The sequence below is a fragment of the Ruditapes philippinarum genome, unplaced genomic scaffold (genome assembly GCF_026571515.1).
Source record: "Ruditapes philippinarum isolate M1 unplaced genomic scaffold, ASM2657151v2 ctg17269_1_1_1_1, whole genome shotgun sequence".
Classification (NCBI taxonomy): Eukaryota; Metazoa; Mollusca; class Bivalvia; order Venerida; family Veneridae; genus Ruditapes; species Ruditapes philippinarum.
The window spans coordinates 1-50,875 of NW_026860325.1; the positions used below are offsets into that span (position 1 = coordinate 1).

A 50,875-nucleotide genomic window follows, 5' to 3' on the forward strand; every position below is an offset into this window, starting at 1 on the left:
GAATATATAGTTATCATTTTTCAGAGGCTAGAGAGCCTGTATGTTCTAAATTTGCATATGAAGAACAGCTTTTAGAGAAAATGATAAGAACTGAAATTAAGGTAGAAACAATGGTGAATGAAATTAAGAAAACTGAGGATAATATCATCAGTACATTAGGTTACATTAAACAAACAGTTGCTGATTTTACGGACATGTTTGCCGATATGAGAGGGAACATAACGGACGAGATGTTGAAGAGAGTAGAAGAGATCAAAGGCAGAGAAGGTATAATAGAACAGTATATCAAATAAAATATACATTTCTTATAAAAAAAACAACTCTAAATGCTAAGTTTAAGATACTTTATATACAAACTATTGTATTTTTGTGGTGTCTCAGGCAAGGGAGCTAAACGATGAATTTTAAATATATAACGTTAATTGAGTAACTCCCCCTAGCGTGACAGCTCCAAACTTATGAGATGTAATGCTCGTGCTTTATACACTGAATTACAGCTTTTGTATACACCCCCTCTTTTAAATATTGTATTCAACGTTTTTTGGCTGAGCTTGATTCATTACATTGATTTATAATTGTGTAAATAAGATGTTATTTTACTTTATTCCCTAATTCGCTACGCTCAAACGTAAATAAATTATTTATCCCATAATAAAGTCAATCGAAGGAAGAAAGAACAACAAATACATAAATTCACATTTAGGATTTGTTATCTACATTGCCGTATATCTACATTACTAATACATGTTCTTAGAAACAGCATACATGACATTAACATCTCAACATTTCATAAATCGGTGTAATCTAAAATGACTTTCTTGACAATTATCTCATATCTTTATAACGCACATTAATATGGAAAACACACAGTTATGAACGTACTTTCCCTGTCAGTAATGCTGCGAGTCGGCTGCGCAACCCTACTCCATCGTGGGAGGGGGATGTAGTTGGAAACTAAAACTCAAGACCAACCACCTCCGTAAGTGTTCTGACATAATTTAATGAGAAAATCCATGAAAATAACCCACTTGAAGAACCTATGTAAAATGTAATTAAAAGCCGAATATGTACGCTCATTAACTGCACATTTTTCACCTTTAAGTTCAGAACATTTACAAAAACGTATAAAATATAGAATCTCTTCTTATATACAGACTATAAAAATTGAAATCAGAAAAGTTCAAGATATCGTATTTCACTAACTAAAGAATCGTTCTCGAAAGTAACGAACATCCCGGGAAAGTTGTACATCTTGTTCTTGTAACAAAATCTGAAAAATATAAACTTAAGTAATTAACAATATTTTTAATTAAATTCAAATCGTAACCAAAACGTAAAAAAAAACTTGACTGAATTAATTTAAAAATGCATCTTTATAATACCATACTTCATTTACCATTAACACATTTATGTATTTTATAAATCAATTATAAACCTTGCAAAATTATTCTGCAGTTGTAAGAATATGCTTCTCCTTTTCTATTAGCTTGTCGATTTAAACGATTAACACGATTTATCAAGAATAAAAATGGACCAAGAAAAACTCATTGTTACTGTACAGATTAACTATGACTAGGTGAACTTTTCGGGAGGGTGGGAGGGTATCAGTGCACGATAGAGTAAAATAAACGTGTGTAGCAATGCAGACAACCTCGAATGATATACACATCTATCCGACTTTATTATATATTACTGACGCACGAGAAAATCGTGCGTATCATATTCAATGATTTTCAATACAGTAAAACTTCGATTACCTTAACCTAGGATAAATATATATTCTACCCAGCCAATTATATTGCACAGTTAAATTGGTGTTGTTACTTCTCGTAATGATGTACTAAAATCAATGTACTAAAGAACTATATTCGAAATGGCACCCTTTAAGGAGATGTAAAAATATGTTATTAATAACCGAAATAGTTTATATAAAATAAGAAATAAACTTTTTACTTTGTGCATGTTTCTAATAATTTACAAATTTGTAATTGTTGGTTATATAGATGAAAATTCATTGTATATCTTAATAACCATTTGGATTTGTTAATGTGAGTCAATGCGAGACAAAAAAGGTACAAACAATATATTTCTGCAATATTTAAATTTTTGTAAACTATATACAATGTATAAAACTATTAATGTTGCAAACATGACATTGAATGTACGAGTTTCTACAGAAAAAATCACACATACGCCGAAAATTTCCATTAATTGTTTTTAAAAAATAACCAGAGCATGTAACGAATGACATTAAAATAATACAAAAATGTAATAAATGATACATGCTTTACTTTTCTTATTTCCAAAGGAGACCGAAATTATAGCAGCTATAGAGATAGGATCCTTAGTAGAAAACTTACGAACTTGAACGTTGGTTAGATATGAGTTAACTTTATTTCAGAATCGTTCAAAACATTATTTGAGGAAACAAGAAAGAACCTGACTAGTGGAAACGAGGCTGAAAAAGAGAAACTTATTCAACTCCAAGGTATTGTTACCTATTGTATATCAATTGCGTTTGATATCTATTTATCTACAACGGATCATAGCAAATTAAATTGTTGCTAACTTGACTCATGTTTTATATTGGTATATCCCGTGGTCAATAATATATAACAAACAATGTTTCTCCATATGTAAATTCCTAACTCTCATAATACGTCCAGATAATTTTGTTTACATTCACACATTCTAGTTTTTAATTATTTGAATTATTTAAACTCTACAAATATTGGCCGAATATAAATATAAGGTTTTGTTGCTTGCATAGGTCCATTGGGTTAGATATTGTAGATATGAAATACAAAAAAAAATATTATTTCTATTCTCAGGAAAACTCGAACAACCTCCGATCGCTTTTTATGCACATCACTTGAAAGACTTGCTTCCTGATACTAAGAATGAGATTCTGATATTTGAGAAGACATTCACTAACGAGGGAACAGGTTACGACACGTCCACAGGAATCTTCACGGCACCTGTCGGAGGACTGTACCAGTTTGTTATTCATACATGTGCATGGCAAAATAAATATGCATTTCTTGGCCTGGTATTGGAAGGTAACGTTATTGCAGCAGATGCTAACTATGGTGATGCTTCTCATGGCTGTAATACGTTTGGTGCTTTAGTGAGAGTAAAATCAGGAGAAAAAGTTTGGGTCAAATCAACATCGTCAAGTTCTAATCGCCCGTTAGTTCAAGACAGATACAGGATGAACACATTTAGTGGGATACTTGTCAATAACTGAATTATAAATAAATCAATACTAGTAATTATTAATGGGTTTAAAATCTGATTTCAGTGTTATAACATTGTTATTAGCTGGTGTTTAAACGTAAACGTTTTTTATGTAAACTGCTTCAATGCATTCTTGAGACTCTCATTACATGTAATACGTAACAGGAGTGTTTTGTGAAAATGAGTCGAAAATTGTCGATTTATCTATGATGTGTCTATATATGTTGTGACGAATATTATTCATACAATGTTTTATTTTGCATATTACCATTATTAGTTTATGTTAGTATCTTATAGCAAAAAAAAGACTGATTGAAATTTATTACAGCAAAGAAAGCGAACCTTATGTTTATGTATGTTTTTTTTTGAATGAATTTCAAGCAATTGAAGTTTCTATGTTTATAAAAACAATTAATATACACCAGTTAAATTAAATATATGACAAAGCATGAATGTATATTATAATAAAATAATTGGCATTCTTTACAAAAGAACCAACATAAGTAATGCACTTTAATATAAAAAGTTAATTATTCACTTGTTAAAAAGATTAAGATCAATAAAAATGATCTAGATTCATATTTCTGCAATAGAATTATTTTACTCAACATGAAAATTGTATATCTTATAGTCTAAGATAAACTTCTATTCTGTTCTACTCCTTAAAAGTAACAAATTACTTAAACATCTTTCAAAGGATTTGAAAGTATGTTCACAAAAATGCATTGCATGTGCAAGATTGTAAATATTTGATTGAAGCTAATAGATTAGAAACAACACATAATTGTTACCATGATGTGTATCACCTGGCAACCTTAATACGTCTCCGGAGTTAGAGAATTACCATATCAGTTAATAAGATGGTTTATCGTCTTGATTTGTTATAAATCAGAACTTCAAACCTTGACCTATCGGACTGTTAGTCATGCATATATGCATACGCTTAAAACGAAGATCTCAAAGATTTTGCGAATTTCAATTGTCAATTTTTCTTTGAATATGTCATTATTTCTGTATGAGTATGAACATGTATAAAATTTATAAAAAAAATAATTGTAATTCTTCTGCCCTATTGTGTCGTGTGTTCAGCTCTTCCTATTTGGTGCATCAAAGAACACTGCTGTGTTATTAAATTAGATTTGCGATATTTAAGCTTTTTTATATACTCTTAATCTATACAAAACATGAATAACAGTGAACATTTATGTTAAGATGAATATACCAAAACAATCATGTTTCCATGAAGGAAAACGCAAACTCATCATCATTTGTTTTCTTATAAGGGAACATATTCCCTGATTCTTTTTTTATATTTAATTACGTTATAAAATGGCTATAAATGGTTATAAAACACGTCAGCCAATAGAAATTCAAAAACTTTCAAATGAAATTTGATTATAGAAGTTGAGCGAGGAAAATCAAAATATTTTATTAGAATGCAAGTTGTGTTTCTTCCCTATTTCAGAAGTAACACTACTGGCTATGTAAAACTAAATATCCTAACTATCCTTAATATTTAACAAGATTTCTTTCTTCTGAAAAAATGTTTCTGTGAATCATTTAATACTGCTGCCATCAAATCTAAACTTCTTTTTAAAGAATACGATGTATAACAACGTCGTCAGGATTATATATATATATATATATTCAGTTTTTACTAGGCTTGCTTGACATACTTGGCTTTTGTAAATGACATTATATAAATTTGTGTATATGTACATACAATGATTGTCGTCTGACGAATATTTTGATTACATATCTGAGACAAAAAGTACTTTGCTATGTTTATCAGTATACATATACAACTACATTGTCGCGTTTTCAAATAAATATGGCATGAATACTTTTGTTCTTTTATTTTTGTTGTTCTTTTTTTCTTGGCACACAATAATTATCATCTTTCTGATGAATATTATGCGTTATTAAATGATAAATACTAAGAAACCTCAATATTCTAAACATAATCCTTACTTTGCAACACTGTGCAGCAGCTGATAATTTACTGCAAAAGTTTGTTATGGTATATCTGAACTGTATAATGTATAAAGTATATTCCATGTTGTTATGTTCTTTGGGAGATAAAAAAGAGGCGTATGTGTTTCTGTTTTTTGTTGCAATGACAGATAAGCAGGTGCTAGGGTGCGTTAGGGAAGCTGCACTTTACATTATCCCTCGTGAGTTAACAAACCGAGTCTGCAATTTTCTTGTTATTTTGTTGTGATTAATGCTTCCGAGGGATCACTTTGTCTCCAGATTTTTATACTTCACAACAGCAGGTGTCAAGTGAATGTGGCAGCTGTAAAAAGTTCCTAGTACTTCACTTCAGTGTTGTTACATTTTTCTGGTCCTTCGGGATCATTGATGCCAGCACTATTGAGTTTTGAGAATTGAGTACAGCTAAAGCCGGTGCAAGGGGCGTAAGGGATGTTGCACTTAACATTATCCCACATGTACAGACTAAATCAAACCAAGTCTGCAATTCTCTTGTAATTTTGTTGTGATTAATGCTTCCAAGGGATCATTTTGTTTCCAGATTTTAAATAAAAACTTAAAGGCAATCAGAAAATTTTAAAGCAAAGAAAACATATTATGCTACAAAATTATAATGAAGTATATGTATCTTTGAAAGTATTGTTTGGCAATTCATATTCTTTTGTTCATGTACAAAATTATTAATCAGATACCAATAGCGTTTTGGCAACTCCTTGAGCATGGTTTTTCACGGCCGTTTATGTATTTTGACGTGACGTCATTTGCGTTATACAGACAAAGCGTAAATTTGTGCTGAATGTTAGTTTTGTACTTATCAATGAAATGAATATACTTTTTTCTGTGTGTAACAAAAAGAATATCATGATCGTGTAGCTTTATTACTTAATTTACTGAACTCATGAAATAATGATATTATCCTCGCCAGAGGCTCTCTTGAACTCAGTATTGAACCTACACTCGTTCAATATCCTCTATATATCTTTAAAAGAATACATATGTGAATAAATAATTATCATATTTAATACAAATTTGTATAGTATTTAAATTTTGTAAATTAAGTAAGTATGTATTTTATTATCGTGACATGTGCATATCTATTACATTACACATCTACAACAAAAATCATAGCACCCTGCCCCATAGGCCTATATGTCACCAGAAATCATATAATAATAATAATAATAATAATAATAACAATTATAATAATTATAATAATAATAATAATAATAATAGTAATAAAAAAAATAATCATAATCAAAATCATGTACTTACACATAGAAAACGAATTTGAGTCAATTTGTATATTTCTTACAAACTTAAGAAGAGCGATAAGTAAATCAGATTGATGAATCTTGGAGTATGCTTCGCTTTGTTTTTCCGTGTGGTTATGTTATCGCATTTTAATAAAGCTGTACCCGAATCTTTAATATCGACATCTTTAAAAAGCAAAAACGCAAAAAGATGAAAACATATTAAATGAAAGGTCAACAATGTATTCCATTTTAAAGTTGTTCATGTTAAATAATGCCGCTAATTCTAAACTACCTTTCATTTGTAAAATTAAATTTTGGTTCATAACGAAATTTAAAAATATTAACACGTATTAAATGGAATGAATTGTATGAAATGATGAGTGTTATTTCTGTATTGTATTACAAATGAATACACGTACTTTGATATGTGATATAATATATATATTAACAATATCTTGAAAAGTAAACGAAATTCTCACTGTAATTACAAATGATACCTATGGTAATTTACAGTCAAGAGATAAATAAATCTAGAGTGTGGTATTCATTAGTCTTATCATGTCGTAAATAATATATTTCGTCTTTCATAAGTAAAAAGTATTGGTTCAATTACAGTGCTTACAACAAACCTAGCACATTTTCTAGGAAATTGATATATTACATGTTTAACTTTTTTAATGTTCCCAAATATTTGTTCTACATGGCACACTGTAAGAGGAAATGTGTTTCGTCTTCTACGTGGTTTGAGGGTCAAAGTCTACATAGCCTCTGTTTAACCGTTTATCCTATATAGCGACCAGTTTCTATTCTAAGTGGCAATATCCTTCTAAACTGGCAAAATAATGGACTTCATATTTTTCAAGATACTTTACTATTTCTCTGAGTAGTAGCGAGTAATTGGACCACGTGTCGTCGACAGCGTAATCGTTGATCTTGAATTAAAAACACTCTTAATTAAAGATTATCGGGGACTTGTTTAACGTCACAGGACCAATTGTTACGGCATATCCCATAATCATGATTATGTTTTGTCAACCTGTTGTCGTCCTTTAATTGTAGCCTATTCAAGAAGCGCAAAATACATATCCAGCATCTATACAGACTAGGCAGTCAACCTGTATTACCGTTTAATGTGATAATGAATGTAAACAAGTGTACACCAAAGAAGTATCGTAATAAAAATTTTGACAGGATATATATAAAATGAAAAACGACGTTACAAACGTGCATTATTTTAAATAGCTGAAAACAGGTTAGTTATCAGTAGAGAGGAAGTGCATGTTGGTGACATGAATATATGTTTATTTTTTTATTAGGGATAATTGTAATTAGGTATTTTCTTACTTTGATGTAGTAGAGCGTCACGGTTTGTTAGTCATATCACTTCAACTTTTTTTTCTTTTTTTTTCACTTATATCTAGCACGGAATGTTATATTTTCTAGTGGGGCCTCAAAAATATAATAAAAAAAAGCAGTCTGACCGGGACTTGAATCAGATACCATAGAAATATTGTAACGCGACTCTACCGATTTAGTTAACCGATCGCTTACACACTATCTCCCCTACTTAGTGAACAGTTCTGAACTTCGAAAATAGAAATTACCTTCAGAAATAAAATGGTCAGGTAAATGTCCTATTTATGTACTTATACATTTATGAGAAATGGTTCTTAAAGGTCCATTATACACCAGAAATATTTTTATTTCCTTACTTTTCTGTGTGTCCTGTTATAATTTTCATAAAAAGTTACACATTTCCAATTATCTAAGCAATCTTTTGCTCTTGTTACTTTTTGACAATAAGTACAGATACAGTGATTTTGTATGGAAATCAAATACTACTTTCTTGACATATTTTCCTACTTTCATGACAAAAAATTCTCATTCAGCTCCAATTTCTTTCTGATTAGAAGCATACGGGATACTCTAAAGCAAATATTTGAACGCCATGAAACACGTGTATGCCGTTATCATGTATTCGTTTCAGTGACAAAAATGTGATATTAAGTAATAAGCCAATATATGCAAAAGAAAGAAAACATATATTTCAAAAATAGAAAATTAACGCGTAAATTACCGATATTTTAAAGCAAATAATTCCGCTGTGTTCTAACATTGGCTTTTCTTTTATGTATAAAATATATAGACTTTTAAAATAAAACAACCGGTTAAAGAAATGATTACGCAGTTACCCAGATACGTACCGATTGGAGTTTAATATCAAGATGCGAAATTGATACACGTTAACTTCTGTGAATCACAGTTCCTAGATAAAATTAACGGTTGATATCTTTTAACTTAAGATCTGTTCTATGCCTTGATTTATCTAGCCATAAAATTCGTGACCACAACTTCCAATGAATCCATCGCAATTTATTATCATCACGTTTAAGATGCAGATATAACTTGAAAATTTAAACCTTATTATCTTCCCGAACATTTAAATACTGATAATATATGGGTAGATACCATTTATCTTTACAGGCAAATTGTTCTTTAAAAAAGGTCCGAGCAAAAAAGTTTGCAATAAAGCTTAATTCATTGCAAATATGTTTTTAAATGTACAGTCGACATTGTATTAAGAGACCACTCAAGGGACTGCCAAAAAGTGGTCTCTTAATAAAGTGGTCTCTCAATAGAATTCTTGAAAATTCGAGACTTTACTATATTACAAGTCATAGATATAATAACATCTTTTTATGAAAACAAAAACTGTACAATATTATATAATCATTATGTATTACAGTTTCATAATTACATTTATGCCTTTTGTTTAATAAAGTCATCAATATGTGTTTGTTTGTTTTTTAGTAGAAATTTGTGTACAAATGTGATCTACGCTCTTAATACTATTAACAGGTCATTTGGACCTTGAAACAAAGCATATTGTCATATATTATTAATATGTTCATACACATCTATACACATCTCCTGCTGAACATACTTTCAAATCATCAGCCAGACCTCTAGATAATTTTTCATGCAATGAGTTTTAAAGTTCTTGATTTTTTCAGCAATTAGTTTTCACACTACCGCAATTAGTTTTCACACTACCCCGATTTCAAAACATTAAAGTTTGAGAGATCTTAGATTATCATTATATATTTTTTTATTTTATTTATCTTTTTTTTGTCGAAGGGTCATATTTAATGGGGTACTACATGTATTTTATAAAGCATCAGATGAGCACCTAGAGATACACCATCAGCAATGAAAGGCTGTAATGTTTAGTCCACTACGTTTCACGATTTTATTTTTACTACAAACGATGGCATTTGCTATTTACTCAGACTCAATTCCCTGCACGATTTCCTCATTCAATTTATCCGGTATTATTAGTTGTCTGTCATTTTTTCGCTAGTTCCGACGTCATTTTCAATGATTTTCTGGAAGGGAGGTCACTCTGAGCACATGACAAAACTGTGCCAATGCGGTGTTGTGATACGTTATTGCTCTGACAAAATATGTCACAATAAGTATTAATATTTCTTTTTTTCCGATTTTGAAACGATTGCAATTGTTATTAATTTCGTTTTTAAACGACAATTATTTGTGACGGTCTAATTGACGACCGTTTAATAAATAATTTAAGACCAATGACCATGAAAAAATATTTGTTAGCTCAAACCTACTCGCTAATTACACAGGTGAGAATGTCCGTAGGGACGATTGTTTGTCACGGCCGTTTAATAGATACTTTAACACTGAATTTTGTACATTTGGGCGGACATTAAGTGGCCGCTGGCCGCGATATCAAATCGTCGTTTAATGGAATTAACTTATATAGTAAAAATCATCGGGAGGGATTTTATGCGGCCGCTTAATAAAAAAGTCGCTCAATAAAGGTGGTCGCAAGTACGATGCCGACTGTAATATGTCAGTGCTTATCATTTCTTCAATAGTAGTATCTAGATCAGTGAGCAATTTATCAAGCTATAGATCTAGCTTTTTCTGAAAATAAATAAGTTCATTGCTGACAATGAAAGCACTGAACGTGCTAAAAACCAACAACATTAATAACAACATTCTTGATTGTGTTGATATATCAATGCGCCAATACGCAACTTTAAACATTAAATTCAATCGAAATCCGACTGCGGTATAATTCACATGTATAAGGTGTCTTTATACCATGCAAGCGAAAAAAAAGCTCATATATTGATAAAATGACTTTAGATGTTGGTAAAGATTGATATTTTGAACCCTTTTAAACAATTTGATAAAATTATGTCTGCATTATTCAACTATTCTAATGCCTTTGATGCCACAAAACAGAACAGTAATAAGTGAGAAAATATTCTTCGTTTTGATAACGCTTATGAATTTCAAAATGTGTCTACTCAAACTATTTGCACTGGCTTCCCTAGGTTTTGAAGCCTTCAAGAAGCTAGCAACAGTAATTATTGTAAAGTGTATAGAATGAAATAAACCAAATAAAGCAAACGTGAAATGGAAATCGAAATGATTCTTTTTTATCGACACAAATTTAATTGAAAAATTTATGTATCAATAATACTATTGACGTTTGTTACTGAAACTCACAGGGCTGAAGTATAATATATAATATATAAATATAGCTTTGACCGAACAACGGCTGGATTAAGTCAGATGATTTAGCAACTGAGTCGTTTAGTTGCAATTACAAAGCTTAAGCAGTCACTCATGTGTAAGAATAGTCGTATGCTGTACCAATCACGAAACATGTACAATAGATAAAATACGAGACATAATCTAATATAGTCAAAATGTTATAAGTTATGACATACATCTTAAAAGATTGCAATATCAACTCAAAAATAATTGATTTTAAATTCAATCATGGCTATTCAATAAAATCAATTTAATCCTGTATTTTGAACTGTTGTTATTGCATAAAAGAAAAGTCTCCAAATGAACTGTATGACTCGAGTTGTAAGTCTTTTGTTTTCAGAATAGTAATTGTGATATAGTTGCATTGTGACACCTTTGAAAATATTTCTTCAGTTTTGATCTCATTGCCTTTATGCTAAAATAAACATATACGGGCCTCATATTCAGCACATAGATTTTCATTGAATAGATATAACAGTTTCTCAAACAGGGGTCTATCTTGAAAGTCCCTCCGATTTGTCCAAAATGAAGTTCTCGTTGTTATTTGTGTTTGTTATGGCCGCTGGAATATAAAGTTACTATTTTTCTGAGGCTAAAGAACGTGTATGCTTTTAATTTGAATATGGAAAACAGCTTTGAGAGAAAATGACAATAACTGAAATTAAGGTAGACACAATCGCGAATGAAATTTAGAAAACTGAGGATAATGCCATCAGTACATTAGGCGACATTAAACGAGCAGTTTCAGATTTTACGGACATGTTTGAAGATATGAGAGGAAACATAACGGACGAGATGTTAAAGAGAGGCGATGGGAACAAAATGAGATAAGGTGAAATATAAACATTGTTTTACATTATATCTACATATCTTATAGATAAAACATTTATACCAAAACAGTTTTGATAAATACAAAATAACCTTGATATTGTATTTTGCATTTTATAACTTATTGTTTTTTTTAAAATTATCTTTGGACATATAGGTCTTGATCAATATACTCGTATGATTTGATCATTTAAAGTGAGAAGAAAAATACAACACAATATTAGATTCATCTGCAGAATATGAGAAGCATAAATTTGCAAATAAATTCAAATTTAGTACCTCAGATTATTCCACATACTGTTTTACAGCGGTAGAATATGTAATAACCTTCTGTTGTCGAAAGCTAACAAACAATATTGTTTTATTAATCTGATTACGTTATGAATGACATTAAGATAATAAACGATACAGGAGTTACATTTTCAAGGGAGACTGAAATTATAGGTACACTAGAGAAAAAGGATGCTTAATAGAAAACTTGCGTACTGAATAACTTGGAACTTTGTTAAGATATTAGTTAATAGAACTTTCATATCTTTTTACAGAATCTTTCAAGGAATTATTTAAGGAATCAAAACAAAATCACATCAGTGACATACAGGAAGTTGTTCAAGATATTGTCACCTATTGTATTCTATTTCAACGTGATGACTACTTTTCAAACTTGTGTGAGATAAAATTTTGTTTGATATATATTAACCTACTACTAGTCAATACAAATTAGGTTGTTGCTTACTTGGCTCATGTTTTATCTTGGTATATTACGTGGTCAGTAATATATACCAACGTATGTTGATATAATATGTTGCTTCATATGTAAATTTGTGACTCTCTCTAGACGTTTAAAATGATTTCATTTACAATTACACATTGTAGTTTTTAATCATTTCCATCAAAGCTCTACATATATATTTACAGATATGATAAGGTAAACAAATTGCACGTACTTCACTTCAGTGTTGTTATAAAGAGGACATCAAGAAACTGCTAAATGATTCGAAGATGGGTATCGGGGTCCAAATGCCACAAGAATACCGTGATGCAAGACGAGCACTTTCAGACTCTGCGAAGGACGAAGCGAACCTTGGAAAGAACACCCGTATCGTGGGAAATAAATTATATGTTGGCAATAAGTTAACCAAGAAATTTGTTAATGGGAAAGTATTTATCTATGACTAGAGATGTCGCGAGAAAGACATTAAAATTTTGTCATGGAATGTACATGGACTAAGAAGGAAATTATCAGACCCGGCATTTATTAATCTTATAAAAAATATGACATTATTTTCTTATCGGAAACATGGATATCTAGAAATACACCTGTTAATCTAAACATAAACGGATTTTATAGTGATCATTTATTTGGTAACAAATCGCGTTATGCCCATAGAGGCAGATATAGTGGTGGTATAAGTGTGTATTTTAAACAATTTCTAGGAAATAATATAAAAATAGTGGAAAAAAATCAAAATGGACCTATATGGGTAGAACTTGGTAAGAATCTTTTTGCATTCGAAGAAAATGTTTAAATTTGTAATACGTATATTACTCCAAATAATCTTGTACTTGTTGACAATTATGATTTTGACTTTTTTGAAGCAATAGAAACTGGGTTAGAGAAGTATATAAATAACACATGGGTTTGTGGGTAACAGTAAAAATATCATCCCGAGGAAAATACTGTTCCTACGCCTCGGGTAACAGTATTTTCCTCGGGATGATATTTTTACTGTTATCCACAAACCCATGTGTTATTTATTTTATTACCCCGAACAAATACTGTGATGATCTGAATTTCTCAACTAAATCTAACTGTAAGTAACAAAAATAAGCTAAGAGAAGCAATAACTATACTGTCCTTACCTTGCAAGTTTTAAGTGCACTGTAGGCCTACTTGAGAAGATGTTTTTCTTTTATTCCTTAGGCAAGTGATGATATCTACCAGTCATAAACATAAAATAAGCTGTGTTTTGTTCAGAAAATAAAACACTAACCCATTTATAAGGTTATGATCTGTGAAATCTGATCCTTCTGCATCCAGAATATTCTTCGCATAGTTTTTGACAAAGTGCATTTAGAAAATAACGATGATATCCTACAGATGTCTGTCCACCAACTCTACTGTATCTGTAACGTTTCACTGGTTAAAATTGTTAAATTATCCTTTGTTGCATGCTTTAATTGTCTGCATGTTCCAGTTTGGCACAAAATTATTTACATTACAATTACTTCCGTTGAAAACGGATGTTTCCTGTTGACTATTCAACAAAAAGATATTTAATACGCGAAAGGGACTCTAGGGTGCAAAGAACTAAATTTTATCAGAGTAATATTTACTTCGGCGATGCCCTATCGTCGAAAATAAGAATGAATCGAGAAAAAAATGGCGGCCATTTTATTTAGAAAATAGACCACGTGACCAGATTTTATACTGTTAAAAAATACTGTTACCTATGTAACAGTACAAAATTCGTAGTCACGTGGTACACTTGCAATAACAGTAAGAATAACTCCCACAGGCCTATGGGAAATTAACATTACGAAAAAAGTGAGGGGTAATAATATAAATTACAGGGTAAATGTCTAGTTACAGGTGATTTTAATAGTCGTACCTCTGATTTTTCGGAAATATTAGATTATGTATATTGATGCAGACGATATATTGTCGAACCACCCATGTATTCCTACGCGACACTCACGCGATAAGGTAATTGATAAAAATGGGAGGCGCTTGATTGAGCTATGCCAATCAACGTCATTCGTCATTGGTAACGGTAGATTACACGATGACCTTGGTACAGGTGAATTTACATACCATTCAATGAATGGATCGAGTGTAGTGGACTACTTGCTTTTAAATATTCATGATTTTGATTGCGTCACAGATTTTCAGGTTTTACAACCGAATGAATTTTCTGATCACTCGGGTATCTCGCTTAAAATTCTAAGTAAACAGTCTGTCCAACCATTAAACGACGATGAATCTAAAACAGAAATCATATTAAAATTGGATGACGACAAAATAATGGAATTTAAACAATTATTATTGCAAGACGAAAATATATTCTCAAGACTTACAGATAGAGTTAAAAATAACGAGGATATAAATGAAGTTACTGATTTATTTGTTAATAGTTTAAAATCTTCGGCGCCAATGATTTTTGGTAAAGAGCGGGCCATTTTTAAGTCAAAAACTCGCGAATGCACGTCTAAAAAAAACCGTGGTTTGATACAATTTGTTATAATACAAGGTTAGAGTTTAAGAGAACTAGGAACTTATTTTTAAAAGATAAAACCAATGATAACCTAAGACAACAATATTTACGTTCAAAAATATGTTTTATCAAACGATAAGAAAAAGTAAAAAAATATATAAATTGGGCGAAGCTAAAACGCTAACGAAATTAAGTAAGTCGCAACCGCGCAAATTCTGGAAAAGGGTTAAGAAACAATACGCAAAATATCCTGTTCATGCTAATGATTTAAATATTTCTGATTTATTTACTCATTTTAAGAATTTATATAGCGTGGAAACGAATGACAGATATCAAGTTACGAATCCAATGTTAATAACAGATGACGATTTAGATAGCGCTATATCAATCTCGGAAATAAAAGAGGCAGTTTTTTCCCAAAATAATAATAAAAGCGCTGGGGCGGATTCTATTATTGCGGAGATCAATAAACATTCTTTTGATATTATTTCACCATTTTTATTAGTAATTTATAATAGAATTTTCGATAATGGGGAATATCCGAATAATTGGGGAGCAGGTATTATTGTACCAATTTTTAAAGGGGGAAATGTTGAGGATCCTAAGAATTACAGGAGCATAACCCTCATTAATATAATTGCAAAAATTTATTCTCAAATTTTACTTAATCGTGGTCCGTTAAGCATAGTAAAATTATTGACAATCTATATGGTTTCCAGAAGGGAAAATCCACAACGGATTGCATCTTTCTTTTACACTCTATAATCGTTAAATCATTTTCAGAAAGAAAAAAATTATATTGCTGTTTTCTCGATTTCGAAAAATGTTTTGACAAATTGGATCGAACATTTATTTTTCAGAAATTATGGTCAGAAAATGTAAGTTCTAAATTTGTAAAGGCTATAAGATGTATGTACGCATCCGTTAAAGCTGCTATTAGATATAACAATACAGTCTCGTCTTTTTTCGATTCAAATATTGGCGCAAAACAAGGGGACCCCAGTTCCACATTATCATTTTAATACTTCGTGAATGATATAGTAGAAAATATAAATTCAAATAAAGAGGACGTTTTTAAAATCGACGACGTTAAAATATTTCTGCTGCTCTTCGCGGATGACGCCGTTTTATTTGCACATACTCCTATGGCACTACAATCTATGCTAAATGATTTACAAGTATATTGTCAAACTTGGGGACTAAGTTAATACTAATAAAACGAAAATTATGATTTTTGAAAAAGGCAGACATACAAGTTACAAGTTCGTATATAATGACATAGTTCTGGAAAACGTATTTTTTTTTTAAATATCTTGGGATTAATTTATTTAAAAATGGTCATTGGAATAGAACTCAAAAGAAATTAGCACAACATGCTTCGTTTTCATTGCATAATTTATTTACAGTGTTTAATCAATTAGAATTATCTATTGGAGACAAATTTAAACTTTTTGATAAAATGGTAGGCTCAGTTTTAAACTATGGTGCTAAAGTTTATGGATATCAAGGAGGAAAAAATATAGAAACGATCCATTGTAAATTTCTCAGAAAAGTCGTATGTGTTAAGAAAGCAACAAACCTGATGGATAGACATCTAATGCGAATACATCGTAAATTTATAATGTTAAAATATTGGACAAAATTAATTAGTTTACAAAATGACTGTCTGCTTAAACGTATATATAATGTCTTAAAATTTGATGCAGAAATTTGATGGTGGTAACAACTGGGCATGCCAAATTAAACAGATTTTAAATGATATAGGAATGTCGAACATATGGATTAATCAAGAACATATAACAATCAATTTTCAACATATTAAGAACAGAATATTGGACATTTACAAGCATGAATGGTATAGCAATATAAGAAATTCTAGTAGACTATCGTCATACAGAATCTATAAACGCTCACTCGAAACTGAAGACTATCTTAATAAAGTTAACATTAACAAATTTCGAATATCACTAACAAAATTTAGATTGTCATCCCATAACCTAGCAATAGAAACGGGTCGATACGAAAACGTAGCGCGAGAAAACAGACTATGTACGAATTGCAATTTAAACGTGATAGAAAATGAAGTCCATTGTTTGCTAGTTTGCCCCAAATACTATAGTTTACGTCGCAAATATTTAAAACCATACTATTGTCGTTTGCCATCAATTCATAAATTTGAAAAACTAATGTCTACAACAAATACGCAAATGTTGAATAACCTGTCAATTTTTTTGTATTTTTCATTTAAAGAAAGAACTGACAGCATTTAGGTATATTTTTGACTTTGTCATATATTTTTTTTGTATTTTTCACATGAAAAAAATGGACAACAGTTATTACTTTACTTGTCAAATTTTTCGTATTTCTCATTTAAAGAAAGAGTTGACAGCAATTAGTAGCTTAAATTTATTCAGTTGTCAATTTTTTTTGTATTTTTCATCTCAAGAAAAAATTGACAACAGTTAGTATCCTGTCAAATTTTTGTATTTTCCATTTTAAGAAAGAAATGGCAACAGTTAGCATCTTAAATTTATTCAAGTTTTGTAGCACCAAATACAACATTTCAACTTTGTCAAGGTCTTTATATTATTAATGATGTTCTTCCATTGTAAGATAACAGGAACTTAAATTTATTCAAATTTTGTAGCAACAAGAACTCTCTCTGTAAAACATGAAAATTCGTTAAAGATTATTTATATTGTATATCATGTTCTTACATAACATGATTGTTTACTGTATTGGCTATAAATGTATATTGTCATTTATGCCAAATAAAGAATATGTTATGTTATGTTATATGTTTTTTTTCTGGTCCTTCGGGATCATTGATGCAAGCACTATTTAGTGTTGAGAATTGAGTACCGCTCAAGCCGGTGCTACGGGTCGTGAGGGATGTTGCACTTATTCATTATCCCTCATGTACATACTCAATCAAACCGAGTCTGCAATTTGCAAGTAATTTTGTTGTGATTAATGCTTCCGAGGGATCTCTTGGTTTCCGGATTTTGTCATTTGCGAAGGCACTGAAAATAGATATCTTAAATATTTGTGTCACAATTTAAATGTAAAAACGCCTTAATTTAGATAAATATTTAAAATGGGAGAAAGGACATTCCTTGAACACCATAATTAAAATTTTAGAAATGGCAATGAATTGTAAAGATTAAACTGAAAACGAGCTGTACAAATGTAAATAAATCAAAAATATAATTTATGTCTGATATACAAGTTTATTTTTATTACTTTAGTCAGGAAAACATGAAAAACCTCCAATTGCTTTGTACGCAGATCACATGAAAGACTTGTTCCTTGATACTTCAAATGAGATTCTCATTCTCATTCGAGAAAACAATCACTAATGAGGGAACAGGCTACGACACGTCCATTGGATTATTTACAGCACCAGTTGTTGGACTGTACCTGTTCATACATGTACTTAATATCCTAACAACTATATATATCTTGGCCTAGTGATGGAAGGTAACGTTATTGCAATAACTGTAAACTATGGTGAGTCATCTAATTGCTGAAATACTTTTGGATAGATAGTGAGAGTAAGATCAGGAGAAAAAGTTTGGGTTAAAGCAACATCGTCAGGTTCTAATTGCCGGCTTTTCCAAAACTCATATTTGATGAACACATTAAGTTGAATGGTTGTCAATTGATGTGACTAAAATCTTCTTTCAGTTATAATTCTTGATGTTCAACGTTAATCTTTAAATATAAACTGTTTCAATTCATATTGATAACTAATTCTAAAACTCTTTGATTTATCTATGATATTCTAAAGAATTTTGATCATGCAATGACGTTATTTGCATATTATTTATATGACAAACATTTTATTAAAGAATCGAAAAATAAGAATTTAGAGCTTGTCGAAATTTTTAACAACAGTGTAAGGAAACTTATGCAATATGTTTTCGAGTAGTTTTTGTGTAAAAGTGTCAATCAGCAAATTTATTTAAATCATGAAAACGATTATTACATTTCAGTACGATTAAATCTATTTTGAAGAAAACCGGTATAAATCAACGGGAAATGGTATCGCACAATTAAGCAAAAAACGAAACGAGCACAACAGAGAGTAAATAAATCGATATAATTAAAGTAAATGCACACACCCTGCAATAGAAAGATATTAGCCAATTAATTTTTAAGATAAGACACCATAAAATAGAAAAATATAAGCACCATTAAATAGATCTCCAACGCCATAAAGTAAATAAATGCAAGCAACGTGAAAAAGATAAATTCTAACTCCATGCATACATCATGAAGTAGATAAATTCATGCTGACTCAATATAAAAAATTAATTGCACCTTGTGTTTTAATTGTACAATAAGATACGCTTCAACACTTTTATGTCAGCGTTCGAAAAATAATACTGCAAGGATCCTTATATTTAGCTAAATAAACGAGATAATAATGCTAGAATAATGCGATAAGCAATATATCTAATGTCATTTTACTACATTGTGCAATAAAAGAAATGGTCAACCTGATAACGTTAATACATTTTAGATGTATTTAATTGTGTTATTTTTATAATCCTTGAAGCGTTTTATCCTGAATTTGATAAGTTTACAATATGACAGAAAATGACCTTTGTGTTGTGTTTTGTTCATCAATTAAATGGTATCCATAATATATATGTTAAATGCTCAAGAAAGTTTACAAATGTAAAAAGTGTACCTCAATCTCATACCGAATAGTTATTATAAAATGTGTCCATAGAAAAAGATTTTGCGTTTAAAATTAAGTCCACGTACCGTCATTTGAAGCAACTGTCACTACTTACAATTTAGCGCAGACGTCTTGAAATACCTGGTAATATTCACACACGAAGATGTCAGATGACCATCTCGTTTTGGTTAGACTTTATCCTGCTTTATAAAACACAAACAAAATACAAGCAGCATAATGTTAAATAAGTAAAAAACGCTGCTGATTGCATCGAAAAAAACAACTCCAAAGCTTTGGGAGTGCTACGTAAATGTCAATTTAAATTGATTATTCAATAACGTGTCTATAGTGTCAGAAGCGAATACTTGTTGTAGACATGTTGCGCATTTAGCGTTTTTGAATTATTGTCTTTAAAGGGGAAATAAGGGCTGTTGTATTGGATAGGTTTTACGTCGCTGTCATATGGTGACAGGATGCGTATCATCCAAGTCATTATCGTTAGCCATTATAAACATGGATGCTTAAGCCATAATTATGATGTTACGTTTACTAAGGAATCATAGCTTGATATCCACGATTGTTTGCCATAATCAAGAAGTTTATTTATACCTTGATTCTTTGTTGTAAACAGGAAAATCTGTCATAAAATTGGTCATTATTTCAATTTAAATCACGCTTTTAAGAGATCGTGTGTAATATAATTGTTGGATTTCTTTCGTTTTGAAATCAATTTGAAGAATATTGTCTTAAAATCATACGTGATTCATTACCTCCAGTTAAATCAAACCTTAAACTAGGAGTTTCTTCAAATATCGAGTTAGTTGCTTACAGATGTTTAATTTCAAATATTTATTCTACTTTATTGCGGATTTTGCGACTTCGTTTTATTTGATGATTTTGAAATAAAGAAATGAGGAAATAAACGATGAGAAAATATTATTTAGGGAAAACGTAAAATAAACCACCAGTCAAAACCCCACACCTCAAAATGTTATAGAGAGGACAAAACCCCACACCTAAATTTCACAGAGTGGACAAAACCCCGACTCTTTAATAATTGGACAAGGTTTGTTGATTAATAATAGTACATGGGCATTGATTTTCAGGAATTAATTCTTCTCTTTAGAATTTGCTAAAGTATTACTTCCCCATAAAAGAAGAGTTACTTTATTCATATTAATATTAAATGAATTATGATAAGTTATTCCTACATGAAATTACGTCAACAGTTTATAAATTGCTCTTTGCTCGTAAGCGCTTGTATTTTTTTCAATATAAATGTGCTAACATAGATGGTGATATTATATTTAGATAGTGTGTAAAAGGTTATTTATAATTATATATGACTAATAAGAACATTTTATTCAATATGCATCATATAACCTTGAACTGAATAAAAATCCCTACTGTCAGGTAACTACTTAATCTGTAAGAAGTGTAATTTATATCATTACAAGGCGTTTTCACTATATGTACCAAAGATATTGTGACAATTTAATTTTATGATATCTGATACTAGTACGTGTCAAGTTTTTTTTCTACCATTAAGTTCTATGTTTACACATTTTGTTCTCTGTACTAGCTTAGTTTTTTCCCACTATTTGTGTCCTTTTAACAATTTTCTAATTCTTTAGCTTTTAATCTGAAAGCTTGCTGCTTCAACATTATTCAAGTATGCAATATACTTTGAAGAGGCAATACATACATTTCATTATGAAAACAGCAATATAGGATTTAATCGGTTAAATATATTAATGCATACTATCTCAATTTAAAAGCAAGTGTTTACAATGTTTACCTTTCCATTGAGATAACAATTATCTGACGATAAACCTGATAATATATAATACATTTTCATATGTTTTTCTAGTAACACCGCCTGAGTTATGTAAATTGATTAGATCAAATTAATTGAAGCAAGATAAAATTGCCATCTGTTTAGAATGTTCTTATTTAAACAGGGTGCCGTAAAGATACACTTTGACTTTTTGATTTCTAACATCACGATTTTTAAAGTTTCTAACTATGTGATATAAGCCAGACATATTTATAAACAAGTGATGCCGTGATAATAAAGATATAGATAAATGATATCTTTTAATTCATTTGCTTACTTCGTAGGTCCGGAAGGAGGGTTTTCTTCAAACTAGTTAAATATGACTTAAACAACCTTTATATTTAACGATTTAAGCTATGGTCATGCCCTCTATCATTCCATATTTAGCGGTTTAACATATGGTCAGCCCTCTATCGAGCGACCACCATCACAGGCAGTGATCTAGAGGTAGAACACTAATTTCAGAAGTAAAAGGTCCGAAAGTTCAAGGTTTAGTAAATGTTCGTTTTATTTACTTATATTAAATGGTTCTTTATGGCCCATTATATCCAAGACATATTTTTATTTCCTAACAGCTTTAAGGTTTTGGTTTCTGGTTATAATAACCAAAAAGTCAAACATTACTTATTATCTCAGTAATCTGTTGCCTCAGCTGCATTTTGGCAGTTAGTATTTTTGTTGAAGTCAAAAACTACTTTCGTTACATAGTTTCCTTCTTTAATGACAAAAGATTATCGGTCAACCTAAATTCCGTCTATATTAAAGTCATTAAATATACTCTAAAACCAGTTTGAGAACGCCATGGAACCCATGGGTGCTGTTTCTAAAGGTGGTAAGAATTTTGTTCATTTCTATTCTTAGTTATATTATTAAGTAAATATATGCAAATGAAAGAAAAAAAAAACATGCACTTGTTGCAAAAATAGAAAACATGTACAGTACGCTCAGCGCAACTTTTTCAAAACCCGCGTGACCCCGCGGATGAGGTTTACCGCGGACGAAAATTTGCTCAGATATTGTCCTTTAAACCTTAAATGTTAATTACTGTATATAATCATAAGTATACGTACGTACATGTACTGTAACATGTACTGTACATATACATGTAACTATATGTAAAATTTGTTTGTTTTCTTTCTTTTTTGTTGCAATAAAAGTACATGTACAAATGCAGTGTTTTTCTTGTTCTTCTTCTTGTTATTGTGTTGGGCAATGTATAATATGTATTCGACATCAAGATAAATCATTGTCGTCGCAACGTCATGGTAGTGAGAAACTTGAAGTCAAATAATGAAAAATTTGGCATATGACATTTATGAAAAAGATACTACAACAATTTATATGCCAGCTTTTGTTTCTTATTTAAAAACTTTGAAAACGTAACCCTCAACAATTTTATTCAGGCAATATTCCAGGACGTCTCTTTCAATTGTCAGATGCGTTTTACTGTTTCTGTTTATTTGCATGTTGATCATAAAGTCTTATATTTTATTTGGAACATTAAAAGAAAGCGTTTATTTCACAAAAAATATACATTAAATGATATTTTGATTTATCTAATTACAGGTGTGAGCGTAATGTATATGTTTTGAAGTTTGTATCAACTGTTGAAGTTTTTTTTCATTTTTGTTTTAGTAGTTTGTTTGCTTGTTCTTTTTTATTTTTTTATAGATTTTTTTGCAGAATTTTGTTAACATTGACGTTATACTTTTGTTATTTTATTATGAACAGTATGCATGTACATACATGTATTTAAGGCTGTATATACTGAAAAAAAACACCAGCAAACAAGTCTACCCGTTTTTTAAAGAATATAATTGCATACAAATAAAATCTTATAGATGGTTGTTATCTTTTTTTTTTATTTCTAATATATGTACATGTATTTTATTTATGTCCTGTCTTGTATTCACACTCATTGACCTCTTACAGACATGTACTGTAGCGTCAGTCATCATTGAGAAATCAGCACAAATGTCCTTTTTTTACTAAGTATCATATTTATGGCTCCCATATTGTTTAACATCAATACTACTTATAGAACCACAAGGAATGAACAAGTAAAGATGACAGTGATAAATGACGATTTCAGTTCTTAAAATATTGGTATGTGGACGAATAGTTTTGTGGACGTTTATAACAAAAATATCAAAAACAACAACAAAAACAGGTACAGCTGTAATTATTTTTATTTCAAATTCCGTTCAAATAATTTAACGTATAATAACATTTAAGGAGACGATTGTGGTCAATTTTCAAGTCATTGTGTAAAAAAGATGACGTTAAAAAATAATAAAACGTCTATTATTTTTGGACGTTAATTTATACTGACCAACTGACCATGGCGTTCCCCCGCGGGAAACGGGTGACTGATTTTATCGATAAATGAAGAACGGTCGTCAGAATTTTGTCCGCGGTGGAAACAACTGAACACGGGGATCGCGGGGAAATTAGGCTTCTCATCGCGGACGAACCCCCGCGTTTGTCCGCGATAAAAATAAATCGTCCGCGGTGGTATCGCGGAAAAAGCAAAACCCGCGGTGAGCGTACTGTAAATGACTGCCATTTTGATGCAAATTAGTCAATCATTACATTGTTCTATTAATGTAAACATTATACACAGCTTTAAAAAGAAAATAAAAGGTTCAAGAATAATTACGTACTTGCCCACTATTTATTAAAGTTTGCATATCACGATGGATATTAACGCACTAACGTTTGCGACTGGCTAAATTTTCACAGCTGTTCTGAATTTTCCTAGATAAAATTACCGCTTTAATTCAGAAAATATTAATTGAATACTCGTACTACTTGAAAATCTAAGCCTTATTATCTTATTGAAATAACAACATACGGATAATTAGTGAAGATCACATTTAGTGGACAGATGTTCACTGTTTTCTATAATAGAAGGTCCGACGGAGGGTTTGCAATAAGCTAAGTTTATTGCAAAAATGTTTGTAAATGTTTTATCTGTGCTTCGCTAGTTGCAATGCTTTTTTTAGAAACCAGCAATGGCAATTCTTCAAAAATGTATTTATAGTACAGATTCAAATAAATCAAACTTGAAAGAATGATAGAAATGTTTCTTTGATATCGACATTAACTGTAAAAATATCAAAAACATAATTTATTTTTGAAACAACTCACAGGAAAAGAAATCAGATACTTAAGCAACTGAGTCGTAAAGACTCAACCACAAGTTTTAAGTTTGTTTTATACTAATGTGTAACAATAGACGTATGTCATACTAATCGTTTAAACACGTACAATAAATATAATAAGAGAAATGGTCTATTATAGCAAAGCATCCGTTATTATAATATAAAACAAAAGAGATCGCATTATCAACTCAGAAGTAATTGATTTTAAACGAATCACGCCTTTAAGATAAAAAAAAAAAATTTTGTATGTTGCTCTTGAACCTGCTCTTACTGTATGAGTACTGTATGACTCAAGTTATGAAATTTTGTTCCTCTTCAGAATGGCTTTTTGATATAATAAAATGCATTATGCGGTTTCCTTGCAATTGTGCTTAAACACAATTATCATAAACATGTACGGGCCTCATTTTCAAACACACACGTTTTATTTGAATAAATACAACATTTGCTCTAACATTGTTCAATTAAGATTTTATGTTACATCTGTCCCAATGAAAAAATGAGGTTCTCACTATTATTTTCGTTTGTTATTGTAGTTGGATTATGCAGTTATAAGTTTTCTGAGGCTAGAGAGCCAGTATGTTCTAAATTTGCATATGAAGAACAACTTTTAGAGAAAATGATAAGAACTGAAATTAAGGTTGAAACAATGGTAAATGAAATTAAGAAAACTGAGGAAAATGTCATCAGTACATTAGGCGACATTAAACAAACAGTTACGGACATGTTTGCAGACATTAAGGGGAACATAACGGACGAGATGTTAAAGAGAAGTGATGAGATAGAAAGGAGAGAAGGTAAAATATAAACATCAAATCTACATGGTTAGAAAATGATTTATGTACACTGAAATATTACTGATGCATTGCGAAAGATGAATTATATCTTTAGCATTATCATATCTGATTGTTGATTAAGTCTGAATCAATATTATTTAATAGTTCGTAATGCTTTATGAAAACCAAATTCAGAAAATCGGCAAATAAATATGATAAATGCGTGGAACATTTAATATTCAAAGATTCATAAGCTTTAAAAAGAAGACATTTCATACACCGGTTACAATGCTGACATATCTAACTAAAATTTCTATGTTGATAATTGGTAGATTATGGAATAACTTTTATTGCTGCAAAAATATTTTCAGTTTGCTTAACCCGTCTCGTTACATGACAATACAACTTGTTTGTTGATGCGTATCCCAGAGAGGTTTATTGAATATTGATACGATTAACTGAAAATACATACATAAATGTTATACAATACAAAGATATTATTATCATTTGACTAGATTTACAAAATTATAAGAAGATAAGACTATAAGTTAGAGTTGCTAATTATTGTCCAAATTAATTTTAACAGAATAAAGAAACTGATTTAAAAGAAACATTTGTCACTTAGCTTTGTTTAATAACAATGTTCTAATCACCTTAAACTTGTCGTAAACAAACAAAACTTATCTAATACGTATTCTAGAAATGTCTTAAATTCAACAATATATGATATGTAAATACGTTTAGTAAACGATCAGAATCTGCAGACAGGGGAAGAAACTCCGTATGACTGCCAAAGAAATCAATCAATATCACGTTAAATCTACAGACAACCGTACCGACATTAAGGAGGCCTATTCTACATAAATTCTCAAATTGATCCCTACCAAATTTGAAGTATGACACAGTATTCTCAGTACAGACAACGACAAAATATCTGGGAATTCATTTTCCCTCTAGAAAAATCGGAAAATACTCTCTAAAAAAGGAGATTCTTTTATTCGTCCCTAAATATTTTCGTATTTCACGAACATTCGCACCAGAGAAATAGGTTACAAACTACTAAAACCTTAGTTTATGTTACAAACATCAAACAGCTACTAACGGCGGTTACACGCATCGTAAAATAACATTATTATAATCATATATCAATTATAAATGAATTAAAGGAAAGTCAAAGAGAAAACCTTAAATAAAAATGATAACAGTAAAAAGGGTAAAATTTCACTTTTTGATTTTCATAAAATTGATTGACAATTAACAGCCTCGTGCTTAACATTTTGCTAGTACAAGCATGAACATTTATGAAATTTATAAAAGGACATCTGTTAATTAATATTTAGTGCGTCAAAGAACACTGCTGTATTGTTGAATTATGTTTGCGATATTTATGTCTGTGTGTATACTTCTGATCAATACAAACCATGAATTACAGTGAATATGTATATTGAATATACCAAAATAAACATGTTTCAATAAAGGAAAACGCTGACTTATCACAATGGTTCTTCTTATAGGGGAACATATTCCCTGACTTTTTATTACATTTATTCTATATTGAATTACGTTATGAAATGGCTTTTTTGTCAGCCAATAGAACTTCGAAACATTTCAACTGAAATTTGATTATAGAATGTGAGCGAGGAAAGTCACAATATTTATTAGATTGCAAGTTGTTTTTCTTCCCTTAAGTTTTGTTTCAGACGTTTCACTACCGGCTATGTAAAACTTAGTTCCGAATCAAGTTCCGTGTTATCAGCAACACTATTGTAAACGTATTTCGAATCAAGTTCCGTGTTATCAGCAACACTTTCTGCATACAGTTCACATGTACACATAATAACACATATAATACTTTGATAGAACTTTGATTACCGTTAGCAAGTGTACTTTGATATTATTTTTATAGGATCCTTCAAGCATTTATTTGAGCAGACAAGAACAAACCTCACGAGTGACATGGAAGCTGAAAGAGAAGAACTTACTCAACTTCAAGGTATTTTTTCTCATTCTACATCAACGGGATGATAATTTTCTAAACTGTGTTTCATAAAATCTTATTTAATTATATCATATTCAATTGATTGTTTTAAAGTGTATTCATGTACTATAATACGTCAATGGTCAGTTTGAAATATTAAGAATTTAACTAACCTTTTGCGTTAACTATAATCTAGTACTGCCATCATTTTTAAACTTATTTAATTACATGTATATATACTAATTTTGAATACAATTCATCATCTTTATTTTGTAAACATGTTTCTATTAAAGCTTTAAAATATCATATTTTACATATATGAATATATCCATAAATTATTTCCAAACGCTTATATTACAAATGGAATGCCAAATTAAATTCAGGAAGTCTGGCTATACTTTAAATTTAACCATCGATTATTAATACGCATTAAAATTCTTATGTTTATATTAAATAACCCAATATACAAACAAGAAATAAATCATAAAAAAACATTTTAAGATACACATACTTTCCATGCACATTACGTGGCAGACTTGATTCTTGATAAAACAGACGAGATAGTTATATTTACGAAAAGTGTGATTAGCGAGGGAACAGGTTAAGACACTTCTACTGGGATATTTACAGTACCTGTCGGAGGACTGTACCAGTTTTCTGCACAAGGAAATCTGTCATTTTTTTATTAAATCTATATATTTTTATATAGTATAAACAAGGGATACAAGTTGTGGCCTCGCACTACCAGCATGGGTTCGTAAAATGCATTCACATGTGTAAACTGTATAAAATATCCTCTATTCCATCAGAGTTATTGTAGAAGTTAATATATGAACGAGTCATTACCCAAGTTTTACTACAAACACTTCATTAAAACCTGTAACATTGCAGGAAATAGCTAACATTTCAATATTTACATTGGCTGTCAAGTTGTCGTCAATTTGGCAGGTGTGTTTATGTTCAGAGTATTTTCATTGGCTGATGAAAAAACCGCTATTCGTCGCGGCTATATGCCGTTATTATCCGGATTATTATTATTCATTAGCCAATGAAATTGACAGTTACTAACAGAAGTTGGATTTACGCATTGGCACATACGGACAACATCAAAATGGAAGCCGAGGATAGAAATTATCAAAACAAACATAAATTGTTACAATAATTTGTACCAGAAGTTAATGATTGCATCATTGATGGTGGTGGATAATTGATATTTAACCGATTACATGACTAAACTTTCTAATATGAGCATACGTTTGCATAAGATGTCGTTTTACACGTGTAATTTTACAAACTGAAATTTTACGAACTTGTGTAAAAATGAAACATGAAAGGTTATTTTAAATAATATCTTGTCCATGTAACAAAGTGAGTCATTTGTTTTGAAATTATCGATTCTTTCACCAATGTCCAATAATCAGAAGAAAAAAAACTGTTGTATACTGCGTTGTATTTACTTTTTCATGAATTGAGCAATTTTGAGTTGTATCCCTTGTTATATTAATTATATATTGTGGGAAAGGAAAAAAATGACAGAATCCCCTGTGGTTTTCTGTGCATACATGTGTTTCTTTAGGAAAGTATGCTTACATTGGCCTAGTGTTAGAAGGTAAAGTTATTGCAGCTGATATGAACTATGATACTGATCAATACACATGTAGTGCTTTTGGAGCAATAGTGAGAGTAAAATCAGGAGAAAAAGTTTGGGTCAAATCAACAATGTCAAGTTCTAACCGCCGGCTAGAACAAGGCTCATATAGGATGAACACATTTAGTGGAATACTTGTCAATAACTGAAGAAGAATAAATTATTCAACTTTTGTATATGACATTATATATCTAATTTGTTTTACAAATATTCATACAATGATGATCGTATATGACGAATATTTTGATTACCATTCTTCAAAAAGTATTTTGCTATGTTTATCAGTGAACATAAACAATTATATTGTCGAGTTTTTTAAATAAATATGGCATGTATACATTTGTACTTTTTGTACACAATATTATCTGATGAATATCATGCGCTATTACCTAATGGATACCCGAGTCTATCAATATGTTTAACTTAATGCTTACTTTGAAACACTGTTCACCAACTGATAAATTTACTGTTTGTTATCGTATACAATAACTGGATATTTAATATCCCATGTTGTAATTAACTTTGGGAGGAAACAATGAGATGAATTTGTGGCTGAATGTTGCTGCATTGACAGATAAAATGAAGAAATGAAGAACATACTTTTTTTCGAAGAATATTGTTATAACCAATCTTAAAAAGAATATCATCTGATGAATGTTATGCATTATTATATGATGGATACTCATAAATATCAATATTATTAACTTAATCCTTACTTTAAAACACTGTGCCTCAGCTGATAATTTACTGCAAAAGTTTGCTATGGTATATTTTAACTGAATATATAATATCCTATGTTGTAATGAACTTTGGGAGGTAAAAAGGTGGCGTATGTGTGTCTGTTTGTTATTGCAATGACAGATAAGTCTTAATAAAAACTTAAAGATAATCATAAAATTTTCACAGCAAAGATAAAATTTACGTAACAAATTTATCATGGAGTACATGTACAATTTCTTTGAAAGTATCGTTTGGCAATTTATATTCTTTTGATTATGTACAAAATAATTGGGTTGCCTTGGTGACGATATAACAGTAACCGGATTATTTTGACAAACGGTTAAAGCTATCGTAATACCCTCTATCCAGCGCCTGTCCCAAAACCATGTCGGATTAAAGACGATATTGATCTTGATTTCGAGGCGGTTTTCGACATGCCGTGATCCAGAGTTTAGGCACTAGCTAACAAAGTAGAAGATCCGTAGTTCGAGGCTTTTGTTTGTGCCTTGTGGAGGCTGTAAAACGTCGCCCCGTACATTCAATCAGGAATGTTATATTTCCGATTCTAACGATCGTTCTGCAAGCATTATTGTTTTGTTTGTGGTTCTTTTAGTCTTTACTTTTTGATTATTATTATGATTAAAATTTACATTCATGTTCATACAATACAATACAATACAATACAATACAATACAATACAATAAATATCTTTATTGCTTCATAGGCCACCAGCCCAAAACAAAACATAGTTTACAAGTTTTTGTTTACATATGTACAAAACAGTGTTAAAGTATTATGGTAATAGTCAAATACAGTAATACATGTATATCATCAAAATTCACTGCTATTTTAATTGAAAAAAAATCTTTCTATAAAGTTTGTCTGAAATAGAAATTGTAATTGAGAATTAATTTTATACATTTTCAACAGTTTAACCTTATCCGAAACAAAATGTAAGGCAAAACATGCTAAAACGTAATTTATCGCAAACTCAAATGTATACATTGAAAAATTTTGAATCAACAATAATAGACTTAATGTAGAATTTAATCATATTGCATTAATTATTTGCACACGTTTGCTAACAATGTATAAATAAAGCATAAATGTTCCTTCAAATGAAGAAACCGACACTTTAATTTGTATCTATTTTAGTATGTGTTATGTGAGTTTAACTTCATTACATTTAAAAGTAAAATGTCATATAAATATTGGTAGAAATTAATTTAACCAATATGTTCAGATCTATATTGTAGACCATAAAATATGAATTTAGCTAAATTTAACAACAGCGATTCTGAGTCAGTATTCATGAGTATGTTAAACTTGTTAATTGATGGTGAAACCCAATATTTTCTAGGAATATATAGCTTCCTTAGAGAGCTATATGAATTGCAAACAAGAACAAAGTGATATTCTGTTTCAATACATTGGTCTTCTTGACAAAGTTCGCACACTCTTTCTCCTCTATTAATGTTTCTATATCTTCCCTTTTCTATATTTAAGGCATGATTTGAAATTCTTACTTTGGCTAAGGAACTTCTAAATTTTCTTATTTTAACAATTTCCAAATATTTTTCGTGTCCAAAGTTTGTTTTAAAGTTAGCATAACACTGTAGTTTTGAACTAATGTGTATATTTGACGACCATTCTTGGAGAAATTGGTCTTTTAATCTTTGTGTGAACGTATGTATAAAAAGATTTCATTTGAAACACACTGATTTTGCCATATGTATCCAAAGCCGTTTCTTAAAAGTAAGTTTTTAATTTCGGTGGCCCAGTTGTTTTGACCTTTTTCATCCAAATTCATAAGCATAAGATAACACTTTTTAACTAGCCGATTTTCTTTCATTTTAACAATCTTTAACCAGTACTTTATACATTTTTTAGCTGCTGCTATGTACAGAGGGTGCCTTCCACAATCACCTATGACAGCCATATTGCTTGCTCTCTGTTTCACACACATATATCTTTTGCAGGCATAATTGTGCACAGTTTCAATTGATTCTTGGCGACGTGTTCCCCATATTTCTGCACCGTACAAAAGTACAGGGGTTACTTTGGTATCAAAAATATTGAAATAAACATGTCGTGTTAATTGACAATACTTATATAGTTTGTTTAGTATTGAAATTAAGATTCTTTTGGCTTTTAAAGATTGTTCTTTTGCCATATTACACATTGAGTTTCGTTGCGTAAAATTTAAACCGACGTATGAAAAGCAATTTACAACTTCGATTGGCTTACTATTGTACGTCCACTTTTCATGTTTAGTTAATTTTCCACCATTTTTTAATACTAGTATTTTAGTTTTTTTGGTATTACATTTTAAATCCTTTTCAGCACAAAATACTTCTAATAAGTTTAAACGTTTTTGAAGACCTAATACAGTGTCTGCTGTCAATGCCAGGTCATCTGCAAATTGTAATGATAATATTTGTGTCTGATCTGGGAAAAGTTGTATACCGGTATACCCTGAAGTGTTAATTCTGTCAATAAGCTCGTTGATGTAGAGGATGAATAGAGTTGTGCTGGCCAAGCACCCTTGCTTTAATCCATTCGGGCAATTGAAGTCTGTTGTTTGACCAGTATTTGTTATGACAGATGCTTTGACATTTTTGTAGATACTTTGTAGTGCATAAAAAAGTTTGCCACGTATACCATTCTTTCTAAGGACCGACCATAACTTTTGTCTATTAATAGTGTCAAACGCCTTTTCAAAATCAACGAAAGCCACATAAAGTTTTCCTCCCTTTTTTGATAATTGTTTTTGTATAAGAGCATTTAATATGAAAGCGTTGTCAATGGTGCTATATCCTTCTCGAAATCCAGCTTGTTCTTCTGCAATTTTATCGTATACATTTATATAAAAACTTAGTCTTCTAGAAAGTATACCTGTATATATCTTTCCAAGTATATCTAACAATAAGATTCCACGAAAATTATTAGGATCGTTTATACCTCCCTTTTTGTGAATCACTACAATGCTTGCTTTATTCCAATTTGCTGGAAATTCACCGTTTTCGAACAGTCTATTATATAAACATGTTAACAATGGTAGAATTTTATCAATACTATTAATGAAAAATTCTGGTATGAGTTTGTCTTCACCACCGCTTTTCCCAGCTTTTAGCTTTTTAACAGATAGTAATACCTCTTCATCTGATATCTCGGAATTGAAAATGAATTGATCTAAGTCATCAAAGTCTTCATAAAGCTGGTTGTCTTGTAGAATAACATTTTCATCTGTGATTGTGCTTTCAAATAATCGTTCAAAGTGTGTTAACCACTCTTCATCACTTATATTGTTAACCACTTTTCTTTTACTTTGTGTCATATTTTTTAGCTTATTCCAAAAGCCTTTAGGGTCGTTTGTCTGTTCAATGAGGTTGTCTAGCTCTTTATTATAGAATTCTGATTTAACCTTTTCACAATGTTTTTTAAATATTGTTTTAGCCTCATTATATGCTTCAAGGTCATTTTCACCTCTACTTTGTCTATATACTCGTAGTAGTCGGTACTTAGTTGTTTTCAGCTCTTTACACGAGTTATCAAACCACTTTGGTTGAGATCTTTGATATGGTGTTTTGTATCTTTTCAAACAGCATTCACCACATTCGTAAAATAAGTTGTTTAACTTGTCAGACTACAGTGTAATTATTTGTATATCATATTACGTGAATGTTTCCTCGTCATAATACATGATATCGGTCTAAAATCGACAAATATTGTTTTACCTATAACATATTTAACTTCTAAAGATACAAAATACAAATGTAGAATCACTTTACGACGACCATTTAAAATTCAAACTTCTTTAAGCACACTTAACAGGCTGAAAGAAGTTTCAAACAAAAGTTTTAAATCTTCAGAATGTAATTAAAATAGGCGAAAGCAAAAAAATATGGATATAGCAATATTTATAACCGCCATATGAACACATCTGCGGATGTTTCAAAATTGTACCAGTTTATGTTGAATTATGCTTCAGGCGGTGCTAGGGGCGTGGACGGTAGTTTGCACTTGACAGTACCGTCCATGAACAGACTCAATCAAACCGAGCCTGTAACATTTTCAATTTTACTTTGTTGGGCTTTTTTTTCTTTTTTAAGTTTTATCTATCTTTCTCTATCTCTTTCTATTGTATTGGATATTCGTTATTAGATACTTCTATCTATTGATAGCAACGTCTTTAATCGAAGTTTAAAGAGAAAATTAATCGTTTCTAATAAGGACGTTGTTATATCAACAGTTTGTGTTAAGTAAAAGTGTTTTAATTTTACGGATATAATTTTTAAAATATCTTTGCATGGTAGCTTTTGACAAGCCAGTATATATGACATACTAGAATGACCCATAACTTGATGAGTAACTAACTGTCTTACATAAAACCAGTCATCTCAGTGTAATTATTGTTTTTCTGGTCCTTCAAGATATTTGATTATATTACTTAATTATATAGAAAAACGAATACTGCTTTAGCAGGTGCCAGCGGATGTGATAAGTGGTTGCAACTATCAGTGTCTCTCGTGAACAGTCTCAATCAAAGCGAGTCTATCATTTTTCATCTTTTTTCTCTAGAGACATTTCACCATTACAAGACTTTTGTGACAATACCAAAGAGTTATTATTTCAAATTCACGTATGATGAATGAATCGGTATTAAAGGTCAACGATTCACTTTCTTTATTACAATAGATTAATCTTAAAGATCTTTGCATGAACTGTATGTATTTCATTTCATAGAAACATGCTGATTTGTTTCTAATAGTGCTGTCACTTAATTCTCATTTGGGAAGTGCGCTTTATGTAAGAAAAAATCAAACTGTTTCCCTCAAACTGTTTCTAAGAGATATCCTTCGGTACCGTATTTCAGTGCATTTCTGCTAAACCATTATACTAAAATACATTACGGGCCTCATACTCAAATAACAAAGCAGATTCCCTTGTATTAAAACAATTGTTTCTCTCATCGAGTATGATTCGGAGATTTTCTCAAACTCTATTTTTCAACAGTCCTCATCAAAATGGGGTTCTCACTGTTTTTTTCATTTGTTATTGTCGTTGGAACGTATAGTTATAATTTTCTGAGGCAAGAGAGTCTGTTTGTTCTAAATTTGCAAACGAAAAACAGCTTTTACCATAATTTCAGTTCTTATCATTTTCTCTAAAAGCTGTTCTTCGTATGCAAATTAGATAACTAACTAACTAAATAAATAAATATAAATAAATAAATAACCTCTGTCCTGTATTGCCATATATCAAAAAACACTGCTGTATTTTTAAATTTATATTTAGATTTGCGATATTTATTGTTTCGGGTATATGATCTATAGAAACAATGAATTACAGTGAATAAAAATGTTAAATGAGTTACAATGAACATTTATGTTGAATATACCAAAACGAAGGAAAACGTTGACTCATCACATTTAATTTTTGATTAGTGAAATGATTATCTGATTTTACTACATTCATTTTGTATTGAATTACGTCAGAAAATGACTACCACGTCAGCCAATAACAATTCGAAAAAACATTCAATTGAAACTTGATTATAGAAGGTGCGCGAGGAAAATTAGAATGTATATAAGAATGCAAGTTGTTTTTCTTCACTAAAGTTTTATTTTAGAAGTAACTCTAATGGCTATGTAAAGTTAGGTTTCAATCAAGTTCGTGATATCAGCAAAACTTTCTGCAAACAGTTCATATGTACACATAATAACATATACATTTTGTATAAAACTAATTGAACTTTGCTTACGGTTAGTTATTAAACTTTGATATCTTTTAACAGAATCGTTCAAGAAATTAATCGAGGAGACAAGAACAAACCTCACGAGTGACATGAAAGCTAAAAGAGAAGAGGAACTTTTACAACTTCAAGGTATTTTTTCTTACGTAATGATAAATTTTGAAGTGAATTCACGTACTATAATACATCAATCATCAGTTTGAAAAATTAAGAACTTGTTCAACTAACACGTTGCTGTAACTATACACTGATCCTTCCATTATCTTTAAACTTAATTAATTACGTGTATATATACATGTACTTATATTGAATACATGTCATCATCTTTATTTATCAGACATGTTTCTATTATAGCTCTATGTCATGTTTTACACAGATATCCATAAGATATTTCCCAAACGCTTATATTACCAATTGCATTTTAATTTAAAATCAGGACGATCGACGATTGATACGCATAAAAATTCTTAATAACCAGATATACAAACAAATATTAAATCATAAGAACCATGTACTTACTTTTTTCTGTACTTAGGAAAACTTGAACGACCTCCGATCGCTTTCCATGCACATCACGTGGAAGATTTGGTTCTTGATACTGCAGATGAAATAATTATATTTACAAAGAATGTGATTAACGAGGGAGCAGGCTATGACAGTTCTACTGGAATATTTACAGCACCTGTTGGAGGACTGTACCAGTTTTCTGTGCATACATGTGTTTCTTTAGAAAAGTATGCTTACATTGGCCTAATGTTAGAAGGTAAAGTTATTGCAGCTGATATGAACCATGATAAGGATCATTATACATGTAGTGCTTTTGGAGCAATAGTGAGAGTAAAATCAGGTGAAAAAGTTTGGGTCAAATCAACATGGTCAAGTTCTAACCGCCGGCTAGAACAAGGCTCATATAGGATGAACACATTTAGTGGAATACTTGTCAATAACTGAAGAAGAATAAATTATTCAACTTTTGTATATGACATTATATATCTAATTTGTTTTACAAATATTCATACAATGATGATCGTATATGACGAATATTTTGATTACCATTCTTCAAAAAGTATTTTGCTATGTTTATCAGTGAACATAAACAATTATATTGTCGAGTTTTTTAAATAAATATGGCATGTATACATTTGTACTTTTTGTACACAATATTATCTGATGAATATCATGCGCTATTACCTAATGGATACCCGTGTCTATCAATATGTTTAACTTAATGCTTACTTTGAAACACTGTTCACCAACTGATAAATTTACTGTTTGTTATCGTATATAATAACTGGATATTTAATATCCCATGTTGTAAATAACTTTGGGAGGAAACAATGAGATGAATTTGTGGCTGAATGTTGCTGCATTGACAGATAAAATGAAGTAATGAAGAACATGTACTTTTTTTCGAAAGTATCGTTAGGAAATTCATATTTTATTGTTCATGTTATAAAAGATATTAATCACATACCCTGGGCGCTTTTGCGACTCATTGAAAATGTTTTTCACGGCTGTTCATATATTTTGACGTGAGGTCGTTTACGTTATACAGAACATGATAGAACAGAACAGAAATTTTATTACTTGGTTAAGGAATAACAAACTTATCACCATATTACATATACAAATACATCATATAATACATAAACAAGTTAAATGTTGATGCTGCATATCACAGACGTCGCCACATGATGTGAACAGTCACAGCTAATTTACAAAATCAGAAATGAAAATCGTTCTCTATTACAGCTGAATATCCGAAGCACTAATTATTTTTTTCTCCATGTTCTTGGTATGTGTCTGAAATTCTGAAATGTTTGTCTGTTGCGACAAAGATTGAAACGTCTGGTCGAAGCAAAATAAATTGGATAACAAGTTAAATTGAAATGATTGGTAAACTTAAAAATAAATTCAAGAAAAAATGTGCCGAGAAATATGTCATTAAAATTTTGTGCGCATTGCCATAATGTTCGAATGATTTTGAGGACAAATTGTCTGTTATTTTACAAATAACGAAAATATGTCTGTAATATCAAAAATAGTTATGAATAAATCGATATATATATATATATATATTATATTATATATTATTATATATATATATATATATATATATATATATATATATAATATATATATATATATATATTTAATATATATATATAATATTATATATATATATTATATATATATATATATATATATATATATATCTTTGTTATGTATTGTTTACTTATTTATAAAAGATTTAACTACTTGAATAAACAAAATATTGCATTTTCGCCTAGAATCTAGGTACGCGACCTTAAAATGTAATAAAAAATCTAGGCAAAAGAGAACAATCGTCGGTCACAGAATCATTCAAAATAACATATTGCAAATATTTGTGATACGTTTTAAAATAAACGTCATTTTTTCACTCAGTAAATCTGTTTTATAACTTAAATGTTAATTATATTAATGAATTACATGTTGCACACGTTTTGCCTGTTTTGCAAAAAATATTTCCGCTGCGTCCGTAGCGCAAAAATAATCTCCGTTGCGTATTTTAGTGATACCTCATGTCTCTGCCCGTCATTAGATTCTAGACGGGTCTGTGTTGAGCTAAGGGTTAAGGGAGAATCGCAACTCTGATAGTGGGCGTGGTTTAGGCTTTGTAACTTGTAATTTAATAATTCGTCAAGCTATATTGATTACAATTATCCTGGTTCTCTTCCCCCACCCCCGTCAACGAAGACTAAATGCTAGCATATTGAATTTGGCAACAATTTAAGGCGGAGACGAACTTCAACAGAGGCGGAACAAATGAAGTCAGTGACACTGCTTCAGTCGTTACCTCTCTCAATTGTTAAGTTTTAGAACGATCGACTATAGACTGTCTCATTGGCACGTTATTTGTAAGGTCGATAAAATTAGATAATTATAAAAAGAATATGATATTCAAACATGACACTTTCACTTCCGTTAAACGTTTATTTTAATCCCTTAAAAGCTCTGTGACATGTTGTACATCAGAAAAGCTATTTTTATTAGAACATTTGAAAACAATGCGATTTTGTTAAAAAAATGCACAAAATCAAGTCTTAAAATTTCCCCATTATCTATACGGACAAATGCATATCTACGTACACGCGCCGTCTAATGACACATGAAATTGTAATATCGGTTACTTGTCCCTTGGGGCTGAGAACCCAGAAACATCACAGTGTATGTTTTATAGGTTTATCACGTGGTATTTAAGAGGCTGATACAGTGGCTATGTAACATGATACATATATCTACATCATCATATATTGATTGGATACTACAGACATGAAAATATCATGATATATAATTAAATATTTCGGTTTATGAAATATGAGAATGTTTAATGAGACAGAAATTACGTAAAAAGCATTCAAATACATCTCGTCCAATGCCAAAGAATTTTACAATTCATTTTTCAAATTTAAGAAATTCTGTAATGCCTATCAATAAAAAGAAATCGGAAGTTTTAATGAAAATAGTGATTGTTACAAATGAACGGGAATAACTTAAGTAACTTTACATAACAAATATTTTAGCATTTACTTTCCTTCAATAATGTATGACCAATAACAATAATTGACTTCATTTCTGCATAATAAATGAAATACGTTAAAATTAGTTTACTGATTTTTTACTTTACTTTATACACACATAGTAAAGAGCGCTAATTGTTAGCTTTATACCTCAAGAGTATAAATGAAAGAAATATTCTTTTTTCTGTGTGTTTTAAATCTAATATTATAATCGTGTAGCTTCATTACTAAATCTTTTGAACTCTTTGAAATAATGATTTTATACTCGATAGAGGCTCGCTCTAACTCGTTAAAAAACTCAGTATTGAACCTACACTCATTCAATATCCTCTGTATAATTATGTAATAATAATAATAAATTTATTATAAAATAATTTTTGTATTTGCTACATATTTGTATATTTATAAGTAACCTAACGCCCGGTCCAATGGGCCTATAAGTCACCAGAAATCATATAATAATGTCGTCATTATGTTTTTACATATATTTTATAGATTCTTTTCAAATACCGTTTAAGTCAATTTTTATATAACTAACTTAAGAAGAGCGATTAGTAAATAGATTTATGATTCTTGATTCTTGATTATTGTTTAAGGGGTATGTTTCGCATTTTTGGTATATTATCGCATTTAAATAAAGCTGTCTCCGAATCATTAATATCAAAATCTTTAAGAAGCGAAATCGAAAAAAGGGAAAGAAAGAAAAGGGTATCCATTTTAAAGAATCTAGTTGTTCATGTAAAATGATTCCGCTAATTATTACAAACATTTCATGTGTAATACTACACTTTGCTAATAACAAAATTTAAATGGAATAAATTGAATGAAGGATAGGTGTTATTTCTGTCTAATATTACAAAGGAATACACGTATTTTGATATGCTTGAGTAAATTACGATAACAGTATCTTCAGTAGTTAATAGAACTCTCACAGTAATTGTAAATAGTGCATGTGGCAATTTACAGTCAAGACAGGAATAAATCTAGATTACATTACCGTCTTATTATATCGTATAAATTTAGTTCGTCTTTCATAAGTGAATATTATTTGCTTCAAATGCAGTACATAACAAAATCTCTGTAGAGATAAGCACTTACAACAAATTGAGCACATATTCTAGGAAATTCACATATTAAATGTTTTAATTTGCAATCGTCTGCAAGGTTAACAAAGTCTTGTGAGAGAACTATGCTCCAAAATATATTTGTTCTACATGGTGCAATGTAAGGGGAAATGTTTTTCGTCTTTTTCGTTGTTTGAGGGGCAAAATCTATAAAGCCTCTGTTCAACCGTTTATCCTATATAGTGAACAGTTTCTATTCTAAGTGGCAATATACCGCTTCCAAACTGGCTATATAATAAACGTTCGTATTCTGTAAGATTCAGATTTATGTAGTTTTCATATTCATTGAATTCTGCAACAGTTTTGATTTCACTTGACGATTTCTCTGAGTATAAGTAAATAATTGGATCACGTGCCGTCCACAGCGTAATTGTTGATCTAGGATAAAAAAAACTTCTCTTATTTTAATGTTATCGACAATTCGTTTAACGTCACTGGAACAATAGATGTTCTCCGGAACTCGGTACATGTGACTTTTTCCCCCAGGTAATCCGTAGGTATCAAACTTTTACCGTTATAGCTTCACGGTACACTACCCGTCACAATACATTATTCAACCTGTTGGGCTTATTTTCGAAATTGTAACTGTAAAAGTACCGTACTAATGCCAACTTTTGCAATAGTTATCACATTCTGTGCAGTCTGTTTTAAGTGTATATAATTAAGTGCGTTTTTACAAAAACAGTCTAAATTTCTTATTGAGGTGTGTAAAACACTGTAAATCATAATCAGTAAATCTATTTTGATTGTAGTTCATTCTTAAATAATCAATGTTTGATAATTAATATAAATAAAAACATCTTTTGTCGAATATTGTTGTTGTGAAAACTATCTAGAATGAAAGAAAATGGTCTAACTAAGAAAGTGAATCCAAAGCCAAAATAATTCATTCAGTCGTTAACGCTCTACAGACGTTAAAAGTGTTGTCTACGTGACGTCACAATGTTGCACCAAACAGCACATGAAAAAACAATAAAATCAAGAACGCCATTTCAATGTAGCAAACGAGTTAACTTTCATATTTATTTCACTATTGATACTTTATATTTCGCTTGGAAAATATAGAATGAAATGAAATAAACAAACAAAGTTTTATCAACGTAAAACAACCGTTTAAAGAACTGATTACGCAGTTACCCAGATACGTACCGATTGAAGTTTAATATCAAGATGCATAATTGATACACGTTAACTTCTGTGAATTGATTAAATTATCATAGTTCCTAGATAAAATTAACGGTTGATATCTTTAAACTTGAGATCTGTTCTATGCCTTGATTTATCTAGACCACAACTTCCAATGAATCCATCGCAATTTATTATCATCACGTTTAAGATGCAGATATAACTTGAAAATTTAAACCTTATTATCTTCCTGAACATTTAAATACTGATAATATATGGGTAGATAACATTTATCTTTACAGGCAAATTGTTCTTTAAAAAAGGTCCGAGCAAAAAAGTTTGCAATAAAGCTAAATTCATTGCAAATATGTTTTTAAATGTTATCTGTCAGTGCTTATCATCTCTTCAATAGAGATATCTAGATCAGTGAGCAATTTATCAAGCTATAAATCTAGCTTTTACTGAAAATAAATAAGTTCATTGCTGACAATGAAAGCACTGAAAGTGCTAAAAACCAACAACATTAAAGGGAAAGACAAGGTTAGAATAAAAACTTGATTTCAGAAAAAGAATACTATAAATAATAAATCTGCAAATTTTCTGCCACCAAATAATAATATTAAACGAATGATAACAAAATTTAAATCGCTAAATCACAGATTTCTACAAATCAGTATGCGCGGCCATGTTTGTGTATTAGCCGTATAAAAACAGGTGCGCGTGATGTCATTTCCCCACATCTTTAGATTTATGATAAATCTAGTTGAATCGTAGGGAAATATTAATATAATTGAGTATTGACCAGACAATTTAATTTTCACAGGAGGTAGAGAGGAGATTTTTTATGATTCAAAATACGTATCAATATCCAAAAAAAAATAATGAATAAATAAAGAAACAAAAAAAAAAATCAACGTCTACCGGTCGCACCACTTCAGGCCAGTGATGCCCGTTCTTCCAAACAATACTATGTTCATTAAAGTCTCATCTTAATGTAATTAAACAATATTTCACAGATTTAATAAATACACATGTTATTATTTAACAAAGTTTCACAATCAAATAATGCAATTAAATAAACAAACGCACCAACGAATAATTGGCTGTTAATTATTGAACGGAGATAATTATCATTATTATAAAAATCCTACTAAAACGTGTTCTTAATAGTACATGTAATTAGATTTTTGCAGTTTGATTCTGACTTTCAAATTTAAAGGTGTGAACATATGTTATAATTGATGTACACATTTCAAAAGTATAAGCAACTCTTTTGAAAAGTAAATTGTTAACATGTCTGTCAACGTATGATGCTGCCGTCGTAATCGTAGCCTAATATGAACTGCAGGCAAAACATTTTTATTGGCTGCTCAAAAATCTAATTTGCATAATTTATTCACACAATTCTTACTACTTATGTCTAATTCTGTGCATTGTCCATTTTAATTGATCCTTATTTGCATCAAATGTTCCTGTCACACTGTGTACTGACGATTTTTATTGCTCCTTGTATGCCTCTGTGCCGACAGACCTTTTGATCATGCACAATGTTGCCCTGATTGGTTAATCACCCTTGTTAAATATTCTAATGACGAAATAGACATCTATTTTTTTACGCTTCATCGGTGAACTGAATGGCCTAAGGGGAAATTAAGTTCCACACCGTCGAATTATGCTGTAAATGACAGCATGTCATAAAATAGCAACACATTTTTTTCAGTTACCAATAATCATTTTAAATATTAAGTAGATTTATGATTTTTTGTTTTATTGGATTAAATTTTCGGTAGTAGAAATGCGTATCTGTGTGGGAAAGGAATTGGGTAAGTAGATAACGTGGAAAAATGCTATAGGGAACTGGATAAACCCGAGAATGTGCGTAATTAGGCAATCTATTGTTGTTGGTACCAGTTTTGATTGGGTGCCTAAATAACCTAACGGGCAGTTTTGTTTTCATACGATATTAGTCTGGCTGCCGATTTTCCTGCGCCATTCCCACCATTCTCATTTTTAGCGTCAATGGCGGAAAATCGCGTCCTCAGTAGATCTCTGCATATTGGATTTAGTTGATATTTTACGCTGAAAAAAGATACATGACCGGCGATGTACCCTATTCGGACAGCTTGTCTTGCGAAAATTAAGTACAAAATAAAAGGATATATCGTCAATTTGAAGAAGTTTCTCATAGTACCCAAATTAAATTAATGGTTTATCCTTTAAAATTAAGCAGTCATTGCTTAAATCATGTGGTGGGATCATCACCAAGCTTGAAAATCGGACAAATGATAATTAATGTCGCGGCGTCTTCAATTAATTAATTAAAGCAATTCAGTTCCATATGATGTTTTCATAAATAATATATATAATGTACGCAATAAGATTAATAAGTTCTTCATCAAGATATATTTCAGTTGTACCAGCGTGTACACCTATACCGGAAATGGGTGTAACACGTCACAATCTCGGTCTCGTCTGTCTCGCGAGAATGACAGAACGCCAAAATGGCGGCGCCCATGAACTTATTTCTCAAGTAAAAAATAGTGTCTTAAAACACGAATTTCTCACTTATAGGGTTGATGTCAACAGAAAAACTGTCATGGTACCTCTTTTTAAATGATGAATATTTATATTAGACAGACATCAATCCATCCATTCCTATTCCTTTAACAGTCAGGGGTGTAACTTAAACACGTTATCATTTTTATAACCCATAGCCGTTATAAAATTTTATCTGTTTACTAACAGGATCAACTTTTTAAATGTTTATTTTATTCGTATATCTTCTCCGTTTTCATTGAAAAGTGACTGCAAGTACACGTAAATTGTAGAGTACCAATAAATCAACAGGTTAATTGATCTCAGAATCATGTCACGGTCTACTGAACTTTAAATATGTGCTATTTTTAGCTCAAAAATGACCGATTTTTTCTAATTTTGAGATCGCTGTAGCGAGAATCTCAAAATTTTCCTATTGTTCTGGTAATTTTTTTTTGAAAGTATAAACAATGTGCTTTCACATGTCTGCCTTAAACTCTGTGCGCAAAGCTGAAAAGTCTGTGCGCAAAGCTTTTGAAAAATTGTATTACAAAATCATTTATAACTCTTACACGTTATTTTTTGAAAGTAGGGGAAACAAGAAAAATAACTCGTGCTTGCCTATCAAGCTTTAATCCCGATTGTCTACCATTCTTTAATATGGTTATGTACTACAGAACTGTTGTAGTTTCCATAATTCAATTTTTGTGTGCAATGTTAATATAAATTTGTGAGATTGAATCAATATACAGCTTAAATAAAGTTAGACTGAATCAATATTGATATTTCATATACAGGTTATATAATGTTAAATAAATTGTTTCCGTGTAAGTTTGTGGACATGACTTTTTCAAAGGTTTATTTTCGGACCAAAAAGAACAGATTAAAAATTATTTTATTGTAGAGGTATTTTGATCTTTTTTTATTTCTAGACGGCGGTAAATGAGTAATCATAACCGTTTCATCAATAACGGCATTTACTTTTCTTGTCTGATAAAGTAAAAAAAAACTTATATCAGCAACTTGCTATTTATTTTTCTCACCAACACGTGTACATGAAGTAATGGAGTATGGAGCTAAAAATATTGTATCTGTAATAAGTTATAGCAGCGTCCGTGGTAAAAGATCCCCCGCTGCAGATATGTCTTATTACTTTAATATTGTTGCGAATGTATATGATATTTACTATATTTGATAATACTATCGATCAGGCATAATTTATGCACAAAAATAAGTTAAGAAATAAAATTTCGTCCAAACTGATAGGGGAACGTCTTCGTCCAGTGTGTGTGTAATGATTTAGATCTTTTTTAACTTGCAAATGGCCAGCCCGAACGTTTCAATGATAACAGCAACACTTTATAATTTTATATGATATTTCATGCCTATCGGCAGTATCTAATGTTGAGCACTGTTGATAATAAATTGTCATTGTCTAAATTACCGTTCATCGTTTTCATTTTCGTGAAAAATCAAAAGTAATTCTTTTGCTACTAGATGTGTCTTAATTCAGTTTTATATCATTCATTTTTGATGGGGACTTGAAAATATTTTTATTTTATCACAATTGTTATAATGGGTGTAATTTATACACACGATGAATCATTTCCTTTTAATTAAGTAACGGCAACTGGTTATCGAAAACTTGAATTTGTAACTTCAATAGTAACGGCAACACGTTATGTTGGTTATAACGCCTGTAAGTTATTACAGCTGCAAAAGAAAAGTGTTCTTTTTTTAGAAGAATAGTTCATCGTATTCATGGAGAAAAGTATGTACAAAATAACTTTACGTGATATATTATACTCGTCTGCAAATATTTAATGTTCATTAAAATGTTTGAACATTGAAAATTATCACAGAGTCCAAAATACCGTTCAACGTAATTCTTTTGTCACGAAAAAATATCGTGACAAAGTTATTTTCTTGCACTAGATTTGTCTTATTTATTATCTCGCAAACACATTTAAAGGCATTCCTCCGATACAAAAGCATTCATTTTTTATGGAGAATTGATAATATTTTATTTGATTGCATTTGTTATAATGAGTGTAATGTTTGCACAAGAGGAATCAATTCCATTTAATGTGTTAATTAGATATTTACGTGTCTTGTTATACTCATCTTCAAATATTTAATGTTTATTAAAATGTTTGAACATTGAAATGGTCACAGTGTCCAAAATACAGTTCAACGTGTTCAATTTTAACGGAAAATAACGTGACCAAAATACTTACTTTCAACTCGATTTGACTTCATTTATTATCTCACAATCATATTTAAAAGCATCCCTTTGAATGTATATAATTCTTTTTTGATGGACAATTGATAATATTTTAATTGGATTGCATTTGCTATAAGAGTAATTTATACACACGAGGAATCATTACCATTTCCCTAGTAAAGGCAACAAGTTATCTAACACTATAATTTGTAACTTCTCGGCGTTATTTTCCGCTGTCAAAGATCTTATTGTAAAAACGAAAAAGACAAATGTTCATTTAAAGTGTTAATTAGATATTTACGTGAACTGTTATACACATCTACAAATATTTATTGTTTATTAAAATGTTTGAACATTGAAATTATCACAGTTTCAAAAATACCGTTCAACGTTTTAATTTTTCACGACAAGTAACGTGACCAAGTTACTTTATTGCAACTCGACTTGTCTTCATTTATTGTCGCACCAACATATTTAAGAGTTCATACATAATAGCATACATTTTTATAGAGAATTGATTATATTTATATTTCAATGCATTCGTTAGAATAAGTGTAATTTATATAAATGAGGAATTATAGCCAGTCAACAAGTTATATTACACTCGAATTTGTAACTTCTCGGCGTTATTTTCCGCTGTCAAAGATCTTATTGTAAAAACAAAAAAAAGACAAATGTTCATTTAAAGTGTTAATTAGATACTTACGTGAAAAATGTTATACTCGTCTACAAATATTTAATGTTTATCAAAATTTTTGAACATTGAAATGGTCACAGTGTCCAAAATACAGTTCAACGTTTTCAATTTTAACGGAAAATAACGTGATCAAGTTACTTACTTTCAACTCGATTTTGTCTTCATTTATTATCTCACAATCATATTTAAAGGCATCCCTTTGATTGTATATAATTCTTTTTTGATGGAGAATTGGTAATATTTTAATTGGATTGCATTTGGTATAAGAGTCATTTATACACACGAGGAATCATTACCATTTCCCTAGTAACGGCAACAAGTTATCTAACTCTATAATTTATAACTTCTCGACGTTATATTCCGCTGTCAAAGATCTTATTGTAAAAACGAAAAAGACAAATGTTCATTTAAAGTGTTAATTAGATATTTACGTGACTTGTTATACTCGTCTACAAGTATTTAATGTTTATTAAAATGTTTGATCATTTAAATGGTCACAGTGACCAAAATACAGTTCAAAGTTTTCAATTTTAACGGAAAATAACGTGACCAAGTTACTTACTTTGAACTCGATATGACTTCATTTATTATCTCACAATCATATTTAAAGGCATCCCTTTGATTGTATATGATAATTCTTTTTTGATGGAGAATTGGTTATATTTTAATTGGATTGCATTTGGTATAAGAGTCATTTATACACACGAGGAATTATTACCATTTCCCTAGTAACGGCAACAAGTTATCTAACACTATAATTTGTAACTTCTCGGCGTTATTTTCCGCTGCCAAGATCTTATTGTAAAAACAAAAAAGACAAATGTTAATTTAAAGTATTAATTAGATATTTACGTGACTTGTTATACTCGTCTTCAAATATTAAATGTTTATTAAAATGTTTGAACATTTAAATGGTCACAGTGTCCAAAATACAGTTCAACGTTTTCAATTTTAACGGAAAATAACGTGACAAAGTTACCTACTTTCAACTCGATATGACTTCATTTTTTATCTCACAATCATATTTAAAGGCATCCCTTTGATTGTATATAATAATTCTTTTGTGATGGAGAATTGGTAATATTTTAATTGGATTGCATTTGGTAAAAGAGTAATTTATACACACGAGGAATCATTACCATTTCCCTAGTAACGGCAACAAGTTATCTTACTCTATAATTTGTAACTTCTCGGCGTTATTTTCCGCTGTCAAAGATCTTATTGTAAAAACGAAAAAGACAAATGTTCATTTAAAGTGTTAATTAGATATTTACGTGACTTGTTATTCTCGTCTACAAATATTTAATGTTTATTAAAATGTTTGATCATTTGATTGGTCACAGTGTCCAAAATACAGTTCAACGCTTTCAATTTTAACGGAAAATAACGTGGCCAAGTTACTTACTTTCAACTCGATATGACTTCATTTATTATCTCACAATCATAATTAAAGGCATCCCTTTGATTGTTTATGATAATTCTTTTTTGATGGAGAATTGGTAATATTTTCAATTGGATTGCATTTGGTATAAGTGTCATTTATACACACGAGGAATTATTACCATTTCCCTAGTAACGGAAACAAGTTATCTAACACTATAATTTGTAACTTCTCGGCGTTATTTTCCGCTTTCAAATATCTTATTGTAAAAACGAAAAGGACAAGTGTTCATTTAAAGTGTTACTTGATATTTACGTAAATGTTATACACATCTACATATATTTAATCTTTATTACAATGTTTGAACATTGAAATTATCACAGTGTCCAAAATACTGTTCAACGTTTCAATTTTTCACGACAAGTAACGTGACCAAGTTACTTTATTGCAACTCGACTTGTCATCATTTATTGTCGCACCAACATATTTAAAGGAATCATACATAATATCATACATAATAAGCAGAATTGATTATATTTATATTTCAATGCATTCGTTAGAATAAGTGTAATTTATATAAATGAGGAAACATATCTATTTCATTAAATAACGCCAACAAGTTATATTACCCTCAATTTGTAACCGCTTAGCGTTATTATCCGCTGTCAAAGATCTTATTGTAAAAACGAAAAAGACAAATGTTCATTTAAAGTGTTAATTAGATATTTACGTGACATGTTATACTCGTCTACAAATATGTAATGTTTATTAAAATGTTTGAACATTGAAATGGTCACAATGTCGAAAATACAGTTGAACGTTTTCAATTTTAACGGAAAATAACGTGACCAAGTTACTTTTTTTCAACTCGATTTGTCTTCATTTATTATCTCACAATCATATTTAAAGGCATCCCTTTGTTTGTATATAAGTCTTTTTTGATGGACAATTGATAATATTTAAATTGGATTGCATTTGCTTTAAGTGTAATTTATACACACGAGGAATCATTACCATTTCCCTTGTTCATGTTGTTACGGCAACAAGTTATCTAACACTATAATTTGTAACTTCTCGGCGTTATTTTCCGCTGTCAAAGATCTTATTGTAATTTAAACGAAAAAGACAAATGTTCATTTAAAGTGTTTAATTAGATATCTACGTGAAATGTTATACACATCTACAAATATTTAATGCTTATTAAAATGTTTGAACATTGAAATTATCACAGTGTCAAAAATATCGTTCAACGTTTTAATCTTTCACGACAAGTAACGTGACCAAGTTACTTTATTGCAACTCGACTTGTCTTCATTTATTATCTCACCAACACCTTCCGATGTATTATCATTTTTATGGACAATTGATAGTATTTTCTTTCACTGCATTTGTTACAATAAGTGTAATTTATGTAAATGAGGAATCAATTCCATTTCATTAAAAAACGGCAAACAAGTTACAGTTGACTCTCAATAAGTCAAAATCGCTTTACTCAAAATTCCGCGTTAGTCGAAGAATTTCTAAAGTCCCGTCAAATTTTCCTTCTTTATCTTTGTATTTTAACTCCGCTTAAGGTCAAATTTTGACTTACCGAGACTCCTGTTTAGTCAAAAAGAAAAATTTGGTCCCGTCAATTAAAGTCCAACATATTTTCATCTCAATTAGTCGAAGTGTGAAACAGACGACTGATCAAAGGTCGCGACATCAAGGTGTAAGATGTTGTCACTCGTGATTTACACGTTTCATCATAGTAATTTTTAATTGGTCATCATGATATATAAACACTTCGTATAAGTGGCTTTAATCCGTTTCAGCACTAAATTTGGTTTTAACAGTTAGATAACTAAATTAAATTAATAACATATCTTTAAGAAAGGTGACTCGTGCCAGTCTGACGGGTGTTAGTCAAATAAACAGCCTAGTATTCATGTGTGTGTTATCAACGTAAAGGACATTTGTAATAAAAATGTTCCAAATCAATTGCATACCATTAACAATGTACTTCCGGTTCCCCGATAGTTGCTACTTTTCGTTTTCGTCCAATGATCAATTAAATCAAAATATATATAATGGTGTGTTTAAATTTCTACTTATTTATTATACGTGTATTTAAATTTTGAAATGATATATTTTTGTTCATTTTATAATTTGTAGTTGTAAGTGATTTTACCGTCATTTCAGCGGTTAAATATTGCAGCATTTTTCCGCTAACAACATTAACAAAAACCTACTTCTTATTGCACATTTAATCAGGCAACATGTATATACATGTACGAATGTCAACGTGATGCGGGCAGTTCCACGTTACTCGAATTCCGTTTCTCTCGAAAGTAAAAATGCCCAGGCCCTTGGATTTCGTGAACCGAGGCAACTGTAATCTATTACCTCAATTCTTATTTCCTGCTCAGCGTTTATTTTTCCCGCCGCAAAAATTATTTGGGAAAATTTTTAAGACCCAAATCTTTATTTTGAAGTTGTAAAAACTCAAAGTTTTAGATCGTATGCAATTTAATCAGACGAGTTTATAAAAAATGTTTGATTATATT

At 30.3% G+C, this 50,875-nt stretch overlaps 2 protein-coding genes across 2 annotated transcripts; both read left to right on the forward strand.

Moving 5' to 3' along the window:
* The first annotated feature begins 6 nt into the window (after positions 1-6).
* Positions 7-3,247, forward strand: LOC132759650 (caprin-2-like). The gene is made up of 3 exons (XM_060751460.1): positions 7-267; positions 2,402-2,488; positions 2,832-3,247. Exons 1-3 carry the CDS (start codon positions 81-83, stop codon positions 3,245-3,247), a joined length of 690 nt encoding a protein of 229 aa, XP_060607443.1. The 5' UTR covers positions 7-80.
* A 9,655-nt stretch (positions 3,248-12,902) lies between these two features.
* On the forward strand, positions 12,903-36,631 carry LOC132759652 (uncharacterized). The gene is made up of 5 exons (XM_060751461.1): positions 12,903-12,999; positions 25,340-25,600; positions 27,486-27,572; positions 35,723-35,812; positions 36,216-36,631. Exons 1-5 carry the CDS (start codon positions 12,903-12,905, stop codon positions 36,629-36,631), a joined length of 951 nt encoding a protein of 316 aa, XP_060607444.1.
* The last annotated feature ends 14,244 nt before the right edge of the window (positions 36,632-50,875 follow it).

Coding starts and splice junctions, on each gene's coding strand:
- LOC132759650 (XM_060751460.1), top strand. CDS start 81: ATGATAAGAACTGAAATTAAGGTAGAAACAATGGTGAATGAAATTAAG. Junction 268..2,401: donor AGAGATCAAAGGCAGAGAAG/GTATAATAGAAC, acceptor ACTTTATTTCAG/AATCGTTCAAAACATTATTT. Junction 2,489..2,831: donor GAAACTTATTCAACTCCAAG/GTATTGTTACCT, acceptor TTCTATTCTCAG/GAAAACTCGAACAACCTCCG.
- LOC132759652 (XM_060751461.1), top strand. CDS start 12,903: ATGGGTATCGGGGTCCAAATGCCACAAGAATACCGTGATGCAAGACGA. Junction 13,000..25,339: donor GAACCTTGGAAAGAACACCC/GTATCGTGGGAA, acceptor TTGTTATTGTAG/TTGGATTATGCAGTTATAAG. Junction 27,573..35,722: donor AGAACTTACTCAACTTCAAG/GTATTTTTTCTC, acceptor ATCTTTTAACAG/AATCGTTCAAGAAATTAATC.